Raw genomic sequence first — 61,398 nt, forward strand, 5'->3', positions numbered from 1 at the left:
GAATACATGCAAATAATATACCTACCTTAACTTTTCTTTCTAAATTGTCAGCAACTGCAGTCCACAGCCTCTTATCATGCTCATATTTACCAGAAATATCTCTCAATTTCGCTGCAGTTTCTTCTCTAGCTTGATCTGCAAAAGTAGTTTATAATCTGTCTTCGAAGGAATAAATGTTTTGAAATTTGATCAGATAGACCAAAGGGGACTCCTCTCTGATGATACTCAAAGAGAAGGTATTTTCAACACTCAGTTTTGTACCACATAACTGAAATTATCATTACTTCTAGTTGGATCTTGCCTTACCTAAACAATGACTTTCATACATTTTGTTATCAAGTTGCATGGTTACATTCTGCAACTGTTTGTTTGCAGATGTCAGTGACATCCAAGCTTCATGGGATTCAACTGTCTTGACCTGGCACTGGGTCCCCAGCTCCTCTATCTTCTTTTCATACTTAGCTGTATATTCCAACCTTATATATTTTTCCTGCAATTTTTAATAATTGAAGGCAATATAAACAAAAAGTCAAAGGTTCCAAAGTTCCAACATTAATTTGAAACTATATCTAACCTGAGCAGATGAAATTTCTATTTCAGCAGTACAGTTGTTACATACAAGACGTCCATGTTCCACCTTTGATGCTTCATTCAAGTTATATGATAGAAGGAATGAGTCTCAAAAGTAAGTTATGTTCAGATATATCTCATATAGTCGACTGAAAATAAAAATATAAAGATACCAGGTAACGTAGCCGCCCGCTTTATACAAATTCCCCCAACAATTGGACTTCCATTAACGCCTACGAACCTTATCAAAATTGACTCATCCTCCCATACAGAAACTCTGACATCTACCAACTGTAGTGCCTTATTAGCTCCAACAATAGAATAGATATCAATTCCTGATAGAACCTGTTATTACACAGATTAAAACAGACCATTTTCAGAAATAATGTAGTTTATGAAATTATGCCAGAAACGTATCAAATTTGAGGTACCAAAGGAAGATGCTAGAAAAAATTTCAATTGGGTTTACTTGCCTTCTCTTCCTGCATTAGGACATCAAAAACTCTCATTCCTTTCGGACCATTTGTGTATACAATTTCTGCAAAATGAAGATCTACAAAATAATCTCCAGGAGATAGGTTCTCAAACCGGTAAGAGAAATTTCCAAAACGTGCAGATTGATAAATGGATGGTACATCACTTCCGTCAATGGTTTCATCGGTTCTTAGAACATCCCCTCCTTGGAAAAATCTGTCAGGCTCAACTTGAATACCGATATTTCTATTTTCGTTAAGAGCCTCCCCTCCAGCATTCACAAACAACACAAGGTTATCTGGTTAAAGAGAAAAAAAAAAAACAATGTGAATGCAACCATATGCAATGCGAACTGACAATCTTAATATGATGGAACATACGGTTCTACATCAAGAAAAAATGACCAGCCAAGCATTTAAAAATTCTACCCAAAAAATAGAAACGAAAAAAAATGAGAAATGCAAAATTTTAAAAACTTGAATTTTCATACTACAGACTGCCGTTTGATAATTGCGCCAAGAATCATAGTCTAATTTCAATTTCTTTCCATCACATAAAACCTATACCTTCAGCTTCCAAGAATGATCGATTTACTTGTAACTTTTGGTATCTGTAACTTAATAGAAGAAAACAAAAACTGAAAGAGAATGCTGCAATTGTTACAAACCTGAGCATGTGGAGTGCACAAACCCGGTCCGGACCAGTCTTGAACCGGGAACACAGAGAGCCGAGAGGGTCGAATCGTCGTCGTCATTGTCATCGCCATAGTCGAGCTGCTTGGGGTGTTTTTCGGGGCCAAGAACACTGCAAGGGATTGGGGTTTCTGGGAATTCGTGGTGGGAGTTGGTGGACTGTGTCTCTTCCATGAGAGAGGGAATCGAGAGATTCTTGGAGCGAGCGAGGGAGCAGAGCAGCTTTGTTTCTGATTTTTGCGGTAACTTTTCGTGTCCTTCCTTTTATTGCTTCAAATTTTGAAATTTCGAATTAATTGACCGTTTTTTATTTTTTATTTCGAGTACGCTTCCCTCCTTAAAATTGAAGACATCCTCATAACACTTGTTAAATTCTAAAAGAAAAAAAGGTTTAAAGTAATTCAAAAGAAAGAAAAATGTATTATTTAAAAAAATTTAAAATGATGGAAATTAATGTTTCATAATTTGTAAAATTTATTGTTTAGCTAATTTAACCTTTATCATCTTGTGGTAGTTGTGGTGTCATCATATCTGATATTTGTGGTGAGATGGCTAGTGGGAGGGTGTTGGTGGTGGAGTGGGGGCGGAGATGGTGGTAGGGTGATGGTGACGACGATGGTGGTGGGGGTGGTTGTTAAGAGTATGTCCAGCGCATGGGCCCAGCCCGTGCAAAAGGCAGCCCCAGGCTCCAAAACCCCCTCCAGTGCGCAAGGTTTAGCCCTGGCAATAGCTGGGTCCCACGAGCCCAAGCAAGTCCATGAGCAAATTCAGCCCAAGCTGCTGCCTGGGCAGAATGATGTAATGCTGACGTCATAATGACATCAACAACACAAAAAAAAAAAAGAGAAAAAAAATATACAAAATTCTAGATTTTTATTTTATATAAATACCTAACCATATTCTTTATTTCCCACACCAAAAACTCTATACAAATTCATCTCTTCATATCTCATGTGAATAGTAATTGCCTTCGCCCTTGCCCTTTGGGGTGGAACCAAAAAAAGCAAGAATGCCACTATTTACGTGAATAGTAGCAGCCATTGCCTTGCTTTTGCCTTAGCCTTAGCCTTTTGGGGTGGACATGCTCTAAGGTTAAAAGAAAATTGTGCCAAGGGGCTAGTTGAGGTTAAAAAAATAAACTCACACCCAAAACTATTACAATAATGTTAGTACTAGTATAGTGTCAACGTGGTTTAATCTAGGGGTGGTTATGATTTGGTTACCGCAACTTTTCAATTAAATCATGAATCGACCGACATATTGCAATATACCACAAATTGTCGGTATATTGCGATCGATATTTCCACGACACATAACCTTCATTGTCTAATTAAAAATCACGGCCATCATCATTAATCTCCACTTAAAGATACTGAAAAAACAATTAACAAATACACCAAAAATGCTTTAATTACCAAACCCAGAACACTCGTCAAAAACATCCGAGTCATGAAAGCAAATGCAAAACCAACTTGCAGCTGCAAATCACAAATGTTCAACAGACAGTAGAAACCAAGCCGTTAGATTGATCTAGTCTGAGAGAGAGAGAGAAAAGAGATCAAACTGCTAGGATTTATTGAAGATAATAAATTCTAGCGTTAGATTCATCTAAAGGGTATTAGTTGATATCAAATAATTATAAATATTTATTTTAATAATTAATTAAATTATATTTGTGATTTGCGGTATACGCAGAACCGTCACCGCAACCGCATATTGCGGTCGGTTTATATGCAGTACAACCTCGATCGGTAATTGCGGTTTTTGGCTTCTCGATCTAAAGTGCTAGCCCTAGTCTAACCCAATGGAAAAAGGCATGGACTTAGTGGTCTTAGGTTCGAACCCGGTAGTGTGAGAAACTCCCTCCTCCCCCTCTAGTTTAGGATATCACTTGTACCCAAAAAAATATATATATACTAGTATAGTATCCTGTCGGAAAAATATTAAATTTTGAGTACCATTCTTTTGCAAGCCGCTTTTGTATCAACAAAGTCTAGGCTCATGTCAAATTGTCATTTAGGCATATCAAATTTGCTCACTAAATTATTGTCATGACACTGAAAAATTGTGACGGTGAGAATAAGTTTGGTGAATGTAAAGAGTGGTCCAACTTTTAAATCTGCTTTACATTCTTCTATTAAAATCCCATCTTAGAAAGCCATAATTACTCCACACAACTCATGATAAGGTGTTTGAAGTTTGCTCAATGAAAGACCATTTTAATCTGTCACAGGCCTTTGGCAAATCAATTTTCCAAGCAATAAAAATGTTGTCAGATATTTGTCTTCCGGCACAAAACTAACTTGGTTAGGACTACCCGATGTGCACATCGGAGATTTTATAAATAACCTTATACAAGGTAATGCAAAGACTGATTGGTCTCAAGTGAAGCATGCTCTAAGGACTAGGAATTTAAGGAACCAGTGTGATAAATGTAAACTTCAAAAAATCAGGGACCAGACATCTAGAAAAACAGCAAAGCTGATATAAGGTTGGAGGTAGGAACCATGATACCTGTAAACATCTTGAAATGTACAAGAGAGAGTAAGACACATAACAGACAGCAAATTTTTCCCATTAACATGTCAAGGCTTTCTATTCACATCAGCAGGGTTATAAATTACAAAATTCCATTGGAAAAATGATGTGCAACCCCTCATCTACCACAAAAATTCAGGCCTGAGGTTGTCCAATTTGTACTACTTCCACATCTACCATATATATAGATTTGATTTACTTCATTTTTCCCGGAACATGATTTTAAGGGACATAAACCCTAGTCAACATCTAAAATATATCCTGCCTTCGGCATCCTCCTTGATAATGTTACGAAGGCTATCAGGAAAATCAACTGGCCAGAAAACAACATCACTTCCCAAAAGAACCATTTTTGAAAGATGATCAGCAGCCCTGTTAGTTTCACGCCATGAATGAGATACCTGGTGCTTGTCGAATTTATTTAGAAGTTCCCAGATATGCTTCAAACAGCTACTAGCCTTTTGACCGTAAGGCCGGTCTCTATTAATGGTCTGCACAACGCTCTCTGAATCAGACTCGACCCATATTACTTTAATCCCAAGACTCAAGGCAAGAACAAGGCCTCTCCATATAGCCCATAGTTCAACCAAAAAAATGTCATCTCCTAGAGCTTTAGAGACAAAAGCACATATTGGGTCACCCTTATAATCACGAAGTAGACCACCATAACCAGCATTTTCTCGGTCTACAGATCCATCTGTATTTAATTTTGTCCATCCAAGCTCCGGCTTTTTCCATATACACATTCTAATTGGTCTGGCAACTGGGCTTAGAATGCTGCTCCATTTTTCCAGGTTGGCTCTTGCAATTTGGTTTAGATTAAAAATCTTCCCATTTGCTCTTGCCATTTGGTTTAGATTAAAAATATTTCCATTTGCTCTTCCCATTTGGTTTATATTAAAAATCATTCCATCTGTTCTCTTCATCTTTAGGGATGATTTGTATCCTCTAATGGGGCCTTGTTTGTAAGTTCTTAGTGCTTCTACTTGGGTCTCATGTTTTTTCCCTCGGAGGTGTTTCTTTAGACATTTTCCACTTGTAGTGCTAATTAGACAAAGAGCACAGGTCCACTCCCTCTGAATTTTCTTTGGACTACTAGGCGAAGTATACTCCCTTCCTTCTGTTTCAGAACTTGACGCAGGTGTTCCCTGAGATAAATGTGCATTAAAGTCCTCATTAAACGCCTACGTGGGTATAGGACATGATTGATCCTAAGATAAAAGATTAGTAAGATAATATTGCTTATGTTTTTTCTTTCTTTTTTTGGGAACAAATGGCCAAAAAGAAGGGAGGCCCTCTTTGTATGATGGCCTCACAAACACATCAGCATGTTGGATTTGCTTTTCTTTACTCAATCTTCCATTAGTACATAATCCTAAGTCAATACAACAAATAAGGTTGTTCAACTAGTAAATCATAGCAATGAATACCAAGGTTCAAATACAGCCAGTCGAGAAGTCAAAGCAGTTGACATGTAAACTATAGAAGCAACAGATTAATTATCTCTTGCAGCCAATAGAAAAATGAAGAATTCAAAGCATTGACACACAAGTATTATCAAGTTCTCACATGCACAAGCGACACGAAAAGCTTTTGTGTACAATCATCACAAATATAAGTTTGAAAGCTTACCTTAAATATGACAGCTCCCTCTGACTTTTGTGGTTCGGTCCTGATAACGTTTTTATCAACTACATCAGGATAGTTATCCTCCCCTGAATTGAAACCATTTATCCTTTGTATGGACAGGATGTTCCATTTCCATATAACTGAATTCTCAGAAATATAGGGCCTAATAAAATGCTTGTACAGATAAGAAGCACCACCAAAGTAAGGTAACACCAGCAAGACGGTAATGGCACCCTTTGTGTAGGGCCACACCGGAAGCCTGTCATTGAAAAAAAATCAGCAAAAGTGTACATGGCATAAGCATAAATGGGAATGAGTCAGCAAATTACCACATATGAGCAAGCATACATTGACAATTGATCAATCAAGTTCATGCATAGGATTTTGTAGAGCCCATGTGTAACCAGAAACCCAAATGTGGTTCTCTTTACGATTTCCTCATTTTAACAAAATCATGATAACACGACTCCCAAGTAAAATCTTTATGGACCAACACAGAAAGCAGAACTTGAAACCCCAGATCACCACAGGAAGGAGGATCAAACTTGAAAATCACTAAGCATCACCAATTTTACACAGAATTACCTTGGAATCGCTTCCATGAAATTAGAATCTCTAGTTTCGGAATCAAATATACCATGCATAGTCCATATACCCAAACTCCGTGATGAAAACATTCAAAAACCCGAATATGTACCATAAGAAAATTAACACAAAAATGAGTATATCCAAATAACAACAAGCTCCTAAAGAACAAAAGAAGCGTGCATGTGAAATGAAATAAGATGAACACTTTATTCTAAAGACCCAAAATTACCAGTAAAAAAGTTTTCCAAGCGCTTCCTCTGAGATTTTGTACAAAGCAAACATAACCCAGTAAGAAAGACATTGCTGATTTCTGGAGTGAGAGTCACTCTCTATAGCCTGAATGGAAGCATACCTGAACCAAAATTCGAAACCAGAAATAGAATCCTCCTCCTCAGTTCCATGGTATTCAGAAATTGACAATTAAAAAAAAAAACACAACAAGAGATTCAGCATTTAAGAATTGAAAAAAGAAAAGGGAAAAAAGTTACTTACAGGGTATAAACCAAATTAAATGAAGGCCTGCATATCAAAATAAGTTGATTATACATACAAGTAAAGATAGATAGTCAAACTTTTCCATCTACCACTATGTGCATGTAAAACTGAAGTAACAAAATTAAAAAGTTAACAAATGTACAGAATGCAATTGCCCTTGAAAGTTTCTAAATAAAAGAATACAGATTGAAAATGCCCCAAAAAAAAAAAAAAAGATAATTGAACATACCAGGAAAGAACACCCAAGAAGAGTTCTGCTAAGACCTGAAGAAAAGCTTCCCAACCCATCACTACAGTGTCTGTTCTTCTCTTTCGTTTTCTGCCTTTGTGTCTTAGCACAGACACAGATTTTACATTAGCCAAGAAGAAAATTTTCCTCTTTCACTAAGCAAAGCAGAGATTTGAACCCAAAAAAACAAAAAAAAAGCAGACAAGAGAGAGTAGTTGTGGAAAACCCAAAAGGCAACTGGGGAGGGGAAGACTTAAAAAGTCAAAAAACCGGAAAACAGATATACAAAAAGCAACTACGGTGAAGACCTCCGGGTTTAAGACTAAAGACCCTTGGATTTCTTTTTTTGTGAAGAAAACATTTGGATTTCTTAAATTAAATTTTGACAAAAAGTCATTCTTGGTCCTTTTAGTTTACTAATTTAATCAATAAGGTCCTTGTAGTTTCAATTTGATCAATTTTGCATCTGTAGTTTTAATTTCAAACAATTCAAAGACAATCCCCAACTTTTTGTCAAATTAAAGTGACTTCTTGCCTTATATCTTTTAGGTTCTGACAAATTAAAAACATTACTAAAATCATAACTCATATTTACATCTTTTTGTCAAATTGTAAGTTCGATATATTTAAGAGCTCATATCTCGGCAAAGGACCTAGTATAGTGGTTTTGAGTAATTACGGTAAGGTTCTAGGTTTATGTTCTAGGATTCGTGTTGTGTGTATGAGTTTAGCATTGCTCTCAATGAAAAAAGGTTTTTAAATTTTAAATTTTTTTTTTAAAAAAAAATAAGAAAAGAAAGGAGCTCATATCTCGGTTACGACCCTAACTCATCTTTATATTCATTTCATCATCCCAGCATTTTCCAGCTTCCAAGTGTGGTTTGGTCTCCATTCACTTTATTTTTCAACTGGTTTGTATATTTACTTTATGGAACACGTAGAATATATTTGTTTGTTTGCATGCATTTCTTTCTTTGTCATTAAGGTAAGAAGGGATGTTGTATATAAAGAGCTATATTCTCAAAAGAGAAGCACGGTGGGGAAGAACACATCTCGATTCTCTCTTGCTCTTGAATCCTTCAAGAATAATTCCTTTTGTTGCCAATACTCTCCAGCTCATCTAATCTACAATTGCCTTTCAAATTATATATTCTGCTCACAACGCTTTACTAGCATGTGCTTCTTCACAAAATTATTTTTATAACCTAAAAGTACTTTTAAGTTTTTTATCAAAGGCTTTAGAAAGTGCTTATGACCATTGGGGGACTTATGAATTTTTCGTCGGAGGTGTAATTTTAAAAGGTTAAAAACTTTTTAAAAAAATTGACAACCAAATATCCTTATAATTTAAAGAATACTTTTGTCATTCATAATTAATATAAACAAAATAACATTACAATCAACCTACAATTGTTGCCGTCAGTTGCTGAAGAAGAAAAAAAAACACACCATGTTTCATTTTTTTTTTCTCTCTACATTAACTATGAATTACATTCGAACTTACTTTGAAAGCTTGATCGATACAAAATTTTATTCCATGGCACAAGACTTGATTGATGAATCAGTTTTTATAAAAGACTTGGAGTTCTCTTTTAAATTTTTTTAAAAAAAAGTAAGGAAAAACTGCGATGAGGATGTAAAATGAGTTATGAATTTTCTAATCTTTTATAAGGAATTGGTGGTGGGACGTAAGAGACTCTTTTTTAAAAAACAAAAAAAATAAAGTCTCCTTGTTTGAACAAAAAACAAGCAAAATATCCCTTGCTGAAGGAACTCCTTTTCCGTTTGCAGTACGATTTAATTAATTTTTTTTCCTGGTCTAAAATGATGTCGTTTTGGCCAGGGAATTAAAAAAAATTGTGTTGTGCACGAACAACGCAACAAAGGAGGGTTCAAAGAGAAATTCTGTTGAATAGGTGGCATGTGCAGCTGCCTGAGCAAAAGGGCAACATTTCGGCACATGCAACGCTTTCTCCAGCGAAGGGAGGTGTAGTTGCACCTCCTTGCGCCTCTGTAGGTCTGCCTCTGCTTATGATGCGCTTTTAGCTATCAGTATGAAACAAACTCGTATTTTAACAACATGCAAGTGGAATTCACATGTCAAAAAATGGAGAAATTCTAAGGTATGACCCTCATATTGACATATGATATTACCAATATGTGTTTTACAATATGGGTAGACAACATGGTGTTTATTTATTTATTTTTACAACATGGTTTTTTACAATATAGGTACACAACATGGTTGATATGTCAAGAATGTAGATTGTAGTACTGATATATAGATACATAACTTATACTATGAGTGGATTGATAAAACCATGTGGCCATGTAAATGTTACACCAAATGATTATTCAAGAAGTGTGCGAGAAGTGAAAAAAAAGAAAAAAAAAGAAGGAGAAGGCATGTGGAGAAAACATCGGGTGCATATGATAACTGAAATGTGTACTTTGATCTCTACGTTACATCCTTTGATTTCATTTTATAACTGATTAGCCTCTCCGCACCCGCTTCCGCGCCTGCAAGAGGTTTTTTTTTAAAAAAATTTTTAAATTATTTTAGAATTAAGAAGGATAATGGGTAGTTGTGTTCCATAAAAATAGGATCCTTTATCTGATTTTTCTTTTAATTTAAATTTTTTTAAATATGAAAAAGTGTGAATTTACCATATTATCCTCATTTAATTAATAATTTTAATTTTTAATGTTTGCATTAACCGATGGTATTTTCTGGTATTTTGAATGTTTTACCATTCTCTGCCTTTTGCTTTATATATATAGATGAACTCCCACCCACCTTGCTCGCTTACTTGGAACTAGGTTTGACTTTCCCCAGCATCAAAGGGTACACTTCTTAGAAATTTTATGCAAAATTAAAGATTTCACTTGTAAATTGCATGATATACAAACTTTTTTATACCTAATTCACAACAAATTACACGAACACAATATGCTTGTGAATACAAAACAATTTACACAACTCATTTAATGAAATTTTCCGCGCCTATAATGCATTTAACACATAAAACCAACATATCAACTTCTAAAACAAAAACATCAATCTACTTAACAAAAAAACTATATCATCAATGGGGTCTATACTAGTGAAAAAAGGTCTTGACTTATAGATAAGTGGTCTCATGTCCGAATTAAAATGAAAAGGGTCTTAACTTTTAAATAAGTGGTCTCATGTCCGAATTAAAATGAAGTAAGAAGAACAAACCATTCTTGGGCTCATAACTAAGTTACTCTTTTGCTAACAGTTTCGTTTAGGCTTGTCCCTTAGCCTAACCTGGTAGAGAGCCCGATATAATTACTCACTTAAATGCCTTATGTTTCCTAAGAGATGTGGTGTTATAATGTTCTACGGTTGAACAATATAACTCTATGTTTCTTAGGAAGTACGACCCCTAATTGGAGCGTGACAATCCCCCTAGGTTTCAAATTGTTTTCACAAAATTCGTTTTTGTTGATTGTTTGTCCAAAAATTGATGATTTCATATAAAAAAACAGTTTACAAAAATGAAAAAATTAATTAAAATAATCAATCTTTGAATGAAAAATCAACAAAATTTTTTTTATGAAAATAATTTAAAACCTCAAGAAATAGTAGTGCAAATAACTCTATTACTTACCCAGTTAACCGGTCATCACCTAACAGCCTCTGTACATAGGAATACCAAAGAAAAATAGAAAATGACAGGGTATAGGGATGGCTGCAAGATTTGCATCACTGTAGGGACCAGGGGGGTCCCAGTCCCTTCTCAGCTCTTCCCTCACCCTCCCCTTTCTTCTTTTTTTTTCTTTTTTAAATTTCCCGTTATTTCTCTCTCTATTTTTTCTCTCTCTTGGTGTAAATAATTTAATGTTGTATTTATGAATTGAATATTGAAAGAGGATAAAGGTTTTTATATATACAATAGGAACTTTGATGCGTATGATCTTGACTTTTGCTTTAGGGGATATTGGTTCAGAAAAATGATGCGGAAGAAGCTCTACGAGAACTTTGCAGTGTTTATACTTTCATTCCCTTCATTTTTATACAAGAAGCTCTAACATCAATTTCTGGCTCTGCAACTGAACCATACATGATTAATGATGGCCTGAACAGCCCCAGCTGAAGCCAAAGTGAATTGAAGAAGATGAGGAACACCCAAAGGAAACGTGGATATCGAATATTGTAAGACACAGAGAGAAGAGGCGAAGAAAACCAAAGGTTAAAGACGCCATCTTTTACTTTTGCATAAATTAAATTTGGCGGGGTGTTCTTCGTTTCTTATATCTCTATTTTTGAAATGTTTTTGTCTCGTTATTCCAGAATAAAACACCACGTCACAACCCACAAGTCCAACAAAATCTCTGATGGGATATTCAGTATCCACTACGTCGTCGTTTTCCCACTTCTTCTCCGTCCCACCTCCTCCTCGCACCTACACGATCAAAAATGACGCCACGATCCCCTTCCTTTCTCTCTCCTCAATGCCGCTCCCTCGACTCTCTCTCCGCCGCCGCGTCCCCCAGGACGCACCGTTTCAACTCGCTTCCGAAACCACCCGCAGAGCTTCATCAACAACTCGCAATGTCAAAGCCGAAGCTTCACTCCCAGACCCGCCCTCCTCTTCCTCCAATACAAAACGCGTCGTTTTGGTCTCCGCTTTGACCATTGCTCTGGCCGTCGCCAACCGCGTGCTCTACAAGCTCGCCCTTGTCCCCATGAAAAACCACCCTTTCTTCTTGGCCCAATTCACAACCTTCGGGTATGAAAAAGAACCACACATTAATTAATTAATTATTTTCCCTTTTTTTTTTTTCTGTTGGTTTGGAATTATTGGATTTGTAATGTGATCGGGAAAGTGGGTTTGTTTTGTGCGCAGCTACGTGATTATATATTTTTCGATATTGTTCGCACGATACCGTTCTGGGATTGTGACTGATGAAATGATAGGCCTTCCCAAATCACGGTTTGTGGCCATTGGTGCCTTGGAAGCCCTTGGAGTTGCTTCTGGGATGGCTGCTGCAGGTACCTCACCATTTATTTATTTATTAATATTAAACTTTGGATTTTATTTTTTGGGTACATTATTATGAGTTGTTAGCCTATGCAATTTGATTGAATGGTGCTTTAGAATTTAAGCTAGATTTTCTTGGTTTTTGATTGAGATGAAGCAGTACCAAGTTTGAATTGGTTGTGATGAGAAATCAAAGCAGAAAATGTGTTTTAGTGGTGATGATTTTGGTGTTTTATTTTTCTGAATTGTATTTATCCTCCACAGCCATGCTTCCCGGACCGGCAATACCCATATTGAGTCAGGTATTTTCCGTTATTCCAGCAAAAAAGTAAAGAACAAGAAAGAAAAGAACATATATAGGTTATGCCCCATGTGGTATATTGGAGTTCAGGAATGGAGGGCTTCCCCATCACCATCAGCAGCATTGAGGCATGCCATATGTCATTAGAAGGATAATCTATTTTGTGAGAAAATATAATGTATAATCAATGAGAGCAGTGTTTATGACGAAGGTGCTTGAAGGACAGAAACTTTGTGAAAAGATACCAGACGTGCACTATGGCCAAGGGTTTATTGGGGTTATCCTTGCAGCATATGAGGTCAAGATAATTTTGTAGTAAAATATTGCCTAAAAAAGTTGAAGTAAAGAGAAAGGAAAGCTGCCTTAACCATTTAGTTTCCAGAAATGTTTATGGAAAGAGGAGAATGAGTCTTAACTTTCTTACAGTGTAAAATCATGTTAGATGTGACCATGCCAATTGGATTCGTCTAGCAGCTGATTTTTTTTTTTTTTAGCTCAAGCCAGGTTGAGTTTGGTCAAGGATCCTAGATCCTATTCCGGTTTGGACTGAACTAATTTCTTATATGAACAATTAATGAACTAAATATTTTGGGGAAAGAAGTTCTGTTTTCCTTTTCCTTTAAATTGAATAATTAGAACTTAGCAGGGCTGCAGAATATTGTCCCCCAGCCCTGAATAGTTGGACAATGGGTTTCCCTGGTTATAATCTAGTGTAATAGAGATATGAAGAGAAAAATGGAATTCAAAGAGTATATAATGAAACATTTACCTTAGTCTAGATCCAAAAGAATAATGTGCTTATTACTTTGAATATTTTTTTTACCATTATTTTTGCAAAATCCCTCTCCTCAGTTTTACTTTTTACTTTTATGTCTCCATATTGTGCAGACGTTTTTGGTGTGGCAGCTGAGTTTTTCTGTCCTCCTTTTGGGGAGAACATACACATTCAATCAGATCTCCGGCTGCATACTCGTAGCTATAGGTGTAGCAGCGGCTGTTACAAGGTACCTTGATCCATTCTTCTGCGGATTAAGAGCTGCTACTCTATTTCGTTAAATGTAATATTATATGGTTCCTCTGTCAATTAAGTGGAAGGATTAGTGATACAGATCTTTGAAGGTCAATACTAGGCTAGCGGTCACTTGGATATGGTTTACTTTAAATTTATGCAATACCTGCAAACGATAAATGATATGCATGCTTATGCATCTGGTGCCAGCTGATATCAAAGCAAACATCAGAAAAATTGAATGTGGTTAACCATGACATACTAATTACATTTATACGCTTGAAAAGAAGAATTTCGAAGAAAGATGTCTTGTAAGATGTTTGAACAGTTTGACATCCGTTCTGTATTTTTTGTCCCAGTGCCAAATGCAATTTTGGAAATAAAGTGCCTGAATGTTTTGTTGAAAAAAAGAAGACAATTAACTGATGTTTTATCTGCTGATGATTAGATTAGCATCTGTTTTGAAAGTCTGCCTGCAGATTTTACTTCTAATGGGCATGCCTATTCTACAATTTCCTGGAGAGTTTGTACCACCATTTTTCTTTTGGGCATTCTTTCATCGTTATCACAGTTCCTGAGATTCCAACAAGCTTCTGTATCATTTTATGTTAGAATAGCTACAAGTATCCCGTCTTCCTGTGAAGGTAGATTTTGATCATAAATGAAAGGTTTTCAGAATTGGAACTGAAATACTTCTACCGGTGCATGAATATCATGACCCTCCTTTAGTCTAATGATTCTCTGTTTTCAGGGTTTTCTTGATGTGCTATTCTTTCTTATTAGTGTGTTGAGTACCTTGTAGTCATGGAGTTTTCAATGATATATGCAATGACGTAAGCTATTGATAGTCATATGTGTATTATGTAATTGCAGTGGGTCTGATTCGGGTCAGATGCTATCTGGAGTTGAGTCTATGTGGCCAGTACTAATGATTGCTTCAAGTGCTTTTCAAGCTGGTGCATCTATAATCAAGGTTAAACAATGAACATTTGTTATAAGTTCAGTAGTGCCCTTTATAACCAAAATAATCAATCTTGATGTTGTCTTCGAACAGGAGTTCGTCTTCGTTGATGCTGAGGCCCGCCTTAAGGTTGGCAATATCTTTTTCTTTTAAGTAATTAGCTGGCCTTCCAAATTGTTCTCAAATTTGTTCTCCGGTTGACAAGCTAATGCTGCACACTTTCTCAAGTCATAAACCTTTTCAATTGCAGGAAAAATCACTTGACATATTTGTTGTCAATTCTTTTGGATCTGGATTTCAGGTGATTACTGTGTTGATCTCTGTTAAGATAGTTTATGATATATTGTTTTCTTGTTTGTAAGTAGGTGGCCACATTGTTTATAAAGGAGACCCTACCAGAACTACAAAGATTTTTGGCATTATCTGATTTAGATTGATAGGTGTGTTGAGGGTCTCTTTAATTAGAACATGACCATTGATAGGGGATTCTTTTTCCCTTAAATTATTTAAGCTCACTCAAATGTATGGGGGCTCACCGGTAGCATACGTGTCCACACCCAACGTCAGGTTAATCAGGTTAACTGAAATGTCTTGTACATATTAAGTTGGATATAATTGAAAAAAGACACTGGTTTTGCTAAAATTATTATTCTTTATTTCCTTTGACTTGTAGGCTCTTTTTATACTTCTCTTTCTACCATTCTTGTCAAACCTGAGAGGCATACCATTTGCGCAACTTCCTTCATATCTTAAAGATGGCGCTGGTTGCTTTCTGAATATTGGAGCCGATACATCAGGCAAGCTGTCATATCATTTTTTTGTTTCTGTAGTTTTGTAAATTAACTGGATTTGGGAGTGATGCAGGATGCGTAGGACCTAAATTTATTAGTTTCCTAATGTATTTTTTAGTTTCCTAGATACTCTAGTTTTCCAAATTCTAGTAGGATTTCTACTTTTCCAGATTTCCAGATTTCTAGTTTTAAGTTTCTTGTTTTATTTGGGTTATGATTTCTGTTTAAGCAAGGGATTTTTATCCTATTATGTCTAGGTTTTAGTTTGCTATAAATACCCCGATGTAGTTCTTTAAAAAGCAGATTTGGATATTGAGTAAACCTTCTCTTAAAACTATGTGATTTCTGCCCTTCCTTCCCGGTTCTCTGATTTCGGTCCTTTCTTTTGTCCCTTTGATCTATATTTTTGTCTCCTCGACCTCGGATATTCTTCTTGTTCTACTCTTCTGCCCGTTCTTTCGTCTTTTCGATCTATATTTTCATCTCCTCGATCTCTTAAATTCTTCTATGTTCTATTGTTTGACTGCTTAATCTAATACCTACGGGCTGTCTACATCAGGGAGTTTGGTGTGACATACATGTTGTCATTGTCTATACACTGATTTACATGGTCAATGATGATTGGTTTAATTGTCTACTCTCCAGCCCATAAGTAAGCTTAAATAATAATTGTTCACAATCTGAAAACATTGATATTAATTGTTTGATACACATTTTAAGCATATGGAGTTCTCTTATCTGTTCTTCCTTTTAAATGATTCAATGCAATGAAAAACTATTATTGTATTGCGAGCAGGAAATATCGAATCGTAAGAGTAATCAGACTTGTTGGTTTGATATGCAAAGCTTATAGTAACATCACAAGAATGCTAAAAGCTGATATGACACCAAGTTACATCTGAACAGTGTGTATCATAAATTTATGAGAACAGTGAAAGTGAACGTTTGGTTTTGATGATAAAATTTACCTGCACGGTTTCATGACGTTTAGGAATTAATGATGGGAAATCCTACGAATTTCATGCATTGAAGAGACAAAAAGCTCATTTATAATCTGGCATGATGAAAATAAATTATTGGTTTCCGTAATGTAGTTCAATTTCAGTTGTTCAAAGCGATGGTTCTTGTCAAGATTAAAAGCTTCTTGAGGTTTTTTGAGTTTGAAGTTCTTACCCATGCATTTGTCACTTGTTTCAGGTTGTAATGGGGCTCCATTGCTTCCGTTGCTTTACATAGGTACCAATCTGTTTTTCAACATGTCATTGCTGAGTGTAGTAAAGATTTCCTCTGCGATTGTTGCTTCTCTCATTGTGATGTTGTCAGGTTCATTCTCTTTCACGCTTGTATACATACTTTTGAGCACTGGTCCCATAGTGGTTATGCTAAATACTTAGTATTGTTGCCATATAGTCTACATATACCTAATGGACCTTTCTACCTGACAGTTAATTTTTATGGGTTGGATATTTCAAGATCATATTATTATGACTACATGTCAGTCACCAACCCTAATAGGGACTACACATAAGAACCATCAGTTACCTGATGAAGGGTACTTTTCCACCTGGATGACCACCCAAAAAAAGGGTTGGACATGAGGTTTGTTGAAGTTTGCCACGTGTGTGTATATAGTTCCCTTTTATTGAGGGATCCCTCAAATCCAATTATCTACTCTGACAGTTTTTGGCTTTTGGATTGGGATACTTTAAACATAGAGGACTTATTCACATAAGCACTTGTGTTTGTTGTAGTTGTGGACATATACAAGCATTGCATCAAATCTGTGCTTTTGAATAAACTTATGCTAATATAAGCTTTCATTTATCTTGCAGTGCCGATATCGATTTATATTCTTTCCCTTCCATTGCCATATCTGGAAGCGGGTGCAACTTTGAGCCCCTTTTTCCTCTTTGGTAGCACAGTTCTTTTGTTGGGTCTTATTCTGTACAGCATGCCTCAGCCTGCCAAGGATGGCTCTGAAATTAGTTGACATTACATACTACACTGTTATAGATGTTATATTCTTGTAGTCTCTTTAAGACCTGGAACACAACTCATGTTTCCCATCCCCGACTGTTTAAATTCAATTCTATCAATTCAAACAAAAAAGAAAAAACTTTAACCGGAACGCGCTATGGCTGTCTTTTCAACCAAGCAAGGCCAACTTCAAGGGATGCTGGAGCAATCTTCCGACCCCGATTCCCCTGGCACAGTAAAGTTGAACTGGAATGCAAACTCAAAGTCAGGTCAAACTTCTCAGATTAAGCTTGGATTGACCCTTAATCCACCAACTATGGGATTTGAATGGTACTTTATAAACTGGTAATTGCATATAAAAGATTGACGCAAGATAAGTAAATCACTGTTGGGTGTCCTTTGATTTTAGGGTTAGGTTAGATAGCACATCGTGTATACGTAAACCTATTAATCTCATTCCGATTTCTGCAAAAGCAGAAACATACATGTCTAGAAGAAAAAAAAAAAAAAAAAAAAAACCATTAAAACAAATGATTCTGGTCGGTCCAAATAACAAAATTTTCCCCCTACTTGCTCACTCCTTTCTCTACCCACACCCCACCCCCCCTTCTTCTAATCAGAAGAAACTGCCGCTCAAAAGAAAAAGACAAAAACACTTCAGATTTGAAGGAAGCCATTTCATGCGACTATAGCAATAGGAATTTAGATCAGCAAGGAAATCGTTGGAGTTGTCAGGCTGGTTTATCCTTCAACGCCTCATCTGCACAATGGACCAAAATTGTCAATGCCTTCACTATAAGCAAATACTAGGGCAATAAACCTTTGCATAATATTAATATATAATATATATAAGAAAAAAAAAGCCCGATAAAAACCGTAGGAAAATAAACACAAATACAGAAGAAAAAAGGTCAGACAGTTTGTCTAGCAGCATATATAATGGAGAAAAACAAATGCAGGCATTCCTAGATAAGTTGGGATGGGGAAAGAAGTGCATAATCATGGCAAGTTATAGCCCACCGCCCAATACTCTAATAAGCATAGTGCAGTCATTCATCAACAGTCTTAATTAGATGCCATAACAATCCTTTTACAGATTATCTAAAGGCTGATTTCATGATTCAAGCACGAAGCATACATATTAGCTAAAGTTTTTCATATAAATACAAATAAGGGAGGCCCCATAAATGATTTGTGTACAAAAGCACATGCATGCCCATGAGAACAGGACCTGCTTTCTCATTTTCAAGAGGCTTTTAATTAACTAAACTTTGAAAACATATATTTAGTACAACCAACCACTTAATGGATATATAAGAAAGTTATCACAGACAGACAACATGCGTACAAATCCCTAACAACCACGCAAGATTAAAGTTCAAGTGAAACAGAACTTCATGGATGCAGCTGATTCGGAGCAAAAGAGGAGAATATATATTTCATAAATTAAATTTGATCTTTATTCTGAGACCAACATGATATACCTTGCGCTTCTTATGTCTTCCCCCCATTCCACCCCTAGCACTACTGAAGCTTGGAATCTGCCCATCATTTTCATCTTCCAAAGGTAAAGTTTTGACTTCATCATAGAAATTGTCCGTCAAACCAAGCAACCTGATATATACAAGTTCAGAACAGTCAGCCAACAGCAAATTCTACCCAAATAAATTTGACATAATTGAGAATAATACCATAAATTAATTTTTAAGTGTGCATACCCATTTCTTGACTTCTTTAAGTGTTTCTCCCTCTGTTTCTCCTTCTTTGTAATAGGAGCACGCATAAAAAGCTCCTCTTCTTGCCGTGCACGGTCCTCCATCTTTGCCCTGTATCTGGCTAGTTCTAAACTTTCAGCTCCAACACTTTCTACAATCTGTAATTTGACATAATAGTAAGCAATTATGAGAAAATCCAGCATTCAAGCCTTGTAACCCCACAAAAACAGTCCACAACAAACCTCTTCAGGCCTCCCCTCCAAATCATCCACCAGTTCCCTAACAAAAGCACTCTGCCTAGCTTGTCGTAGAGTATTCTTTTCCTTTCTCAATGCATTTTTGTCCTGCTTTGACAACTTATCTTCCTCCATCGAAGTGGGGGCAAATTTGGGAGGTCGATACACATCATTACCATCCTACAATACATAAAGAGAAGAAAAAACCTTTTAAATGGTCCAGCAGGTGGGAAAAGAGGAATTCAAATACTGTAATGATGTGCATTTCACCTTAGAAGTCACATCTGCTTTGCTAACTAGCATGTCAGGGTTCGGGCGATATTTCAACAAATCGTCTGTTTGCTGAGGCACACCCGCTTGTGATTCCTTTTCACCTGGCTGTACATTCTCAGTTGTGCTTGCAGTAACCTTGGTGAGCTTCTCGATTTGGTACTGTAGCTTCTTGTCAATGGGTCGAATCTTTTGCAACCAAAAGGGTGAGAACTGATTAGTGACTGATTACACAGGTTACCAGAATGGCAGGAGAAAGAAAAACAGATACCAAGACGCCATACCTTTTCCAGAAACAACCTTATCTCCACGAGGCTCTGAACAAAGGGATGGCCATTTATTGAGAACCCTCTAGCCTTGCGAAGCAAGTAATAGACAAGTGACTGGCAATAGTTTAAGAGCAGCAAATGCTTGGCTTCAAGATAGCTTATCCCTTCCGCTGTTGGATAATTATTTGATTTCACCTGATACACGGAGAAGAAAAATAAAAATGACACATGTGCCTTAGCATGCTTGGTATACTAACAGCCCGTTGGGATTTCTATAATCTCCAATTGTTACGGAAATATTGATTCTGCAAAAAGTGAGAAACTTATAAGAAAAACAAGTTTTCTGGTGGAAATGCTTTTTCCATCCCTTGCGTTAAGTTTAGGCCTCAATGAAAGCACTACCAATCTAGATATGGTTTTCCTAAAACCTAACAAGTGGCACAAATTTTTAGAAAGCAAACATTTCTGCACCGCAAGAAATGGAGCCACAGCGAAATTACAATGACCCAAGAAACAGGGACATATTTACCTTTGCAGTTAAAGCTTGGACTTTGATCCTCACTGTATCTAATCCTTCCTTCATTTCCTTCAGCACAGCAGCAAGCTGAGGAGCTTCTCTGAAAAACAGAAGCAATAGAAGTAAAAATCAGAATTTGACTATCAAATCCAATTAGCATTTAGCATCACTGCACCTTCACAAGTTTAACTTACGCCTTTACTCTATCTTCAGAGCTTGCGTTTGAAATTGTAGCGTCCTCCATGCCTTTGAAGCTTTACTTTTCTATGCAATCGGTAAAAATATTAATCAGAAGCCTTTTAAGAATAGAAAAATATGAGCACAATACTCATGGATGTGGGCTCTTTCAAGAATTCCTTGCCAAAGAAACATAATTGGTAACTATGATAAATAAATTACGGTTCCATAAATCAAACAAAACCTTCAGAATTCCCAGATAATTATTTTTGTTATAATTTTTTGCGGATAAAAATACAAATTTAACGAGACATAATAATATCCAAAATTGATAAACAAAAAAAAGAACGGAGCAACTAAATCAGGGATTGAAATGCTCATTTGGGTAGCCCTAAATTCCCACTTTACCATACAGACAGCTCAAAGGAGCTCAGCAAGCACATGGCTTTTGCCCAATCTTAGCGGGGGAAAACATCAACAAAACATAGAGCTTGATGAGAGAGAGAGAGAGAGAGAGAGAGAGAGAGAGAGAGAGAGAGAATAAATCAGCAGAGGAAGAAGAAGATGAGAGAGACCTGAGAGAGAGAGAGAGAGAGAGAGAGAGAGAGAGATAGCGGCTGTGGCCTGGACTGTTAGTGGGAGGAAGACAGGCTGCGCTGCGAGAGAGACCGTGACGAAGAGAAGCAGCGAGGAGGAAGAAGGTGTTGTGCTTGAGGTTTTAGTTTGGCCCTTTTTTTCCAAGAAAAGAAAAGAACAGAAAGAAGGGGTTTAGGACCTACGCATCAAAATTTAAGCCCTAGCACTAAACCTCCCGCTTTTTATTTTATTTTATTTTATTTATTTGGAAAATTAGTACAAATAGAGTTACTTACATTAACATTTCATGATATTTTCGGTATTTTCATCAAAACTTTTAGGTTTCAAAAATTAATAATTTTATATAATATAAATTTAACCTTATTGAATATATGTGCAATATAATATCAGAGACTAACTTTGTCATTTGCATAAATTATATATATATAAAATCATTAATATTTGGACTAAAAATCAATGAAAATGGGTTTTATGAAAATTTAAAATTTCAGGAGGTGTTCGTATAATTTTCGAAACTTCAGGAGTTTTGTGAAAATACCAAAAACCTTAAGAAGTGTTAATGTAAATAATTCATACAAATACTAATTGGGATTAATAAGGGTATATATATGACTTTTTTTTATTTATTATTTATGCAAGGAGTACATATATGACATGTTAATTGAATTGGTCCAAACTTTTGGAGTGCCTTCAAGCGGTCATGAAATTTTGTGTGTCTCTGTCACTTTTATCCAATTTCGTTAAATATCTCTAGAGAAAATCAAAAAAGTTTTTAGACACCCAACTTCATAAAAATTTGTACATAAAGCTCCAATTTTATCCCTTTAATTAAAAAGAAAAAATGAAAATAAAGACACGTCCAAAGGTTGTTTAGCTAGCCACTCTTTCCTCAAAATTTTGTGTTGCCCTACTAAATTGATAAGAAAAAGTAAAAACTAAAAGAAAAAAGAAAAAAGAAAAATAGCAACCCACCACCACGACACAAACATCCCCATCCCCATCCCCAACTGGAACTCTATGCTTAAGTATTTCAGAACTTGGTATTTAGGGGAGTCGCGAACCCTAACCTGAAACCAGAAATTACAGCACCAAAAAACTTGAAACTTGAAGTCTTGGTTTGTATATCAAAGGGTTTGTGTAACAAAAACTACTCTGAGGCTGAGAGAGAGAGAGATAGAGAGAGAGAGAGAGAGAATGGGGAAGAACGAGAAAACGGGGCTGGGTAGGGCTCTGGTGAGACAACACAACCAGATGGTTCAGCAGACGAAAGAGAAAGGCCTCATGTACAAGAAGCAGCAGAAGAAGGTTCTCGAATCTGTCACCGAAGTCAGCGATATCGACGCCATAATCGAACAAGCCGACGAGGCCGACCGCCTTTTCTCCATCAACAACCCAACCCCAAACCTCCTAATCGACTTGTAAGTTCCCCCATTGACCCCTCCCTCAAATGAATTAAATTTTTTCTTCTTAATTTTTTGGATTATTGCATTGGGTTTTTGTTTTTTATTTATTTTATCAATTGGGTTTTTCATTTTCTGTAATTTAATGCGAGAAGGGATGGAAATGAGATAAGCCCAGAGCAGAGAAGGGAGCAGCAGAGGAAAGAGGAGGCCTTGCATGCCGGGAGTCTGCGGGTCCCACGGAGGCCTCCGTGGACCCCTGAAATGTCTGTGGAGCAGCTTGATGCCAACGAAAGCCAGGCCTTCTTGACCTGGCGCAGAAGCCTTGCGCGGCTTGAGGAGAACGACAAGCTTCTTCTTACTCCTTTCGAGAAGAACCTCGATATTTGGAGGCAGCTATGGCGGGTCGTTGAGCGAAGCGATTTGGTAAGATGGTTTCTTTCATAGAAAGTCCACGGCCTTGTCTTTTTTTCATTATCAATTTACTGTTATGTAATTAACATGGGTTGTTCTTGTTTTCAGCTTGTGATGGTTGTTGATGCACGAGACCCTCTGTTCTATCGCTGCCCTGATCTTGAGGTAATGTTACTAATTCATAGCTTGTTTTCATCTTGTGGTGTTTAATTTTTAGAGGATGGATGATAAGGGAATAAGCACATTGTTTAAATTTTAAATTGTGATTAATTTGTGCTTGATACTGACTTTAATTACTATAAGGACTTCGAAAGTTTTGAAAGAGCAAGTTGTTACCGTTGTCTTTGTGTTCGGACTGATTTTTTCCTGCTTATGTCGGGTCTCTATTGATGGTGGGAATCCCTTCCATTGGATTTCAAGAACTAATTGTTTATACTTATAGGCAATGAAATGAAGAGTAATCAGAAATGTTGTTGTTGTTTTTCTCTGAATGAACTTTTAGAAACTGTGATTCTTTCCTCTTAGGGGATGAGTTTTACATGATATGTTTGTTTCCTGATACAGGTATATGCACGAGAGGTTGATGAGCACAAAAGGACAATGCTGCTCGTTAACAAAGCAGATCTCTTACCTTTATCTGTTAGGTTGGTATTTTTGTAACCATTATTATCTGATCTATTCTCCAATTTTACACCCTCCTAAATATTTTTATTACTTGGCTTTTCCTTCAGAGAGAAGTGGGCAACATATTTTCGTGCTCAAGATATTCTCTTTGTGTTTTGGTCGGCTAAAGCTGCTTCAGCTGCTGCAGAGGGGAAAGATCTCAGTTCCTCGTGGAAGACAGAAAATAGCCTGCAAGAATCAGAAGACCCTGATACAAAAATATATGGGAGGATTGAGCTTTTGACTCGTTTACAGTCTGAGGCAGAAGAGATAGTCAAACTGAGGAGGAAATCAGGATCCAGTGGTATAGGCTCACCCAGGATCCGTTTTCAAGGAAATTCAGCTTCGAGTAATGTAGTTGTGGGATTTGTTGGTTATCCAAATGTGGGAAAGAGCTCGACAATTAATGCCTTGGTAGGCCAGAAGAAGACAGGTGTTACCTCTACTCCTGGGAAGACAAAGCATTTCCAAACATTGATTATGTCTGATGAGTTAACCCTATGTGACTGCCCTGGATTAGTTTTTCCATCCTTTTCAAGCTCAAGACATGAGATGATTGCCTCTGGTGTATTGCCAATTGACCGAATGACTGAGAATAGGGAGGCTGTGCAGGTAGTGGCAAATCGAGTTCCCAGACATGTTATTGAAGAAGTTTACAGGATTGATCTGCCAAAACCCAAATCATATGAACTGCAGTCTCGGCCACCTCTGGCAGCAGAGTTTCTGAGGGCCTACTGTGCCTCTCGTGGGTATGTTGCCTCAAGTGGGCTCCCTGATGAAACGAGAGCTGCACGCCAAATTTTGAAGGATTACATTGATGGGAAGCTGCCCCATTACCAAATGCCTCCTGGAATGACCAATGAAGAAGATGTTGCGGAACACAGCTTGTCTGAACAGCATGAATCGGACGCCTCTGATAACGAAAACCCTGCAGATGCTGAAGGTGAAAACGTACCGGAGCTTGATCATGCCCTGGATGACCTCAATTCATTTGACATAGCTAATGGGCTTGCTACCAAGAAGAAAGTCACTGTCAAGAAGCCCACTGCATCTCATAAACAACACAAAAAGCCTCAAAGGAAAAAGGATCGCACCTGGAGAGTCGGGAATGATGGTGGTGATGGAATGCCAGTAGCAAGATGCAATTTTGGAAATAAAGTGCCGGAATGTTTTGTTGAAAAAAAAAATACAATATAACTGATGTTTAATCAACTGATGATTATATTAGAACCTGTTCTGAAAGTCTGCCTGCAGATTTTACTTCCAATAGGCATGCCTACAATCTCCTGGATAGTTTGTTTAGATCTACCATTAGATGTACCACCAGTTTTCGTTTCAGCATTCTTTTATCTTTGTCATATTGTCTGAGATTCCAACAATATTCTGTATCATTTTATGATAGAATAGCTATAGATATCCCGTCTTCTCGTGGAGGTAGATTTTGATCATAAATGAAAAGTTTTCAGAATTGGAACCGAAATAGTTCTACTGGTGCATGAATTTCATGACCCTCCTTTAGTCTAATGATTCTCTGTCATCAGGGTTTGCTTCTTGTGCTATTCTTCTTTATTAGTGCGTTGAGTGCCAAAAATATATTTCAGACCTTGTACTCAAAAGAGTTTTCAATGTGACATGCAATGAAGCTGTTGCTAGTCATATGTGTTTTATGTAATTGCAGTGAATCTGATTCTGGTCAGATGCTATCTGGAGTTGAGTCTATGTGGCCAGCACTAATGATTTAGTTGCTTATTCTTTTAACACCAATAATCGACTCATTCACTTTTGTTGGTTATAATTTGTAATTGAAATTTGGGGGTGTTGTGGTAGTATGCAATAATAGAATCAATCAAAAGAACAGAGAGAATTTAGGCAAAACCAACTTTATAAGCATCTTCATCCAACAAGCCATTCATTATATAAACAGTAGAATGGCATCCTGTACATATCCATATATCCATACTAAAAAAGAAACCAAAAAAGCTCAGCCAATACATTACATTTTGTACTCCTAATCTAAGGCCTCCTCTGATCCGAATACACAAATGATCCACACTAGACGTCTTGTATACACTCAACACTTCCGTTCTATCTTCTTAAGATGAAATTGTCCCTCACTGGTGCTTCAAGGTTCTAATGACAAATGTCTCTTAGGATACAACGACCTCCTTGTGGTAGTAGCACTCCAAACCACAAGAATAAAGAATGCAGACTTGTGTATGAACTCTCTCTTAAGCTACTCTCAAAATTCTAAGAAACTAATGTAAAGAAATGCTCCAGAAAACTTGATATCCATGAATTGATTGAACACAAAATAATGTAGTGGGCTTCTCTATTTATAGATGATGAAAAGCCATTTCTCAAAGTATGTGACTTAATCTGAAAAGGCAAGTGATGCATCTCTTCACTTAAAAAATGAACTTTATTTCAAACTTTAATAGTCATAGCTTTTTCATTTTAATTTCCATTTAATAAAACTTCTAACAGTATTAATTAATATAAAGGCTATAAAAACTACGAGGCGAAATTAGGCCTAGTCAGGAACCAATAGGTCAGATTAAATAGCCAGCTTTATTAAATGGTAACACTTCAACAACAAGAAAAATAACATCTTCTTTTTTCCTTTTTAGAAGTTTTAACTTCTAGGATTTTGTTAATGTGGGTCATGCCAACAAGGACCGAAATATATTAGAAAATAAAAATTTAAAACTTTTTCTTGGTGCACTCCATGACATCTCCATGCTAGCTAGCTAGAGCTCTTCAATCTTCATAGACAGATGTAAATTATCAATGGGACGTTTTGAAATGGGTCGGTTTGAAATTGGAACGATCAGCAGAAAGGAACCAGTCGGTGAAGTTTTCGAGGGTAGTTTCGTTAACCCTGTAATGGTTTTGAGTGAATTCAAGCAAATCTGACCATGTGAAATCCGGAAACTTTCTTGTGCCTCCCTCACCTTTGCGCACAAGTTCCTCTGCGGGCTTCACCACCTTGTCAGCTCTAGGACACATAAAGAAGACCAAAGACCTCCTCTCCTTGTGGCTGTTCACAGCAGCCCTGTGCAAGCAACTCCGGTATATGCCATTCGATAATGCCTGCAAGATTAATTGATACTCATAATTAGCACTAATTATAATTAATTATTAGTCAATTAAACTAATTTAATTAATATTCAGTACATGCATGCACGCATGCGTTTGTATATACATATATATAGCAACTTGATCGATGACAATAATTAATTTTTAAATGAATGATTGAATTAAATTAATTATAAAAGGAAAAGGGTTAGGATTAGAGTATACGTTACGTACCGCGAAGACGTCTCCAATGTTGATGACTAGGGCACCAAGAACAGGCCGAACCTTGTGCCATTTGTTGTCAACAAACACATCAAGCCCTCCAACCAAGTCTTGGTGAAGAATGGTGAGGGCATTAGGATCACAATGAGGTCCAGTTCCAAGAGAAAGATTTGGCTCTTGGCAAGTTGGATATAAGTTGGTTCTCATGATAGACACAGCATCTTCAAAGAACTCTCTATAGAGCATCCGATCCACTCCCAACCCGATTGCCAGGAGTTCCATAATTGAAAGAGACAAAGAGTGCATTGCTTCACTATACTTTTGATACACCAACCTACGTACAAAAAGGAAGCCCAAAAATTAATTAAGAGTACGTGCTCTATAAAATTTAATACCTAACTATAATAACATGTGATACGTACATACATATAACATTGCTCTACTCATGTGTCTTACTTACCCTGTTTGTTCGAAATCTTTGCTTATGGTGAATTTGAAGTAATCGGCCACAGTTTTTTCTGGACCGTCTTGGAAAGCAAAAGAAAAAGTTTCCTTCCATGGCAAATTGGACGAAAATCGATCCATATGGGCACCCGAATAGCCATAAGGGCTACCAGGACGCCTCTGTACCTTTATTTTCTCCTCGATGGGAAGATTGAAGAAATCATCCACATGATCATAAGCGAGTTGGATGAGATCTGCATCAACCCTATGGTTGGTCACTTGGAAAAAGCCGTGCCTCAAGCAAGAAGACCTAATGAGCTTGGCAGCATTCTCAGTTGCCACAACATCACCATTGAAGAAGCCCTCAAGATCCACTACTGGCGCATTCAGCTCTTCTTGAGCAGAAGCCGCGTCCTCCTCAGGCCATTTGAAATTAGCGGGCACATGGGATTGTTTTTGCAGGTAATTTGAGTCAATAAAACGAGAACCATCCTTTGCTGTAGGAGGAGGAGAGGACAAGAGAACAGAGGGACTTGAAGCCATATTGGACAATTTTCTTTTTTCTTTTTTGCTTAAGATTGAGAGAGAGAGACACGGACAATTGAGAATAGGTGGAGGTATGCAGGGAATTTATATACAATCCATATGGGGTCTGGGAAGACAACTCTATATCAAGGGAAATGTAATTCAGATCAATTTTTAGTAGTAATTATTCTTTTTTGATATGTGCCGAGCATGTTTGGATAAAAAGATTTAAAAAGAAAGAAATTTTCATTGCTTTCCATACAAATACAATTAACTTGTTTGGAAAAATAATAATACAATTAACTTGTATTATGGGTGTTTTTCTATGTACTAATTTTCTCAATCTTGCCAAACAAACGAAATAATTACTATACATATGGCAATTACTTTTGGCCATGCGAGGAGTTCATTGTATAGTATTGATTTAAAACAAATTTGGATGTGTCTTTACATAGTATTATTTTCAAATAAAGTTTCATTAATTATTATCAACTCCTTGTAATTTGGATATGTACAATGTATTTGAAATAACTATATACAATGCATCACATCTAATACCGATGAACTTGCTACGAGCAAGAGAGAAGAAGAAAAGTGAAATTGTTAGTCACAATCCTGATCTCTTAGACCACAGGAGTCCAAGAGATTGTGGTCACTTACTATTGAATATTAATCCAATTGTTTAAAAAAGTTTCTTAAAATGAGTGTAAGATTGAATGAACCGTTAAATTTACATCTAACGGTGAGTGACCACAAATCTCTTGGACTCCTGTGGTCCAAGAGATCAGAACTGTTGTTAGTCATTAGTCCTGTACACTGCATACTACCAAGTATAACAACCGAGTCCCAGTACTTTTAACTTGCCCACCTATTTCCATCCAAACCAAAACAATCAGCAACGCACTTTAGAGAGCATAGGTTGTAACCATTTGAGGGACCACATAAGTCTCCTGCACTGGGTGTTGGCACATGATTTTCACCGACATAAGTCTCCTCTATCAACACTGCACCGAGGGTGGAGCAGAGTTAATATGAGCCGCCGTCGTGGCGTGGGTGAACCAAAATGAGGTATTGGGCTGGGCGAACCTCAACTAATATTTCTAGGTATAAGACTATAACTTACAGTTTCAGCCCACCAACTAAAGAACATCTGCCATGCCCAACACTACTGATTTATAAGGAATGGCTATTGATCCTACATTACAACTCATTGGTCCTCTTAAAAGAGTTTTATTATTGGTAAATTTCGGTGAATTGGGAGGAATTTGGCTCGATTAGACCAAAATACCCTTTCACGTGAGTGTAATATGGTCATTGCGTAATGAAATTGGGAGAGATTTGACATAAATTGAAATGCGTTCTTCAATTGCTTTGAATTGAAAACTACAAGGTCAAATTTGACAAAATTGAAACTACATAAACAAAAGTGGCAAATCGTCAAACTAGAAGGACAAAAATGACTTTTTGCCAAAATATATATCAATGTTTATTATGAAAGTGGTAATGTAATGTGTATCTTTATTGATATACTTCTAAATTTAATCAGATGAAACATGACAAGCTCAATGAAATTGGATCTCTCTCTCTCTCTCTCTCTCTCTCTCTCTCTCTCTCTCACACACAAGATCAATCAATCAATAAGCCAAGGAAGCTAAAAAAACCCAATATTTTCAGCATAATCCCACCTTTGATATTTTGGTTTATATTTTTTACTAGCCCTTTGGCACATGCTCACGCATGTGTCAATTGGTTTTATTTTTTATTTTTTATTTTATTTTTAGAATTAAAAAAAGATAATATGGGTAGTTATGTTTTATAAAAGTAAGACCTATTATATGATTTTGTTTTTAATTTTTTTAATATGAAAAAAATGTAAATTTACCATATTATCCTCATTTAACTAAAAATTTCAATTCTTAATGTGTGAATTAACTAAGGGTATTTTATGGTATTTTGAATGTTTCACCATTCTTTGCATTTTGCTTTTATATATATAGATTTAATTAATAATTTCAATTCTTAATATTTGAATTAATTAAAAATATTTTCTGGTATTTTGAATGTTTCTCCTTTTGCTTTATATATATAGATTTATTACGAGTTTGTTTTTAAGTTTTTAGTTTTCCGTTTCAAAGCATTCGTCGCGGGTAATTCAACCGCCATTTACAAAGTTTTCCAACTGTGATGCTCCAAACGCAGCGTTGACTAATTTGATCCCTCCCAACCTCCAAAGGACACGTTTCCCATTTACTCCTCAACCAACGCAAACACGCGCGCACTTGTCCGTACAGTCGCCGCACCGGATCCCCCCCCGTCCCACGCCACGCTCCTCTCTCTCTCTCTCTCTCTCTCTCTCTCTCTCGCTCTACCTCACGGATCGGATCTGCTTCTTCTGCTCTTCTCTCTCTGTCTCTCTCTTTGATATCTCTCTCTCGCTCTACCTCACGGATCGGATCTGCTTCTTCTGCTCTTCTCTCTCTGTCTCTCTCTTTGATATAAGAATTGCAAGCCCTCCGATCGCTACGGTTAGGAAGAAGACTCAGTCTGCTTGGCTCACAGTCTCTGTCTTCCTTTTAATTTCCTAGGGTTTTATGACATGAACAAATTATGAGCACAGAATGCTTTCCATTTTTTGATTCTCTGCAAGTCCCTAAAATCTCATCACTGCAAGTCACATTATCGGCAGACAGCAATGGCAGCTTCGCCCGTCAATTTCCTCTTCTTTTTCTTGGTCATTTGCATCACATTGTGGCTCTTCTTCATGTACGTCCCTCTTTCCTATCATATATATATATATATGTGTGTGTGTGTGTGTGTATGTGAAATTGTGAATGCATGTATGTGTATGCGTGAAGCGTGGCTTAATCAGTTCTCTCTTTTGGTAATGAACTTTGTTGGGTGCAATTCAGTTTTTGATGCTAATGGCAATGGCTGTGGTATTTGAAATGAGATTGCGCTTCTTCCCAATTGTAAGACTAAGTGTGGTCTGTGGTCAGATTTTGTTGAATAAATTGGGTGTTTTGTTAATTTTGAAAATTAAAACCATCATCCTCGAGTGCTTGATATAAGGGGAAATTGCAATTTTGGCACAATTTTAGCAGTCCTGGAAACCAATGAAGACAATGCGTGTCCTTGTATGTGTAGGTATATTAGTTTGAACAATACGGGCACCACCTTAACTAGCTTGAAATTTAAAACCATCAATAGCATCAGTTATTTAAATGAGTTATTTTCTGGGTTCAAATTGTTATTATCCTCTTAAACTTTTTCATTATTATCACTGTGGGGGCTGAAATTATTTAGATTGGTTTTCGTTTCCAAGTTTCTCTACTAAGCTGTTTTGCAGTTTTGCTTCAAGGTTGCTGGCTTGGATTTTGAGCCGTGTAGTGGGAGCATCTATCAGATTTCGGTTTGGAGGGTGGAAATGTATAAGGGATCTCGTGGTGGAGTTTAAAAAGGTTTTCTCTTTTGCTTCAGTGGCTGGGTTTATTTTGAAATTATGACTTTGGCTAAGTAAAGAGGTTTTCCATGTTCCTTATTTCAAGTTGAGCTCAGAAAAGTATTGTGAGGCCCACACTAGTGGAGCATCACTAGAATTACCAATAAGGGAATGCTTGTATGGTGTAATTAGTAATGTCATATACTAAATGCAAATTATCATGTTAAATCTAGTGTTAGTAATTTTGTGACATAATGTGCCTAATTCATGCTACTAAATTACTATTCATGTTTCTCATGAGATAGAACTCAGTAATTGGCATGCTAAATGGTATCTTATAATGATTTAAGTGGACTGCTTCACTTTAATTAATTCAATATGGTATTGATCGACTTATCCTCTTGATTACTAATACAAAAGTTTCCATTAAAAAAAAATAAAAATTATCCTACTTTGACTTTCAATGAGGATTCTGGTCCCTTGGGTGCTTCATTCCATACTTATTTTAAATGCATTTGCTTATTGAGGCTTTGGTCCAAATGGGAAGGTGCTTTATTATCTTTTCCCCCCCAATGGCTTTGAGGTTTTGAAACAGAGCTAAGATGTTGTTTAAAAAGCATGTGTATGTGCTTGTGGTTAATTGAGTTTTTGTGATAAATCTCTCGAGTGCTCTGTTGCTCTTACTCTCCCTGGTGCCCCCAGATACTGTTTGGCATCTTCTGTCTATGATTGTTAATGGGTATAAATTTTGTTCTGTCAGAAGATTAGTGTCTATACAATGATGATATTCGTCTTTTTACAACTTTGATAATTTTGCAGGGTGCTGTTGAATCTGTTTCTGTCGGTGAAATTAAACTCAGCTTACGTCAGTCCTTGGTCAAACTATTTGGTTTTATTTCTAAAGACCCTAAGCTGCAAGTGTTAATATGTGACTTAGAAGTTGTAATGAGGCCTTCAAATAGAAGTACGCCAAAGGCTAAATCTCGAAGGGATCCATCTCGAAGACCCCGTAAGTCAGGCCGAGGAAAGTGGATGATGGTTGTGGCTAATATTGCGAGATATTTGTCGGTTTCCATCACAGATTTGGTTTTGAAGGTATAAAGAATTTGAACTAGTGCTTTTTTTCTTCTTCCCTTTTTTTGGAAGAAATACGTTCTGCTTGCATTATTCTTTCTTAGTGCATAGAAGTTTTTCCATGAGAAATTTTTCTGAAGAATATTTATAGTCACCATTTGAAGCATAAATTCGGTTTAAGGTTAAGTAATTGAAATAGATGGAAAGAATGGGCAGCACCATCCTTTTTAAAATCTTTTTTAAAATAAAAAAATATAGGGTCAACTACGTAAAACCCCTTAAACTATAGGGTCGATTTCAAGTTGGTACAAGATCTTTAGAGGTTGGAGAAAGTAGTATACAAACTTAAAGAAAATCTACATAGTCACCGTTCTGTCAACCAGTCCCTCACTCTCTTTTCCTCACCACCTGCACCATCTCCTATGTCAGTGTCATCTCCTGCGACAGCGTATGGTGTGTTGTACCTCCTCCTGGGCACACCCTTCGAGTTCTAGAACAACTACTCTGAAACCTCAATGGTCAAGCCTTTAGCCATTCACAAACTCCTTATTGCCCTTTGGGTGGGGTTTAATTATCGGCTCTTCCAGGAGCCAGTGGTGTCATCAATTGAGGTATATTAGCCAGCATATGAGAACGACAGTAGCGTTCGGTTCTGTGGTTGAGTGTAAACAATTTTCCGGCAGACACTTGGGTTTTGTATAGCAGACCTTATTGAATTCCATGGTGTTGGCGTTGTCATTAGAGGACCCCTGATGACTTACGTTTGAGAACTAGAGTGGCAGTGGATCTTTTTCAAATATTTATTGTCCTCTTTGTTGCTGACAGATCTAAACATAATGTGCAGCATATGTTATTTTGGACTAAGTCGCCTCCCTCATATTTCTGGTCTTTCGCGCTTGGAAGTGAGGAAGAAGCATATTTGGTTTTGGTTCACCATAGCTATGAAAAAGGGAGGAGATGGTGGATGGATGTCTTGTTTTGGGCAGAGAGAGTTTTCTTTCTTGGTTGAAGATTTTGGTGTGAGGGTCTTTTTGAGAGAGGAAAAGACAAAAAGGGAGTGATCGAGGTGGAGATAGAGAGAGAAAGGAGGTGGTGGTGGTGGAAAGAGAGAGTGTTCAACAAAGGGAGGTTTTGTTTCTTTCATATTGTTAATTTTTGTTTAAAAAAAATGTTATTCTTTAATTTCATTTTCATTATTTAATTTTTGAAAGGTTACTACATTTTTGTTGTTTTGTGTTTCACGTGGCATTTGTGGATACACATGGCACACATTTGGAGTCCAGATAATCATAAAAAATGAGACCTTTTGCGACATAAGAATTCAACAGACTTGGTTTGAGATTGGTTGATGGAAGGGTCAATATGTAGGTATTATTTAAGTTTTTATACTAGTTTGTCCAACCTCTAAAGATTGTGTACCAACTTGAAATCGATCCTATAGTTTTGGAGGTTTCATGTAGTTGGCCCAAAATTATAATTCTAAGAAATTGAACAACCATATCTGCAATGTGCCATCAAGAAGAAATAATGGTTATACTGTTTGTATAAATTTTAGGATTGAAAAGAATTAAGTTCAAAACTCTATACTTCATTTGTTTGTTAACTGGTAGGCTTTTTATTTCATTTTTCAGTTGTATCTTTTTGCGCTATGGCTTGATTTTGGTCATTATACTTGTCTCTTGAAATGTTACAGATGCCCAAAGCATCTGTTGAGGTTAAGGAACTGAAAGTGGACATATCTAAAGATGGCCAATCCAAGCAAAATCTTATTGTTAAGCTACAGATATCACCTATTGTTGTTCAGAGGAGTGAACCACGGGTTAGTTGTGACCAGTTATCCAATTTTTGCACTGGAGGATCCCTTTCTGCAAGCCAGTCATCATCTTCCATGATGGACAGGTCGTCTGCTCTTTTTATCTGTGAAGATTTCGCCCTCTCTTGTGAATTTGGTCATGATAGGTATTCTCTTTAGAGAAATATATTTCTTTCCACATATGCAAACCTACGCCTTACAGCCAAAGCGTAGTTTATTGTTATCAAACGTCACCCTAATATAATTTGTTGATCATCAAGACTTTCAGTCTTATGTTACGTTGTGCTGTCTCTTCTCGGATCCTCCCATAATGGGATTGACTACATTTTTTATCATTAAAATTCTTGTTGTAAATTTGCCAATGACAAGGATGGTTAATTAGCTGATATTTTTTATTTGCTTGATTTGGACGTAGGGAAGTTGGTGTAATTATCAAGAATGTGGACGTTGCCTGTGGGGAGATCGCTGTGAACCTTAATGAGGAGCTGCTTTTGAAAAGCAAAAGTTCATCACACACTTCTTCTCAACCTGATACGGCTATAGGGTCGACTATTGATTCTGTTGCTTCAAAAAAGCCACACAAAAAACAACAAATGATTGCTACACTCTCAAAATACACCTCTTTATGTCCAGAAAAGGTTTGTGAATTAAGATGGCTGTCAACATGATCTCCCTTTCTCTTTACCCCCTTCCCTTTGTATTTTTGTTTTTTGTTTTCTTTATTCTTACCATGCCCAACACTTCTTGTTAAGATTCTACTGAAACAAAATTAGATGTTTAGCTTTTCTGTGGGCGTCTTTGTTAAAGTTTTTTTGGGATATTCCTTTTAGTGAAGGTAATTTAATTTTTTTTGCAACTTATGATTGTAGGGTTAGTTTTCATGGCCACCTTGTCCATCTTGTAGATTCTTTTTCTTTCTATTTTGTTAATAACAACTTTCCTATAAAAATATGAAATTGCAAAGACACAAAGGATGCAACCTAATTGCACTAGAAGCATCAAAGACATTATTTGACATCAAGCTTTATTATCACATTTTATAAAAATTAGGTGTGGGACTATCTTATATGAGCATTTGTACAAGAATCAGATATGTGTACAATTTTCTGCAATAAGTATTTATACTTCTGTCTGTTATTGGATGTGAGGAAACTAGAGTCATGTAGCACAGTATCATAGTAATGTAAGCAGGTGGAATTCTGTAAATTTCAAGATGGAACCTGATAACCTTTCTTGAATTTCATTCTTTTGGTCTGGTTTTGATGGCCTCAGACAATTAAGTTATAGACTACACTAAACCAAATTATGTTTTCTGTTTCTTTCTCTTTTTGATGATGGGAATCAAATTATATCTGTAGATAGGTAAAGAACTAGTACAGATAATGTGAACAAGTAGTCTGATATAACATAACACACTCAAACAAGGCTAGGAGAGTAACCTCTAAAGTATAGCCCAAGAACTCCCTACGAAGAAGCAAACCAAAGTACAGCTAAGCGTAACACAACATCCTGAAGAGATAACAGCTTACCAGTCCAATTTTAGAAGGTAGAAAGAACAATTTGTGAATTCGGAGGACGCTGATGCCAAAGCCAGTTCCAAAACCTTGAGTTGGATTGAATTAAGCTTCTTGAGATGTGAATTCAAATTCATTTGATTTAGTGTTTAAATTAGTAATGATTGATAGATTTGGATTGCTTTACCAATGAGGCTTTAGTTGAGTGGTCAGGGCTATGGTTTGCCTCCCACTTGGTCTGGGATTCGATTCCTCAAGGCACCTATTGGGGCTATTTTCTAGGGTTTCCCGCCTCCCAAAGGTTGTAGGGTTTGGCAGGGTCCCGAATTTCGATTCCTAGTTTTCCAAGTGGGTTTGGGGGATTTCTGGGTATGAAAAGAAGATAGATCTGAATTTCTGTATGTATATATCTTTTGTCATTTTTATCACTTACAAAAATGGTAACTGTCTTGGTTGCTTCAGTTGATTTAATATGGTGTTATTGTTCTGTTTTAATTGAACATTTGCTTTTGAATATCTTATTCCATTGATTATATTTTAGAGTGCATTGGCCTCAAATTAACCAGGCTGAACTAGTGTAAAATTATATTCAACTCTGTGGACAAGATAGGTGGTTAGAACTTAGAATGCTAAGTTTATTTATATGCTCTATTGGATTTTTGGTGATTTTGTTTCATGTATATGTTTCTTTCCTTTTCTTTCCAATTTGGACTAACACCTAGCCAATTCCCATGTTGCTCCTTAGTCCTTAGCACTCAGAGGAAGGCCCAAATGGTGATGTGAGAATAGTAATCTAGTATACATTATTGAGACTCAGGAACAAGGCTAAATTGGTGTCTCGTAGTGAATGCATCATGTCATATTTTTCTACAGTTTACTCTTGAGTATTTCCTTTCCCGTGCAGAAGAATCATAAATGGCAGAGGAGTGATGAACATTGTATGGGTAGCTTATTTAAAAAATCTGGTCAAACCTGAACACAAGAACACTTGGGACCGAAAGCAAGACACTGGATGAGAATCCTATTTATCTTGTTAAAAATTGATTCAATTTTTGGTTGTATTATCGCTGCGGTATTTCCTTGACATTGGATTCTAATGGTGCCATTTCTTTTCATGTTACTTCTTTATACAACGTTTTCTCTTGCTTCTCCTACCATGTACCTCTTACCTAGAGTGAATGCACTTAATGTTATGATGTTAGCAATTGATTTTCATGTCAACCCCATTAATCGTCTAGATTGACATGTAATAGAGCATCTTTCCTTTTTCTTGTTTATGTGCTTTTGTTACACAACATCTCGTTCATCCACTTGTGTAAGTTTTTTTATATTGAAATTTGTGTTTCTTATGGAAGATAATATTATATTTCTTTAATAGGTTTCCTTCAGTTTACCAAAATTGGATGTGCGATTTGTACATCGGGAATATGATCTATCTGTTGAGAATAACATCATGGGCATCCAATTAAAAAGCATCAAATCACAATCAAGTGAAGATGTGGGGGACACTACACGCCTTGATGTTCAATTGGATTTCAGTGAGATTCATGTATGGATGCAACTATTGATGTTGTTAAAGTGCTTTTCGTGTTTTATGTTATAAAGTTTGTCATCATCTTGGCCTCTTTTTAATGATGATTTTGTAAATTATATTTCAGCTGCTTAGAGAAGCTGGCACTTCTGTTTTGGAGATACTGAAAGTTGATGTTGCCTCATTATTTTACATTCCAATACAGGTAAGTATTGTCAATTAAAATTGTGCAACATTGTCTCTTAAAAGTTGATATTCTTCCTTCTGCATATTTTTTAGAGTCATATTATACGTTGTGGGTATATATTGTCCAATTAAACATATAAACATTAACAGGTAGCTTGATGCTGGATTTATTGGTGTATCATTGATTTTAGCACTATACTAGGATTATTTGATTGTGGTTTGTCACAGATGGATTGCGGCTGTTTATATGCATTAATAGTCCTTTGATAAGTTCAATCCAATTTTTTGCATGGCATTAAGATGATGGAGATAAGGAAAGAAATTGAGGAAGTAACCTTTAAAGACCAGAAAACACTGTTCCTAAAAGCAACTACGAACACAATAAGACTCATGATCCACTGCTAGAGTTCATTCAAATCTGAAATTTTCCATACTATAAAGATTGAGAAAACATAATGAAAACCAGATCAAGAGCATGTGAACCCAATATTTCCTGATTTGACCAGCACCTGGAAGCCATCTTGATACCTTTTGGTTGAAATGTTGCCAGATGAGGGTTCCTTCATACACATCTGACTCTTAAATATCTAGGTTCTTGCCTCCTAATAAATCTGGTGTTTTACTGCAATGGTGGCTCATGGCTGTGTAAAATTTAGGGAGATTCACTATTATACCCAATATGGGGGCCCAAATTATAAAAATACCCTATATAAAATGGACTTTAGAAACACACCCAAAGCCCATTTACAACATAACAAAAAAGCTTTTAACTTCTTATAAATTACAAAACTGCCATCAATTTCTTAAAACAAGCCCAACCCCAAAATCTCATAAAAATACCCAAAGCACTCAATAGGGCATCAAAGTAATTTAATAATCAATATTAAATTCAATAAGGCTAGCTATCATTTTTTGGGTTTTTTTTGGGTTTGTTTATAGGAATTCAATTGTGTAGGGTTTATTTATAATATTAGTGCTAGAAATGGGTATATCACTAAATATCTCTAAAATTTATGCATATAACATATATAGCGGCCATATTATGCATTTTGAAATGCAGATAAAGTGGGAAGATATCGAATAGGCACTGCATTTATGACACGGTGGATCATTTTATTGACTTTGGACATTTTACTTTGCAGCCAACCTCGCCTATTAGAGCTGAAATTGATGTAAAGCTGGGAGGCACTCAATGCAATGTTATAATGAATAGATTAAGGCCGTGGTTGCGCCTCCATTTTTCAAAAAAGAAAAGAATGGTGCTTCGGGAGGAAACTTCAACTCTTGACAAGCCACCACCAACTGATACCAAAGCCATCATGTGGACGTGTACTGTTTCAGCCCCTGAGATGACTATTGTACTTTATAGTATCAGTGGTTTGCCTTTGTATCATGTAAGTGACATGATTTTCTTTTAGCACTATCATATTTTTTAGGTTACACTGAACAACTGATACTTATTTATTTATTTATTTATCGTTTTTTCATGTGTATATATTTTTATCAATTATGCAAAAATAGTTAAAAAAAACCTCAGGGAAAGTTTGCTGTGCATGTAAGCAACCTTGTAAAGAGAATATCATGTGCTAGTACTTAATAGCTTTATGAGATGGGGGGTGTAGTGAGTGAATTGGGGTTATAGTGTTTTGCAACCCTTCTTGTCCTTGCTCAGTACCACTTTTTGTACATGAGGGAGCTCATAAGTCAAGGGATATCAAATTATCCATTCATCATTTAGAAAATCCACAGTAGTTTTTGTTTCAATTTTTTTTTTTTTTTGAAATAAGTAAAAGTGGGGTTTACAAAACTTCTCAGTTGGTCATCCATATTCCATACTAGCACCACTTGCATCCAAACACACTTGTTATGGGATCTATGTTTAGTTGTATATCAGAATGTAAAACATTTGCATATATATGTAGGTGATAGACGTTGGTTTTGGTTGATTTTACTCTCTTTCGCTGTCTTGTGAAGTAGTCATTGTAAACCTCTAGCTCTTACTGTTACAGCTTCTTTATATGCCATCCATAGTGTATTCTTTTTCCTGTTAATATTTTTCTTAGTTCAAAAATAAAATTATGAACGTACGTCATAATGCTTGATTTTCTGGTGCAGGGTTGCTCTCAATCATCGCATGTATTTGCAAATAACATTTCAAATACAGGAACTACTGTACATATGGAACTTGGTGAACTAAATTTGCACATGGCAGATGAATACCAAGAATGCTTGAAAGAGAGCCTTTTTGGTGTAGAATCGAATTCAGGTTCTTTAATTAATGTTGCAAAGGTTAGTCTAGATTGGGGCAAAAAGGACATGGAATCATCTGAAGAAGATGGTCCTAAAAGTAAATTGGTTTTATCTGTTGATGTGACTGGTATGGGTGTCTTTTTCACATTCAAGCGTGTTGAGTCGCTTATATCAACTGCCATGTCCTTTCAAGCACTTTTGAAAAATATGTCTTCTTCTGAAAGAAGAGCATCACAAAGCCGGGGGCGTTCGTCCAAGTCATCAGGGAAAGGGACTCGGCTGTTGAAATTAAATCTTGAAAGGTGTTCTGTGAAATATTGTGGTGAGGCGGGTTTAGAAAATACTGTTGTTGCAGATCCCAAGCGTGTAAATTATGGATCACAGGGTGGTCGAGTTGTAATAAGTACCTCAGATGATGGATCACCCCGGGTTGCAGACGTAATGTCCACAATATCTGATGAGCATAAGAACTTGAGGTACTCCATTTCTCTTGACATCTTCCATTTAAGTTTGTGTGTGAACAAGGAGAAACAGTCCACACAGATTGAACTTGAAAGAGCGAGATCTGTCTATCAGGACCACTTGGAGGAAAATAAGCCGGAAACGAAAGTGGCATTGTTTGACATGCAGAATGCTAAATTTGTACGGCGTTCTGGTGGTCTTAAGGAGGTTGCTGTCTGCTCTCTTTTCAGTGCTACTGATATTACGGTTAGGTGGGAGCCTGATGTACAACTATCACTAGTTGAACTTGGGCTACAATTGAAGTTACTTGTACATAATCAGAAGCTTCAGGGACATGGTAATGAACATATGGAAGATGTCATGAGAGGTTCTGAACAGAAGAAAGAAGCCTTTGCAGAACCAGTAAATTTAGAAAAGCACAAGAAAAAGGAATCTATTTTTGCTGTCGATGTGGAAATGTTGTCTATTTATGCCGAGGTTGGGGATGGGGTTGATGCAATGGTTCAGGTACAATCAATTTTTTCTGAGAATGCCCGTATAGGAGTACTTCTTGAAGGGCTTACGCTTTGTTTCAATGGGTCCAGAGTATTCAAAAGTAGCCGGATGCAAATTTCACGTATTCCTAGTGCCTCATGTCCATCTGATGCAAAAGTACCTATATCTACAACATGGGATTGGGTAATTCAAGGCCTTGATGTTCATATTTGCTTGCCATACAGGTTACAATTGCGCGCTATTGATGATTCTGTTGAAGAAATGTTGCGCGCTTTGAAGCTTGTAATTGCTGCTAGAACTAGTGTTATCTTTCCCATGAAGAAGGATACCTCAAAACCTAAGAAGCCTAGTTCAATAAAGTTTGGCTGTCTAAAGTTCTGCATACGAAAGATAACTGCTGATATTGAAGAAGAACCACTGCAAGGCTGGCTGGATGAACACTATCAGCTGATGAAGAATGAGGCATCTGAGTTAGCTGTTAGGTTGAAATTTCTTGATGAACTTGTTTCCAAAGTCAATCAGTTTCCTAAAACCACTGAAACAATTGATTCTACTCAAGAAAGAAAGACTTTCCTTAATGGAGTTGAGATTGACGTCCAAGATCCTTCCGCAGTTAGCAAGATGCAAGGAGAAATCTATAAACAATCATTCAGATCATATTACAAGGCATGCCAGAATCTAGCACCATCACAAGGTTCAGGTGCCTGTAGGGAAGGATTTCAGGCTGGTTTTAAGCCAAGTACTTCCAGAAATTCTCTTCTTTCCATAACAGCAAGGGATTTGGATGTAAGCGTGACAAGGATTGATGGTGGAGATGATGGGATGATAGAGGTTATAAAGACGCTGGATCCTGTTTGTCGTGACAATGATATACCATTTTCTCGACTGTATGGGAGTAATCTTCTCGTGCATGCAGGCTCTGTTGTCGTTCAGCTACGTGACTATGCATCTCCTCTTTTGTGTGGTACTTCTGTTAAATGTGAAGGCCGTCTTGTGCTAGCACAACAGGTATGTTGCAACATGGCATTCCCTTTACCGCCATTCTTCTAAGTTTTTATGTTTAGCGTATGTAAGTTTACTTTTCAGGTGCCATGTTTAGGGGAAAAATAAAATATATAAAAGAAAGAAAATCTAAAAATGCTGCTTGAATAGATGGAATTTTTTGATCTGATGAGCGTCTGTGCTGCAAAATTGGAACTTTGGTTAGATAGGTTGATAAAATAGCTCGAGGATTAAACAAATTCTCCAGCTCTCCAGCTCTCCAGCTCTATTAATATGCTGGGAGGTTCAATCCTTTGGGCTAAAATTTATCACACCTACACACCCACACAATGACACACAAATAGGTTATTCTGGTTCGAACATCAATTCATCAGTTGTGATTGCCGATTAGTTATTATTAGACACAAAGTTTTAATTCCTAGCTTATGTGCCTATATCTCACCTTTCAAATAGTTATCTCGAAGCAGTCAGTAAAGTTTTCCCCAGTGTATTTCATTCAATTAAAATATTGCATAAAATATCAATGTGGAATAGACCACCTTATGAATTATGACATAAGTTATATCGTTTAGGTTCTAGAAAGATTGCTTTTCAAATTAGTTAAAATAATCATAATGCGTCTCCTTTTGGATATTTGGTGATGGTGGCCCACGGGTTTTAGAAGACCAGATTCAGCCTGCTCTTTTAGTTGCATATTGCTGCTTGATTTGTGATAGATGTTGACAAAAAAATGATTTTCTTGGTTTTTCTTAATAAATATTGGCTGGTATGTGTACACTATTTTAATTTTTAATCCAGTTTGGAAATCCTTTTTTTCCTATACGAATTCAGTGGAAATGTTTTTGCACACTTGAAAGTATGAACTATGAGCTGGTATTGCTTTACAAGTATGCCATGTTTTTACTGTTTTGGAACTTGTGTATTAGTGTGAATGCAAATATTATTTCAGAAGTAGGATATCAACATAGATCATGGATCTAAATGCATCAATAGGGATGTCGTGATATTTCTTAATGATTAGGTTAAAAGTAGGTGTTGTTTGTTCATGTAGTGCAGCTATTTTGTTTTGCTCACGTAGGCTGCGGCTGTTATCTTTTGTGGACTGCTTGTCTGCATTGTTTGCATCTTTCACCTTTTTATTCTTTCATTTTTATTATTTTTAATTAGTTTGATTATTTTAATTTTTGCTGAAGAATATAAAGTCCCACATCGGAAACTTGACTAAATAAATTACAATATATAATGAGTGGTTCCACTACTAATATAACTGAGGCCTTTCACCTATTGAACTTTGTAGGGACAATATCAGTGTTGCTAGTAGTGGGCCATTAGACCGTCTCTCTGAAATTTAATATGGTATCAGAGTTGGTTGATTGACTAGGCCATAATTACTTGGCCTTTACCCTTACCCTTACCCAATATGTGGTGTTCACAAGTTTGGCTTAAATTTTTACCGTTACCCAATATATGGTGTGCACATGTTGGCTTGAGTGTTTACCCTTATTCCTTACCCAATACGTGTTGCTCACATGTTGGGCTTGAATGATAGATTCCGGTCTGGACTGAACTCCACGTATGGCCCATTATATGGTGGTTCCACTTGAGGGGGCGTGTTGAAGAATATAGAGTCTCACATCGGACACTTGACTAAATAAATTATAATATATATAAGTGGTTCTACTACTAATATAAACCAGGCCTTTTGTGATAAAACCCCACATCTACTGGGCTTTGTAGGTGGTTAAGTTGGGGATAATATCGGTGTTGCTAGGCCGTTGGCTCGTCTCTTTGAAATTTAACAATTTTGAATTTCTATTTTTTTTTTTAATAATGAAGGCCAAGGCCTAAAAAGAGCAAAATCTAATCATAAATAATCTCAGGCCTTGATATCTGCATCATCCATCAAGAGGAGCTGAATATCTGTCACTTGTTTTCAATACTATGATTCATAGGTTCTGTTTCCTATTAAAAAGGAAACCATTCTTGAGTCTTCTGTGATTTGACCCTGGATAATGTTAGTTGACAGTGTATCCAACTTCCTTTGTTTGTTTATCATGATTCAACAATTATATCTTCATATGGTTCTTTCATGTCATGACATGGAAACTTATGCACGTATGCTGTATAATTCCAAATTATTTCCTTGGATCAGGCAACAAGTTTTCAGCCTCAAATACACAAAGAAGTTTATATTGGGAGATGGAGAAAGGTGAACTTGCTTCGTTCTGCTAGTGGCACAACTCCACCCATGAAAACATTTACAGATTTGTCTGTACATTTTCAGAAAGCAGAAGTGTCCTTTGGAGTGGGATATGAACCCACTTTTGCTGATGTGAGTTATGCTTTTACTGTGGCTCTTCGCAGGGCTAATCTATGTGTTAGGAACCCCAATCCACCACCCATTCCCCCCAAAAAGGAAAAGAACTTACCATGGTGGGATGATATGAGGAATTATATTCATGGGAACATCAACTTATTATTTTCTGAAACAATATTTAATATTCTTGCGACTACTGATCCTTATGAAAAGCTTGACAAACTTCAAGTAATAACTGGTTCTATGGAGATTCAGCAGTCAGATGGCCGTGTTTATGTTTCTGCAAATGATTTTAAGATTTTCTTAAGCAGTTTAGAGAGTTTGGCAAATAGTCGTGGTTTAAAACTTCCTAAAGGTATATCCGGTGCATTGCTAGAAGCTCCAGCCTTTACAGTTGAAGTTACGATAGGTTGGGAATGTGAATCTGGCAATCCCATGAATCATTATTTATTTGCGTTTCCTGTTGAAGGAAGAGCTCGTGAAAAAGTTTTTGATCCATTCAGATCAACCTCTCTGTCCCTTCGCTGGACTTTTTCTCTTAGACCCTCTCCCTCATGTGAGAAACAAGGCCTCTATTCTACTGAGGCAGGTAGTACTGATGTAGATGGAACTGTTTATGGTCCTCCTCATAAAGATGACAATGTTCCCATTCTTTCACCGACAGTGAATGTTGGCGCTCATGATCTAGCATGGTTGATAAAATTTTGGAACATGAATTATCTCCCTCCTCACAAATTGCGGTCCTTTGCTCGCTGGCCTCGTTTTGGAGTTCCAAGAATTCCTAGATCTGGTAACTTGTCGTTGGACAGAGTGATGACTGAATTTATGCTCCGGATTGATGCTGCACCTACTTGTATAAAGCATATGCCGCTAGATGATGATGATCCAGCTAAAGGACTGACATTCAAGATGACAAAGCTGAAATGTGAAATGTGTTATAGTCGTGGTAAGCAAAAGTATACTTTTGAATGCAAGCGTGACCCCCTTGATCTTGTTTACCAGTGTTTCGACCTTCATATGCCTAAGGCATTTTTAAATAAAGAAGAAAGCACTAGTGTTGCAAAGGTAGTTCAAATGACAATAAAAAATTCACAATCTGCATCTACGGATAGAGTTCCCAATGAAAAAAGTAACAATGTGAGTAGCTGCACAGAGAAGCATCGTGATGATGGATTTCTATTGTCATCTGATTATTTCACAATCAGAAGGCAGGCCCCAAAAGCTGACCCATCTAGGTTATTAGCCTGGCAAGAGGCTGGAAGAAGAGATCTAGAGATGACATATGTGAGGTCTGAGTTTGAAAATGGGAGTGAGAGTGATGAGCATACACGATCTGATCATAGTGATGATGATGGATACAATGTGGTAATAGCTGACAATTGTCAGCGTATATTTGTTTATGGCCTCAAGCTTTTGTGGACTATTGAGAATAGAGATGCTGTTTGGTCCTTTGTTGGTGGTTTATCCAAAGCATTTCAGCCACCAAAACCTTCTCCTTCTAGGCAATATGCACAAAGGAAATTACATGAGGAGCACCAGGCACATAGTGGAGGTGAAAGGCAACAAGATGGTAGCTCTAAGCCCCCTACTACCAGCCATGGGGTTACTTCTTCTACTGTCGAGCATGCAGAGACCTCTGGTTCACTTTTATCTCCATCACATCCAGTTAAATTGGAGAACTCATCATCTGCCGCTGAGAACTCGTCATCTGCTGCAGTTGGGAACTCGTCATCTGTTGCATCTGGGAACTCATCATCATCTGTTTCAGTTGGGAACTCATCATCATCTGTTGCAGTTGGTAATTTTTGAGCACCTCATGAAATTTCTCTGCAGTTTTTTACATCCAATATGAAATTGTGTTAATTAAACTCTGGTGTTTTAGAAGTCTAATTTTGATCTGGGTATGCTGTGGTTTTTTGGTTTTTATAGTAAACAAGACTTTAAAATAAAAAGAAGTTGAAAAAAGAATTATTGTTAGCTATGTAGTGATGAATGTCATCAACGTTAAAGAAATATTGTTTGCTGATGTTATTGCATAATATTGAGTTCTGCTAAGAGGCATTTGTTTCCTATGATTGCAGCAAAGAATAGAGACACAAGTGATTCTGAGGAGGATGGGACTCGGCATTTCATGGTGAATGTTATTGAGCCTCAATTTAATCTTCATTCAGAAGATGCCAATGTAAGTTGTTTAGAAACTTTGCAGTACAACCTAATATTCCTTTGAGATTTCTTAGTGATGGATGCATGTTATCCATAATCTGGTAGTCTATTATATGATGGAATCAAATACTTTACGGATACACTGCTGTGTTTTTGATTTGACCAATTCTACAACAACCGTTGAAGTCTTAGATAATGTGAATCATGCAATGTAGGGATGTCCAAATTTCATGGCTAGGGCACTTGAAATTCTGGTCTGTAAATTTTCCTCACTCAATGTAGATTTCTACCCAACTAAATTGGGTTGAGCACATTGTTCTATATCTTATTGTTCATATCCTTGAAGAAACTCTTTGCAGTTATCAGATATCGTTATTCTCTGTTCTATACTTAAGTGGACTATGTCCATCTCGTTACATTTGCATTCATATTCTTACTTTTGTTCAGTTTTTGTTGTATCTTGTAAGGCACATAATCTTTCTTTTACTTATAAGTAATATGCTTAAATCATAATCTTTTGTTTTGTTTTGTTTTTTTTAATAGAAACGTTTTTATTGATAATCAAAAGGAAAATTATCCTCGATCAAACATCAAAAGGGAAACTGAACTCAAAAGACAACAAATCATAATCTTTTGTTGGATACGTGACCAATAATTATAATCTGTACAACACAGTGATGGCTTGTAGGAGGGCAGGCTGCTTAGTCATCAGCCTTTAATATTGTATGGCGTTGCATTTTTAAAGTAGTTTTTCCAGTGCCTTCTGTAAATGGTTTTTGTTCTTCATTTTATATTGCTTGTCTTTTTGGAAGTAGTTTTGATGGGAAGTTAATGTTTTTCTGCCTGGTTCTTTTTCTTTTAGGGGCATAGTGATGCTCTATATATACCACTGAATTTTCATCACTTATTTGGTTGTTCTTAATTACTGTCTTTATTTATATAAAAAAAAATGTTTAAATCAGACTTGGTATCCATCAAACATAATAAAAAAAAATAGTTTCAAAAGAGAAAGATATTGCTAATATTTTGTTGTTTTCAGAATGCCATTACAAATTAGAAAATTTTGTTTATAAACTTCATTGGCAAAACTTAAGTACAAATTTGGGACGTCCAAGCCATATGAGACGTGTTTATGCATTATGCACTCTTCAATTCTTTTAACTTTGTGAAAAAAGAAGAAGAGAAAATAGAAATAAAAAAAATGTAGTGACATCTGAGGGTAACTGTTCTTTTTGCTAAACAGGGAAGATTTCTGCTTGCTGCTGTTAGTGGCCGGGTTTTGGCCCGGTCATTTCATTCTGTCCTTCATGTTGGCTATGAGGTGATTGAGCAAGCACTTGGTACTGGGAATGTAAATATTCCTGAATGTGAACCTGAAATGACATGGAAACGCATGGAGTTTTCTGTAATGTTGGAGCATGTTCAAGCTCATGTTGCACCAACTGATGTTGATCCAGGGGCTGGATTGCAGTGGCTTCCAAAAATTCGTAGAAGCTCTCCAAAAGTAAAACGTACTGGTGCATTACTTGAGAGAGTATTTATGCCCTGTGATATGTACTTCCGGTACACAAGGCACAAAGGTGGAACTCCAGAGTTAAAGGTGATTTGGCCCTTTATAATTACTGGATAGTTTGTATAGATTCCACTGTTTATATAGGCTTACAATAAATTCTACCCACATATTGCGTATGTTGATATATGCTTAAATACATATTCATCCAGGTGTGTGCCTACAGTTTAAACATTCATATGCGTGTTTCTGGCTTTCTCAACCATTCTGTTGGTCTTTGTGGCTTTTTGCCTAGTGGCAATTATAGTCTGTTTCTAAAAAATATGCATGTTATCATTCTTTAAATTAAATATTGAGGCTATTATCCTAGCCTAATATGTGAATGTTCACATTTATTCTGCATTAAGAATTTGGCTTGCCTTTGAATCTTTCTCTTGCAGGTGAAGCCCTTGAAAGAGCTGACTTTCAATTCCCATAATATTACGGCAACAATGACCTCTCGCCAGTTTCAGGTTATGCTGGATGTGTTGACAAATCTTCTCTTTGCACGGCTTCCCAAGTGAGGATTTGCATCCTATTTCTTCTTAATTTGATTTATCTTCTTTGAGAATTTCATCATATTTGGAATTCGTATCTGTATCTTGTGGCATATTGGCATAAGATCTCTTCATTTTATTTTGATTAAGAAACAGTAAATGTAATAGAAAAATACAAAAAGAAAGATGGACAATATTTCTAGAAAATTGCATAAGATTTCTTCATTTCATTTTGAGAAGTTTAAGTTAGGGAGTTATTGTACTTTTTATTTATTTATAAGAAACATCGAAGTTTAGTAAAAAATAAACAGTACAACAAAAGTGAACACAAGGAATCCACTTCTGAAAGAAAAGTAAATATGCAAACTGCACCAACACCTCAATCTTAGGGGAAATCACCAGAACAAAAACAGAATTCCAAAGAACTATTGTGCTTTTGCTTTGGTTTTCACTGTTTTCTTTGCAGTGGGCTTCTCTTTCACTTTTCTTTAATTTGATTGTTTTTAGCAATTAGAAAGTGCTGTTTTGTTTTTGAAGGGAAAAAAACAGAAAAAAATATATCCATCTATGGGTCTAACTAATAACTTACAAACATTAATATTATATCATGAATTCCCCCCAATCTAGATAAATCAAACCAAAAATAATTTCCCTAATGTTTAGATGCTTGTCATTCAGGTATTAGTAAACAAAAATGGAGTATTGAAGAGGTTGGTTTTTTTGAAAGAGAATATTATCTGGTTTCTTAACAGCTTAAAGTTTTGGGGCATTTGGTCTAATTGATATTGATAAGGGTTTATGTTTTTGCAAAATTGGTATATTGATTGTCTGATGCAATGAACTGTTTGTCGTATAAAATTCTCAAATTAAATGTGAAACTGCCAGTGGAAAGGTTGTCTGTGATGCATTTGTTGTGGAACTATTCAAATTGATTTACTATACATGCAATTCAGGCCTCGAAAAAGTAGTCTGTCACTTCCTGCTGAAGATGATGAAGATGTGGAGGAGGAGGCAGATGAGGTGGTTCCCGATGGTGTTGAAGAGGTAGAGCTTGCAAAAGTGGACCTTGAGCAGAAAGAGCGGGAGCAGAAATTGATTCTTGGTGACATACGGAAATTGTCTCTTCGGTGTGATACCACTGGAGACCTGTATCCAGAAAAGGAAGGGGACTTGTGGATGATAAATTGTACAAGATCCACTCTGGTGAGAAACAAACGTTTTACAGAACCTGTTGAAATTTTGTGATAGTCGATGAAAGTATTACATTTTTGTGGGTTTTATCATTATATTTTTTTTCTCTAGTCGTAGTTGTTTTATGTGTGTAGATAGGCAAAATAACTATAACAATAAAGTGATGAATGAAACTATAGAGCTAGTTCTGGACTCATTATAGTATGTGTTATGATAGGATTGTAGTGTTGCTCTCTCTCTCTCTCTCTCTCTCTCTCTCTCTCTCTCTCTCATTTTTGCTGATTGGGTTGCTAATCAGGTAGCAATTTTTGTTATTTAAATTTTGGTAGTAATGCTTTCCAAGGTTCATAATTTGTTAAGAGTTCTCTAAGTTAATTTTTCTTGCCTGTGTAGCCATGTCAGGCCTACCTAAATTACATTTAACTGTTAAACTTCTAAAGTAAATGAAAAATCTAACTTATTATACTTTCTGATAAATACTTGGCATGGAATAGTGTTGTCTTTTTGAAAAATAAGAAAAGCACTTCTACAGTACAGTTCTACTGAAATGTATTTTCTATTTATAACTACCCAATAGTCATTTGAATTCTCTTTTTATTTTTTTTGGAGTTATTCAACTTACTCGTTATGAGCAAGTGGGATATCCTTTGTTTGTAATCCCATATCTTCTTCTGCATGTGGTTAATGGCCCCGCCTTTGCGGGGATCCTTACCTTTACACATTTTTCCTTCTTTGATGTTCAGTTTTGTGTTGTTCACAAGTCTGCAAACATTGTGTTTACTATTCTCCTAACAGACCACGCTTTTTAACATTGTGTTTACTATTCCATCTTGAAAATGAGTTTCATGTGCATAGTCTGACAGTCTACTTGAAAATTTCACTGAAGATTGGAGTGGCTCTTTCTGCACTGGTTCCCCTTTATGTCGTTTCATTTTGTAGTATGAAATGGAAATTTACAATATCGATCCCATTTAACATACTTGTGAATCTACTTTCCTGCACTTGATGGTAGTCTAACGATGAACTTCCACGATTCCATACTAATAAACACCAAGTATGATTATCGTACTCAAAATTTTCATTTCGCGTGGATATAAGTAGTGTAGTTTCAGACACTAGACTTTGTTCTTTCACAAAGAAGCTTTCTTGACGTCTCTCTCTCTCTCTCTCTCTCTCTCTGTGTATATTGTTTGTACTTGTATGGCTATTCTAGTCTTTGGTCCCTCAGTACTTAATCAGATTATGAACAATATCGTTTTCTCCTTCCAGGTGCAAGGACTAAAAAGAGAGCTTGTTAATTCAAAAAAATCAAGGAAAGCATCATATGCATCTTTAAGAATGGCTCTACATAAGGCTGCACAGCTACGGCTGATGGAAAAGGAGAAGAACAAAAGTCCATCATATGCTATGCGCATTTCTTTGCAAATTAACAAAGTGGTTTGGAGCATGCTTGTTGATGGTAAATCGTTTGCGGAGGCTGAGATCAATGACATGGTGAGCACTGAGCATCTTAAGATCATAAGAAATGAAATATACTTTTGTCTTTTAGTGAAAGATTGAGTGGTGACTGACTGGTGACTACTTTACTCCTAAAATTTGTGCTTTAAAAGCTTTGTATGACCAATATTATAGCTTCATATCTCAGGTTTTTTTTTTCTCAAATTTTTTAATGGCCATTTTAATAGTTATGCTTGTGCAATAAGAGTGGAATTTTGAACGAACTTGTCCTTACATCATCCATATGATTTGAGGCTGTGGTTGCGGTTAGTCCGGGAGGCAGGGTTTAATTCGGTTATTCCATTGACCATGAAACATTATTTGTGAAAAAGTATGTGTTTTGGTGGCAGAAGGAAGGCAAGAATTCTATGGAATTGTAATATGTTTGTTGGGGTTGTGTGGCCTCGGCACAAGTCATAGATGTGGACGAGCATAATCCCACATCTTGGCTTGGGGCTCGCCGAGGTGGAGATTGTTGGGTTGTGGGGCTTGATACAAGCCGTGGACACGGATGGGCATAATCCCACATTGGAGAAGTACCACAATAATCTACTAATAGTACCAACGGCTTTTGACCGCACATCTGAATGGGTCTGTTTAGTGTAATCCCACCAAAGGTATTTGACCTAGGTAGTTAAGTTGGGGACAATATCCATGCTGGGGAGCTCGTTTAGGATAATTTTGAGTTTGATTACAATGTTAAGAGATTTATTTTGGATTTTCTTTTGAGGGTTGTATCATTTTGTCGGTGGACCTCTGGTTCACTAAGTTATGTATTGTGAGTCTAAGTTATTTGATATAATATTGTTTCTCATAAAGAAAGTATATGAAAATCTACCTACGATGTTACATGGTGTTTGACAAGCATGCTCCAGTCTTGGCTGGATCTGATACTCCTGTTGCTTGTCGACTTTAGTTAACTTTCATAAATGCATCCTATGTATATTTTGATTGTAGTTTCGATAGCATTCATTTCTCAAGAATAAGGCTGATAAGATTTTCATTTTTCTCCGTATAGATTTATGACTTTGACCGGGATTACAAGGATGTTGGCGTTGCTCAGTTTACAACGAAAAATTTTGTTGTCAGAAACTGCCTGGCAAATGCCAAGTCAGATATGCTTTTATCAGCCTGGAATCCTCCTCCTGAATGGGGAAAGTATGCACCTTTTTTTGTTTGTTCCATATTTAGATCCTATGTTAAATAACTGTGCTTTTATCACAGTTATTCCTTCCCCAGATTAACATTCTCTAGCTTTTCTTTGTATAGTGCGAACCACCATATAGCATTATTGTGTTGCTCCTTTCACCTGTGCTACAGTTGAATAAAATGTTTTGAAAGCTGTTACTCAGATCAGATCATGCAAAAATGCTCTAGTAATAATCATATTTATATGTAATAGGAAACTGTTATTGGCACTCCTCCCTTATGTTTTTACAAAGGAGTGTAGGATAACTTTTTTGGAGTGCCAATGACAGCTCCCTATAAATATATATATGTTTTAGCAGGTCATCATGCCATAGAGGCACTCTCTTTGGTTTTCACTGTGGAATTTTTTTTCTTGTCTCCATGCCTTCAATTGTCTTTTCTTTTGGTTCAGTTGAATGAATTTGCTTGATTATCATTTATAAGTCGATCTATACAAACCAACATTAATGTTTTTTCTATTCTAGTTGAATATTTTTCCTGTGCTTTCACTCATCACAGTTTTAGTGGGAGGAGACGAATATAACTGAGTAATTAGCTGCTTTCTAAAATGTTTCCTTTTATTGTTCAAAAATTGTAAGATGTACGGTTTTGGCTACAGGAAAGTTATGCTTCGCGTGGATGCAAAGCAGGGAGCTCCCAAGGATGGAAATTCTCCTCTTGAACTTTTTCAGGTTATGGGTTTTTTTTTAACTCTCTCTCTCTCTCAATTGTTTAGTTTTACATTTTCCGTAAAGTTTCTCTACAGAATATAATGAGTGCTTCTGTTGCCACCTCCCAGAATGGTCACTCTACTCCCCTATTTTTGTTGTTGCCTATTTTTGGTTGCTCTGGATGGTGGCTGTTATATATGCTCCCACGGAAAGCCAAGTTTTCAAATCTCACACTTCTCCTTTTAGTTAGTTCATAGGCGTCTTAGAGGTCTGCTTTGCTCACTATGTTGTTTTTCTGTTTGTCTGTTATGGCCTTCTTGACCACCTCTGCTTCTATTGTCTTCTGCAATAAAATTTTAACTCTTCTAAAAAAAGAATTGTAATTGAAGTTTTTCTAAACGGGGGGTAAGAGTGGACTAACAACTTAACATGAAATTCTGCTTTTCTTTTAAGTAATATGTAATCATGAGCAACTGTGGGGCTCTAAAGGCTTATACATTGGCAGCCAGGTAGTCAAATATTTAAATTGTTGTCATAACCTGGCAGATTACAACCAAGAGTTCAGGAACTTGGTATGAGAAATATTAGAATATAAAAACAATAGTTGACCATATCCTAACAAGACTACTCAAGCTTTTGGAAACAATAGTCTATTAACAAAACTTAACGTGCAATGCAATTTATTTTCTTTAAATTCTGGGATTCTATGGGCTTAAACATGGGCAACCAGGCATGTTCAAATACCAAAAATTGTAGTCATAACCTAGCTGATTCCAACAAAAATAGCTATTTTGCAGCAGTGTCGTCCAAATTAATCCTTGGAGTCTTCATTTTTCTTACACCTGTGACACCCAACCCTAGGACTGGAATGAGTTTCTATGGAGACTAAAGAGAGGGCAAAGGACGAATTGTTTGAAAGCAGGCTTTCTGAGAACGTTTTCAGTTGAAAGCTCGACTTAATTATGCAACTATTTTTCATTAGAATTACACTATAACTAATAGAAGAAGACAAGGGTTCGTAACACTGATGTTCATATGCAGGAAGACAGCTTACAAAAGCTTACCATGTATCCGTATTTGACCAGTGATACTAATTTATGAACATGCATGCACAAGATGGAATGGAATCTTGCTTGTCTGAAATAAACTTTTTGTTTGGAAATAAAGAGGCTACATAATTGAATTTGTCGATATTGCCTCAGTGAAGTAATAATTGTTTGCTAAACAAGCTCTTTTTTAAAACTGTAGGTAGAGATTTACCCTCTCAAGATCCATTTAACAGAGACAATGTACAGAATGATGTGGGGATATTTATTCCCAGAAGAAGAACAAGATTCACAGAGACGGCAGGTCCGTTGGAAATGTTAATGATTTGAAATTTGACTGCTTCTGTCAAGGTATAAGGAATTTTTCATCAATACTAAAACAATTGGTTTGTCCAATTGTGACATGCAGGAAGTTTGGAAGGTTTCAACAACCGCTGGTGCAAAACGCGTGAAGAAAGGCTCTTTAATCCAGGACACTTTTGCTTCAAGCAGTCAGACAATTAAAGAGTCTGAGGCCGCATCCAAATCAAGTGCCTTTGCCCCTCCCACTCAATCCTCTGTTCATGCAGATTCTGTGCAAGTGAGATTCCCATGGACTCTTCTTTCATTTCTTTCTTGGAGCAATATATTTTAGATGCTTTTGTTAGTTGTATGTTCAGGAAAGATATCCACGATCATATCCTTACTAGCGTTTCCACACGCATGGATTGCATGATGGGTAGCTGTTGTTTTCTAGATTATCTTTATATCAGTTAGTGGATGGTTATTTTGTATTGCATGGCTACATTTAAGTGAGCTTTTGATTTTATATTAGAATGGATATAGATAATTTATTTATTTTTATCTTATTTTCTTGGACATGATCGCAGAGAAAACACTACATTTTTCATGATCTTTTTCTTTGACCATATCCTTTCTGCAGGAATCAAAATTGCAAAACCTAAAAGCAACAATTGTTAGTAGTCCAACCCGAGAATTGAGAAGAACATCTTCCTTTGACAGATCATGGGAAGAGACTGTGGCAGAATCAGTTGCTACAGAACTTGTCTTACAGAGCATTACTGGGCCACTTGGTTCTGGTGAACCAGATGAGTCCTCGAAGAATAAATTGAAAGAACCCAAAGCTATCAAATCTGGCAGGTCATCCCATGAAGAAAAGAAGGTGGCAAAGTCACAGGAAGAGAAACGATCCAGGCCTCGGAAGATGATGGAGTTCCACAATATCAAGATAAGCCAGGTTAGTTCAGTTTCATCATCTCATATTGTACCAATTTACTTTTTCTAGTCAAATGCTTAATATAATATTTTTGCAGGTTGAGCTATGTGTTACTTATGAAGGATCGAGATTTGTTGTAAATGATCTTAAGTTGCTAATGGATACATTTCACCGTGTTGAGTTCACTGGTACTTGGCGCAGACTCTTTTCACGGGTTAAGAAGCATATCATTTGGGGAGTCTTGAAGTCTGTGACAGGAATGCAGGTCTGCTTTTGCACCTTTCTATATTTACCCTTACTGATTATGCATGCAAATGTACTCTGATTGTTACTTACCTCTTCCCCCCAACACCCCCTTTCTCTTTCCGCCCCCCAAACACCATGATTTAGTTTGATTTCTTCCTAACAGCTGGAAATATCTCTGCTATTAAAACTTGACCTTCAATGATTTAAACATGATGGAGGAATTAAACATTATCAGTTATAGATCTCTAACATGTTTTTTATTCAGATCTTCGTTAAGCAGCTTGCTTATACTAAGATAACATTTGTGTTGAGTAAGCTTAGGATTTTTTATTGTTTGAATCTGTCAGTTGGAAGAATTGCTATGTCACTTACCTTTTTCCTGTTCAACCCCAGTTCTCAATTCTCTCTGTCCATTTTTATAGGGTAAGAAGTTCAAAGACAAGGCAAATAGTCAGAGGGAACCCAGTGGATCTGGTGTTCCCGATAGTGACCTTAATTTCAGCGACAATGAAGGTCAGCCAGGACAACCTGACCAGCATCCAATAACCTTTCTCAAGCGTCCTAGTGATGGAGCAGGTGATGGATTTGTCACTTCCATTAGAGGCCTTTTCAATACTCAACGACGCAAGGCCAAGGCATTCGTCCTGCGGACCATGAGGGGTGAAGCAGAGAATGATTTCCAAGGAGATTGGAGTGAAAGCGATGTAGAGTTCTCTCCATTTGCTAGGCAGCTTACTATAACAAAAGCTAAGAGACTTATCAGGCGTCACACAAAAAAGTTCCGTTCAAGAAAAGGTTTGTGGACTTGTTCACTTTTTAAAAATGATCAATCACCTTATCACATTTTTTTTAGACTTTTTTGTGTGGTTCTTCTTCAAGGACCTAGAAAAGCCATAGAGCATGTCATGTTCTTTCTCAGGGATGTCATTTACTTAGAGACTATTAAGGGGTACTTGGTGATCCTATAGTTCCCCATCCAAACTCCATTTTTTCTGACATTTGTTGGATACGTATGTTGAATTTTTTTGACATTGAGACTGAAACTTGTTTTCTTTTGTCTATACAAGGTTCGTCCTCCCAACAGAGAGATTCACTTCCGTCATCTCCAAGGGAGACCACGGCATTCGAGAGTGATTCTTCCAGTGGTGGATCCTCACCCTACGAGGATTTTAATGAGGGAAGCATTATGGCCTCCAAAGAGATTCCTTGAAGGCAGTTTTGAGAGTACAGGTTGGGGTCCATTTCATTCCCAGTCGAGCATGGAGCAGAACTGAGATAATTATAAATTCTGACTCAGGTGATCACTCATGGTGAAGAAAGAAAGAGTTCAGATGCTGTGTTAATCTTCCAAAGAAGCATTCCTTGATATTGATTTTGATATGCATTGGTGTAGGAGAAGTGATTAACTTAGAGCACTGTGGATTGGAGCTACTGCCTCTTACGCCTTAAAACTCCTTTGACTTAGGAAATAATTCCTTTTGCCTCAACCGGCTGTCTGTATAGTTTGTACTTTGTAGTTTGAGTTGAAGAATAGAGGCTCCTAAATTTTTACTTGAGCTAGGTGAATTTCCATAAATCTGTACATAGATTCAAATATATATAAATACTGGAAAATAAAATCAAAGCATAATTTCTCTCTCTCATGACCAAATGCTTTTTCTTGTTCACTTGGTCGTTAATAATTCTTAGAGCCATTTCTCAAAAATTTCTTAGAACCATTTCTCAAAAAATTCTTAGAACTGTGTCAACTTCGTTTTCTTTTCATGTGTAGAACAAGGTAATTGATTGTTGTTCCAATCATCATAGTCTCTTACATTTTTCTTTAAATTTATGGGAAAAACAATCATTTCATGTAGTTTCTACTTTGCACCATCTTACCTATCGAAGTTGTTGCATTACTCAACAAATTGAACCTGGTTCCTCTTCCCGAGTCCAATCGTGACTCTAGATCAATAATAAGCAGTAACCCAGTGAACTACCTAACTCACCCTTCCCAACGGGAAGCCACCCTCCCCTCCTTATGTAGAACAAAAGGGGATTTAAGGATGAAGTCTGAGGACAGGGAGAAGGGGGAGTGGCTGCAGTGTTGGGGATTGACACCTTCGCTTTGGACTTCGTTGGTGGTTGCCGCCCAATCTCCTCTCTCAGGCTGTTTGGGCTGGTTGTATCCGTTGGAGCAAATGGACTATAAAAAACTTCCGAAGGAGTGATTTGTGGGTTGATATAAATAGCTTCTTACTACTTAACAATATCTTCTTCTTTTTTCAACCATTTTGATTTTTTTTTTCTTGTGTAAAATCATTGTTTATGTATAGAATTTTAAACATCCTCAAAAGTAAAATGAACTTATTTTTTTTATTATTTTTTGTGTGGGTAAGGCCTAATTTTTTTTAATGGTAGCAAAAGGTCTACATTCTTTTTGGAATTCTATATATACATGCACAAATGAAAACAAATATTTTTACTTATAACTAGTCATGTGTTTATAGGCCTTTCTTTTTGGCATCATTTTGGGTCACCAAAATCTCAAAGTCGGCCCTTCCAACACTTATCTTTATTTCCAAAATTTCCCTTCGAGGACCCAATCGAAATTCTTGTCATTCCTAATATTTTTCTAGTTGTAAAAACTATAAGCATCAAATATAACACAAAACATAATTTGAATGGTTTTGCTTTGCACATGGATCTACTTATCACATTTTCTCTACTTTTTCACGTTTTATTTTTCTCTACTACACTTTAGATCAATATTCTTTTATGATGATGAAAGGTTGAATTGTGTTTTTCTAAATCTCTTCAATGGAATCAAATGAATTTTTCATACGCTTTTCTCTCTTTATTAGCCCCTCATTGGTGTGTGGTATGTAAAGTGGCAGGGGAATCAACTAAGCATATCTTTCTATCAACTGATATTTTTCATATTTTCTGAGTTTTCAGCCAGCACTCCCTTCACTCAAGTTTGAGTCCCCCTCATCTTAGATGAGATTAATTTAAAGTTATTTAGACTATCACTTGTATTTTTTTTTTAAAAAACTAAAGAATGGTTAAATGAAAAACTTAATATTCCATTGCTTCAACTTAGCCATTTTGTACATATGCTTTGATATTTTGATCACAATAACATTCTTGCCCTAACCGCTATCTCCGACTCAGATTTAGAACAAAATATCCGACACCTACCCCCTATTCTTGAAATTTCCTTTATTAGGACCCAATTGGAATTTTTGTCATCCCCACGGGCTTTTGGGGTGCTCAATATGTGTCCTTTCACAAGGCTCCAATTTTAGGACAGCCCCTATTTTATGACCTTGTGTAAAAGCTCTACCAAAAAGTCGTATTATCGTTGAAAATCATTAAGTGCTTTGGAAAGTTGAAAATGGAGAAAATAAAGTAATAAGTCATTTTTAACTATTGAATTTTTTTGGTTTGGAAACTCTATCACCCATCCTCATTAAAAAAAAAAAAAAAAGTATATATAGGAATTGTTAACTATGCCAACCCTGCTTAATTGGGTTGTAAGGTTTCTGGTGTAAAATATAGACAACAATTGGCTGGATGTGTTTAAGCATAGAACGGTTCACATTTACAGAGTCTGGTATCACAAAGAGCCAGCCACCATCAGCTTCTTGAGAGCCATGTCCACCTCTTTAATTGATTGAAAGAGTTTAAACATAGAACGGTTCAATAACATGTATTTGGCTTTATAAGTCGGTCTAATTATGAGATTTCAAAATAGGAGGACACATAAAAAACGAATGAATGAATTAAATTATTAAGTCGGTTCAATAGTATATATTTGACTTTATAAGTCGGTCTAATTATTCTCTCTCTCTCTCTCTCTCTCTCTCTCTCTCTCTAACTTGCCTTTGCAACTAAAAAATTTTCAAGACTGATGGTGGTGGTTGATGGTGGCGGTATCCGACCGGAACCAACCGAGACCAAAAGCACCAGTTGTCGACCATCACCGGCTTGGTGGCGGTTCCATTTTAGGCCATACCGGGGCATGTCGGGTCAGTTGCTGACCCAATTCCACCCCTAGCAACAGCCACATCAAGATCAGCTTAAGAAGCACAACTTCCCCAAACCATAAGGACAGATTGCCAATACAATGTGTGGGGATGTTAGCATCCCATACCCCTTTGGCATAGTGAGGAGGCTGTTACTTGAACAATTATTTCGTCTTTACTTGTAACACAAGTTAAGTACACACCTCCCAAACCATTTCTAATCAGATTAAATGTTGAAGTCTAAACTAGAGCATATCTTTGGATGGCCAATTACGCATCCAGCACGTCCGTGGCGGTAGACTGTTAAAACCAAAATGCCCAAAGCCTATTTAACCAAATTAACAATTTCACTTTTCCTCTTCTCTCTTGCTCGTAGCAAGTTCATCGGTATCGGATGTGACAGCTTTGCTTACCTTGTTTTATTTTTTTTGATACATTATATATAGTTATTTCAAATACATTGTTCATGTCCAAATTACAAAGAGTAGATTCTAATTAATGAAACATTATTTGAAAATAATACTATGTAAAGACACATCCAAATTTATTTTAAATGAATTATATACAATGAACAGAACTCCCCACATGGCCAAAAGTAATTGCCATATGTATAGTAATTATTTCGTTTGTTTGGTAAGATTGAGAAAATTACTATACATAGTATGTACATAGAAAAACACCCATAATACAAGTTAATTGTGTTTTTTTTTTTTTCCAAACAAGTTAATTGTATTTGTATGGAAAGCAATGAAATTCTTTCATTTTAAATCATTTCATCCAAACATGCTCGGCACATACCCAAAAAGAATAATTACTACTAAAAATTGATCTGAATTACATTTCCCTTGATATAGAGTTGTCTTCCCAGACCCCATATGGATTGTATATAAATTCCCTGCATACCTCCACCTATTCTCAATTGTCCGTGTCTCTCTCTCTCAATCTTAAGCAAAAAAGAAAAAAGAAAATTGTCCAATATGGCTTCAAGTCCCTCTGTTCTCTTGTCCTCTCCTCCTCCTACAGCAAAGGATGGTTCTCGTTTTATTGACTCAAATTACCTGCAAAAACAATCCCATGTGCCCGCTAATTTCAAATGGCCTGAGGAGGACGCGGCTTCTGCTCAAGAAGAGCTGAATGCGCCAGTAGTGGATCTTGAGGGCTTCTTCAATGGTGATGTTGTGGCAACTGAGAATGCTGCCAAGCTCATTAGGTCTTCTTGCTTGAGGCACGGCTTTTTCCAAGTGACCAACCATAGGGTTGATGCAGATCTCATCCAACTCGCTTATGATCATGTGGATGATTTCTTCAATCTTCCCATCGAGGAGAAAATAAAGGTACAGAGGCGTCCTGGTAGCCCTTATGGCTATTCGGGTGCCCATATGGATCGATTTTCGTCCAATTTGCCATGGAAGGAAACTTTTTCTTTTGCTTTCCAAGACGGTCCAGAAAAAACTGTGGCCGATTACTTCAAATTCACCATAAGCAAAGATTTCGAACAAACAGGGTAAGTAAGACACATGAGTAGAGCAATGTTATATGTATGTACGTATCACATGTTATTATAGTTAGGTATTAAATTTTATAGAGCACGTACTCTTAATTAATTTTTGGGCTTCCTTTTTGTACGTAGGTTGGTGTATCAAAAGTATAGTGAAGCAATGCACTCTTTGTCTCTTTCAATTATGGAACTCCTGGCAATCGGGTTGGGAGTGGATCGGATGCTCTATAGAGAGTTCTTTGAAGATGCTGTGTCTATCATGAGAACCAACTTATATCCAACTTGCCAAGAGCCAAATCTTTCTCTTGGAACTGGACCTCATTGTGATCCTAATGCCCTCACCATTCTTCACCAAGACTTGGTTGGAGGGCTTGATGTGTTTGTTGACAACAAATGGCACAAGGTTCGGCCTGTTCTTGGTGCCCTAGTCATCAACATTGGAGACGTCTTCGCGGTACGTAACGTATACTCTAATCCTAACCCTTTTCCTTTTATAATTAATTTAATTCAATCATTCATTTAAAAATTAATTATTGTCATCGATCAAGTTGCTATATATATGTATATACAAACGCATGCGTGCATGCATGTACTGAATATTAATTAAATTAGTTTAATTGACTAATAATTAATTATAATTAGTGCTAATTATGAGTATCAATTAATCTTGCAGGCATTATCGAATGGCATATACCGGAGTTGCTTGCACAGGGCTGCTGTGAACAGCCACAAGGAGAGGAGGTCTTTGGTCTTCTTTAT

General features: G+C 36.6%; 8 protein-coding genes across 15 annotated transcripts in view; 4 read left to right on the forward strand and 4 right to left on the reverse strand.

Moving 5' to 3' along the window:
* The window catches only part of LOC117631440 (kinesin-like protein KIN-14R), a 6,796-nt gene extending 4,839 nt beyond the window's left edge, over window positions 1-1,957 (reverse strand). The window contains exons 1-6 of the mRNA XM_034364589.1: window positions 1,712-1,957; window positions 1,044-1,342; window positions 744-915; window positions 575-645; window positions 307-490; window positions 26-135 (exon numbers count right to left, since the gene is read on the reverse strand). Of these exons, the coding sequence (XP_034220480.1) occupies window positions 26-135; window positions 307-490; window positions 575-645; window positions 744-915; window positions 1,044-1,342; window positions 1,712-1,910 (1,035 nt within the window). The 5' untranslated portion in view covers window positions 1,911-1,957. The remainder of the gene's footprint in view (window positions 1-25; window positions 136-306; window positions 491-574; window positions 646-743; window positions 916-1,043; window positions 1,343-1,711) is intronic.
* A 2,324-nt stretch (window positions 1,958-4,281) lies between these two features.
* Window positions 4,282-7,537, reverse strand: LOC117613986. 2 transcript variants are annotated; one of them, XM_034342651.1, is made up of 6 exons: window positions 7,216-7,537; window positions 6,984-7,010; window positions 6,721-6,843; window positions 5,907-6,162; window positions 5,126-5,422; window positions 4,282-5,086 (listed from the first exon to the last, which is right to left on the reverse strand). In XM_034342651.1, exons 1-6 carry the CDS (start codon window positions 7,272-7,274, stop codon window positions 4,517-4,519), a joined length of 1,332 nt encoding a protein of 443 aa, XP_034198542.1. In that variant the 5' UTR covers window positions 7,275-7,537; the 3' UTR covers window positions 4,282-4,516. The 2 variants fall into 2 exon arrangements, with proteins under 2 accessions (XP_034198542.1, XP_034198541.1); XM_034342650.1 differs by having other exon boundaries at window positions 4,282-5,422.
* A 3,485-nt stretch (window positions 7,538-11,022) lies between these two features.
* LOC117633605 (protein CLT2, chloroplastic) lies at window positions 11,023-17,414 on the forward strand. Of its 2 annotated transcripts, none has more exons than XM_034367276.1 (11): window positions 11,023-11,431; window positions 11,534-11,972; window positions 12,090-12,235; window positions 12,489-12,526; window positions 13,414-13,529; window positions 14,408-14,507; window positions 14,589-14,624; window positions 14,746-14,796; window positions 15,169-15,292; window positions 16,484-16,522; window positions 17,119-17,414. In XM_034367276.1, the coding sequence occupies exons 2-11, from the start codon at window positions 11,578-11,580 to the stop codon at window positions 17,274-17,276; spliced, it is 1,203 nt and encodes a 400-aa protein (XP_034223167.1). In that variant the 5' UTR covers window positions 11,023-11,431; window positions 11,534-11,577; the 3' UTR covers window positions 17,277-17,414. The 2 variants fall into 2 exon arrangements, with proteins under 2 accessions (XP_034223167.1, XP_034223158.1); XM_034367267.1 differs by having other exon boundaries at window positions 11,026-11,431; window positions 16,484-16,609.
* A 284-nt stretch (window positions 17,415-17,698) lies between these two features.
* On the reverse strand, window positions 17,699-21,193 carry LOC117633623 (neuroguidin). 4 transcript variants are annotated; one of them, XM_034367309.1, is made up of 9 exons: window positions 21,035-21,193; window positions 20,465-20,531; window positions 20,283-20,370; window positions 19,769-19,948; window positions 19,485-19,673; window positions 19,221-19,394; window positions 18,982-19,136; window positions 18,748-18,877; window positions 17,699-18,023 (listed from the first exon to the last, which is right to left on the reverse strand). In XM_034367309.1, exons 2-9 carry the CDS (start codon window positions 20,512-20,514, stop codon window positions 18,012-18,014), a joined length of 978 nt encoding a protein of 325 aa, XP_034223200.1. In that variant the 5' UTR covers window positions 20,515-20,531; window positions 21,035-21,193; the 3' UTR covers window positions 17,699-18,011. The 4 variants fall into 4 exon arrangements, with proteins under 4 accessions (XP_034223200.1, XP_034223185.1, XP_034223193.1 ...); XM_034367294.1 differs by having other exon boundaries at window positions 20,465-20,536; XM_034367302.1 differs by having other exon boundaries at window positions 20,465-20,536; window positions 21,027-21,193.
* Window positions 21,194-21,959: 766 nt separating this feature from the next.
* On the forward strand, window positions 21,960-25,003 carry LOC117615350 (GTPase LSG1-2). Its single transcript, XM_034344418.1, has 5 exons — window positions 21,960-22,462; window positions 22,600-22,870; window positions 22,967-23,023; window positions 23,423-23,502; window positions 23,590-25,003. Exons 1-5 carry the CDS (start codon window positions 22,239-22,241, stop codon window positions 24,716-24,718), a joined length of 1,761 nt encoding a protein of 586 aa, XP_034200309.1. The 5' UTR covers window positions 21,960-22,238; the 3' UTR covers window positions 24,719-25,003.
* A 1,075-nt stretch (window positions 25,004-26,078) lies between these two features.
* On the reverse strand, window positions 26,079-27,882 carry LOC117621266 (gibberellin 20 oxidase 3-like). The gene is made up of 3 exons (XM_034351644.1): window positions 27,279-27,882; window positions 26,831-27,152; window positions 26,079-26,611 (listed from the first exon to the last, which is right to left on the reverse strand). The coding sequence occupies exons 1-3, from the start codon at window positions 27,803-27,805 to the stop codon at window positions 26,306-26,308; spliced, it is 1,155 nt and encodes a 384-aa protein (XP_034207535.1). The 5' UTR covers window positions 27,806-27,882; the 3' UTR covers window positions 26,079-26,305.
* A 2,354-nt stretch (window positions 27,883-30,236) lies between these two features.
* LOC117621249 (protein SABRE) lies at window positions 30,237-56,777 on the forward strand. 3 transcript variants are annotated; one of them, XM_034351616.1, is made up of 23 exons: window positions 30,237-30,550; window positions 31,134-31,245; window positions 32,046-32,321; window positions 33,994-34,259; window positions 34,529-34,751; window positions 37,006-37,176; window positions 37,286-37,363; window positions 38,487-38,738; window positions 39,460-41,559; window positions 43,706-45,668; window positions 45,952-46,052; window positions 47,277-47,633; window positions 47,984-48,102; window positions 49,033-49,282; window positions 50,540-50,764; window positions 51,786-51,925; window positions 52,575-52,647; window positions 53,875-53,976; window positions 54,082-54,252; window positions 54,595-54,909; window positions 54,986-55,153; window positions 55,557-55,929; window positions 56,202-56,777. In XM_034351616.1, the coding sequence occupies exons 1-23, from the start codon at window positions 30,480-30,482 to the stop codon at window positions 56,342-56,344; spliced, it is 8,049 nt and encodes a 2,682-aa protein (XP_034207507.1). In that variant the 5' UTR covers window positions 30,237-30,479; the 3' UTR covers window positions 56,345-56,777. The 3 variants fall into 3 exon arrangements, with proteins under 3 accessions (XP_034207507.1, XP_034207515.1, XP_034207525.1); XM_034351624.1 differs by having other exon boundaries at window positions 30,243-30,550; window positions 31,146-31,245; window positions 56,202-56,760; XM_034351634.1 differs by lacking the exons at window positions 30,237-30,550; window positions 31,134-31,245; window positions 33,994-34,259 and having other exon boundaries at window positions 32,251-32,321; window positions 56,202-56,760.
* A 3,261-nt stretch (window positions 56,778-60,038) lies between these two features.
* Window positions 60,039-61,398, forward strand: part of LOC117614565 (gibberellin 20 oxidase 3-like) — a 1,807-nt gene continuing 447 nt past the window's right edge. Inside the window, exons 1-3 of the mRNA XM_034343420.1 lie at window positions 60,039-60,645; window positions 60,772-61,093; window positions 61,313-61,398. The exon at window positions 61,313-61,398 is cut by the window's right edge and continues 447 nt beyond it. Of these exons, the coding sequence (XP_034199311.1) occupies window positions 60,119-60,645; window positions 60,772-61,093; window positions 61,313-61,398 (935 nt within the window). The 5' untranslated portion in view covers window positions 60,039-60,118. The remainder of the gene's footprint in view (window positions 60,646-60,771; window positions 61,094-61,312) is intronic.

Source organism: Prunus dulcis, chromosome 1 (assembly GCF_902201215.1).
Source record: "Prunus dulcis chromosome 1, ALMONDv2, whole genome shotgun sequence".
Classification (NCBI taxonomy): Eukaryota; Viridiplantae; Streptophyta; class Magnoliopsida; order Rosales; family Rosaceae; genus Prunus; species Prunus dulcis.

Bases quoted from the DNA above. Each gene is read 5' to 3' on its own strand.
- LOC117633605 (XM_034367267.1), top strand. From the start codon at position 11,578: ATGGGATATTCAGTATCCACTACGTCGTCGTTTTCCCACTTCTTCTCC. The intron at 14,508-14,588 runs GTTAAACAATGA...GTCTTCGAACAG, and splicing joins CTGGTGCATCTATAATCAAG to GAGTTCGTCTTCGTTGATGC. The intron at 15,293-16,483 runs GCAAGCTGTCAT...CACTTGTTTCAG, and splicing joins TATTGGAGCCGATACATCAG to GTTGTAATGGGGCTCCATTG.
- LOC117633623 (XM_034367309.1), bottom strand. From the start codon at position 20,514: ATGGAGGACGCTACAATTTCAAACGCAAGCTCTGAAGATAGAGTAAAG. The intron at 19,395-19,484 runs GTGAAATGCACA...TATGTATTGTAG, and splicing joins AAGCAGATGTGACTTCTAAG to GATGGTAATGATGTGTATCG. The intron at 19,137-19,220 runs GTTTGTTGTGGA...GTCAAATTACAG, and splicing joins TGGAGGGGAGGCCTGAAGAG to ATTGTAGAAAGTGTTGGAGC.
- LOC117613986 (XM_034342650.1), bottom strand. From the start codon at position 7,274: ATGGGTTGGGAAGCTTTTCTTCAGGTCTTAGCAGAACTCTTCTTGGGT. The intron at 6,844-6,983 runs GTAAGTAACTTT...ATTTTGGTTCAG, and splicing joins TTTAATTTGGTTTATACCCT to GTATGCTTCCATTCAGGCTA. The intron at 5,423-5,906 runs GTAAGCTTTCAA...CATTTATCTCAG, and splicing joins AGGGAGCTGTCATATTTAAG to GGAACACCTGCGTCAAGTTC.
- LOC117615350 (XM_034344418.1), top strand. From the start codon at position 22,239: ATGGGGAAGAACGAGAAAACGGGGCTGGGTAGGGCTCTGGTGAGACAA. The intron at 22,463-22,599 runs GTAAGTTCCCCC...TAATGCGAGAAG, and splicing joins CCAAACCTCCTAATCGACTT to GGATGGAAATGAGATAAGCC. The intron at 23,024-23,422 runs GTAATGTTACTA...TTCCTGATACAG, and splicing joins ATCGCTGCCCTGATCTTGAG to GTATATGCACGAGAGGTTGA.
- LOC117621266 (XM_034351644.1), bottom strand. From the start codon at position 27,805: ATGGCTTCAAGTCCCTCTGTTCTCTTGTCCTCTCCTCCTCCTACAGCA. The intron at 27,153-27,278 runs GTAAGTAAGACA...TTTTGTACGTAG, and splicing joins AAAGATTTCGAACAAACAGG to GTTGGTGTATCAAAAGTATA. The intron at 26,612-26,830 runs GTACGTAACGTA...TTAATCTTGCAG, and splicing joins ACATTGGAGACGTCTTCGCG to GCATTATCGAATGGCATATA.
- LOC117621249 (XM_034351616.1), top strand. From the start codon at position 30,480: ATGGCAGCTTCGCCCGTCAATTTCCTCTTCTTTTTCTTGGTCATTTGC. The intron at 32,322-33,993 runs GTATAAAGAATT...GAAATGTTACAG, and splicing joins TCACAGATTTGGTTTTGAAG to ATGCCCAAAGCATCTGTTGA. The intron at 34,752-37,005 runs GTTTGTGAATTA...TTTCTTTAATAG, and splicing joins CCTCTTTATGTCCAGAAAAG to GTTTCCTTCAGTTTACCAAA.